The sequence below is a fragment of the Sminthopsis crassicaudata genome, chromosome 3 (assembly GCF_048593235.1).
Source record: "Sminthopsis crassicaudata isolate SCR6 chromosome 3, ASM4859323v1, whole genome shotgun sequence".
Taxonomy (NCBI): Eukaryota; Metazoa; Chordata; class Mammalia; order Dasyuromorphia; family Dasyuridae; genus Sminthopsis; species Sminthopsis crassicaudata.
In genome coordinates this window covers 219,903,467-219,975,555 of record NC_133619.1, presented here as the reverse complement: position 1 = coordinate 219,975,555, position 72,089 = coordinate 219,903,467, and positions in this window count along the sequence as shown.

Here is a 72,089-nt window from a genome sequence, read left to right as displayed (position 1 = left end):
TCTGCTTACTTCATTTTGCATCAGTTTATATGTTTTCTAATAAATCTCTATACTTTTTATTTATTATAATAGAGCAATATTCCATTATGTATATGGAATCCAACTTGTTTAATCATGCACACAATAGTAGTGCTCTGAGTATTTGGTGTATTATGGAGTCTTTAGTATTTCTTTGACTTTCTTAGGGCTTTATGTGTAGCTTGAATTTTTATTTAAAATGAGATTTCATCTGAATAAAATATTATGATGTGTGTGGGTGTAGGACAGGGTCAGAATACAGACAATCAGTCATACCTTGTTATTTGTCCTGGGCTTCAAGCTCCCATGGGATGCTCTGAATAGGCCAAAGCAATTTTACTATCCCAAGGAATTCAGCTATGGTACCCAATTCTGATTATGACTGTCCAAAGGAGGAAAAAAAGAATAACTCTAATTTCTGACTAATGCTTATTTTAGAGTATTTTTCCCCTTTTAGATAGAAGAAATCTGGCTTTGTTTATTTAATTTTTTTTTTTTGGTAAAAAATTATCTTGTAGAATTTCATTCTATAAAAACAAATAAACCATGAAACAAAGTCATAAATAGAGGAACACACATTTTTTTGGTAAAAATTCCATAAGATTTTTCATTTTCACTGTAAGTCCTGCATTTTACATGGGCACAGTGACCCTTGGATGACTTCGTTCCCCTAGAAGAGAACCATATTTTAAGATTATAGAATGGATAATCTCTTTCCCATCATTTGTACACCATGGATAATTTAAAGTGGTAGTGGGGAGCAAAGTTATTATCTTTGTGACTACCCTGACTACTATATCCATGTATATATGCATGCATGCAGGTATAGTGCATATATACTTGTGTGTTTATGTGTGTTTGTGTATATATACACACATGCATGTGTATCTGAACACATACACACATATTCCCCATCATAATATAAGTTCATTAAGAGACTATTTCCCTTTGTAAATTTTTATCTCCTGTACTTAGCACAAAGATTTTTAAGTTTTTAAAAATTTAATTTAATTTAAAATTTAATTTTTAAAAAATACATGCCTTTTAATTTATTCATTCATTTGGAAAATATCCTTTTCAATTTCACTAAGAAAGACTGTCATCTTGTTGCTAACACTCTCATAGAACCAAGGAACTGGGATAATCAATTAGATAAAAATATCTGATGTGACCTAGCTTGCTGACAAAAGCATATCTTCTCTGATTCTTGCCCTTCTAACTACTCCCTTACTTCTGCACTTGCCTTTCACAGTAAATTAATATATTTGTCTGGATGGTTTTCATGGGTCAAGTAAGATTTCATCCTGACCCTGTTTAGGTTTTTCATCACTTAAACTTTCTCACATGAGAAAATGATTTTTTTTTTTTACTATAACTACATTTCATGTCCTGGTGTAGAAACCCTCAAGGGCTGTGTCAGGCAGGCAATGCTAGATTTGCGTGACATTAATGCAACCATCTTTCCATTACTCAAGCATTCAAATAAACTCTAGGCCACTTGCTGTTGTTGTTGTATGTGTATTTTAATAATTTCTGTGAGATTTCTACCAAAATATTGGAGTTTTAAAGTTGTCAACCAGATGCTTATAGCATAATCCAACTTTACTTCCTACTTCTATGTGAATGATGAATGTAAAAAAAATTCTATTTGGATTAGATAATTATTATTGCCCAAGGAAAAGAATCTAATTTATCTCCCTCTTTGTTTTCCTAAGTGTAAAATAAAAATCTAAGTTAAATAGGGAATTAAAAAAATTATCCAAAGTTAGTAGAAACATTAAAAACTGGAAATTTATAATCTTACTCTCCTAAAACATGACATTATATATGGCAGTTCTTATATTATCTGGACAGTCTGGCTGAGTGGCTTAGATAATGATAATAAAGTCAAGGGCTTACGCTCCTTTCTGATATAGGACTATTTGCCTCATACATGTAAAAAGAGTTTTGTGGCCACAGACTGCCCCTCTGACTCCAAATGATAATAATTGTTCATATTTATTAGTGCCTTAAGATTTACAAAACATTTTCCTCAGAATAACTCATGAGGTAAGTAATAATAGCTTAAAAGATTTATTTTAAAAATTCTCCATAAAACTCCTTTCATTGTAGTGGGGGGGGGGATACAAGAATGATTCTCATTTTGCATTTGAGGAAATTGGGTTTCACATTGTTATCTCCATTCATGGAAGAAAAAAACTGAAGCTCAGAGAGATTAATTACAAAGCTGAGACATGTAATGTCCTGGATTCAAAACTTTCCTGGCTTTAGACACCAGGTCCTGCACTCTTCCTTTCACATCATGGTTTCCTAAAGTGTGTAGATAGGTCACTGAAGATGGATCAGGATAAGAATCACAACTCAAAGTGTGCATCCTACAAACAATAACTCAGTAATATGATTGTCCTGTGTGAAGGAAAGTACTTTTGAAAATATATGTGCCGAGGCACAGTGGATAGAGCACCAGCCCTGAAGTCAGGAGGACCTGAGTTTAAATCTAATTTCAGGCATTTAACTCTTCCTAGCTGTGTCACTTAACCCTAATTTGTGTCAGCAAAAAAAATAAAATAAAATAATGACAATATATGTGCTGCAAAACTCATCTTCTTCATCTATCAGAAGAAAATTATTCCATATAAGTTCTTATTTGGTCAACAAAATTATTTGAAATGCAAATCCTAATGTTTCTTAGATATTTACTTTTCAAACATCTGATTGGTTGATAATTAATTGATTATTAATTATTTTAACAGAAAACTTCTTGATGGAATTTGTTTTATAGTCTGATAGTATTGTCCAGGGATAATAATCATTCATATACATAGTGCTTTCAAAAGGATATTAGAATTGTCTGTACTTTCCAGATGATGAAGATGAAAGAAGTGACAGACATTCAGATGACATGCTCAAAGAAAATAATAGAATTTATTGGAACCTTAATTCTTGACTATCAGTACAACTTTTTTTCCTTGTCATTGAAAAAAATATTTCTATTGAAATTCATTTTTTTTTTTATTTTGGACAAGTGCATTATGCCTCTTCCCTAACACAGAAAGATTTTTGTCTGCTAGCAATACTATGATGCCACAATTAATAAATTTTCTGGTGGTAAAGTCCCTTAGTGATATAGTTGACTATATTTAAAATAAAAGGAACTTCATATATCATGGAGAGTAATGTTAGCAAAGCATTTGGAAAGATTGTATAAATTTGTAGCCACTGTTGGCTAAGTGATCTCTTGAGGAAATTCTGTTTGCTTTTGAACAAATGCAGATAAACTAGGCCAACCCTAAATGAAATGAAATTTTTCCTGTGTCCCTTTTTCCAATTGGTGGCAATTGACACCATTTCTGCTTTCAGGTACCCAATTTATCCTCAATATCCATCTCATTTCCTTCAATCAGAAGTAATAATCATCTGGTTTTATCATTTACATTTGCCTTTGATCGACTATATTTTAATGAGCATAAATCTCAGAATGCTATTTATATTACAGAAATTCAATAAACACCTGTTCACTTGAACTTAACTATAAAATTCGGAGTCCAGAATTGTGGGATATTGAGGTCTGTAAGACAGAAACAAGATGAATCAATCCAACTTAATAAAGATGTTGTATAAGTAGATTTGACAAAACTTGTCAATTGATTAAATGTGGAGAGGCTGACAGGAGGAACAGAAAAAATCAAAGATGATTCTGAAGATGGGTTTCTAAGATGACTGGAAGGATTGCAAGTATGTTCAAGTGAAATAGAGAAATTTGGAGAAATTTTTTTTGTTTAGATCATGAATTTATCACTGTGGAGAGGTCCTGGTATTGAAACTTCCTTAACTGTTCCTCTTAAGTCAATTAGTTGTACCCAAATCTTTGTGACGCAATTTGGATTTTCTTGACAAAAATACTGGAGTGCTTTTCCATTTCTTTCTCCAGCTTATTTTATATATGAGAAAAATAAGGCAAACAAATTAAGTGACTTGCCTAGGATCAAGCAACTAATGTCCAAGATAGAATTTGAACTCACTTCTGATTGTAGGAGCAAGATGCTATCCACTGCATCATCTAGCTGTCACTCACAACTGTCTATAATTTATGGGCTTTGAAAGCTACATGGAACACTGAGAACTAAAGCAATTTTTTTCTCTTTCAGTTCTTCTTGACTCTGGAACCAGATCTCTATTTACTATATCTTATTTATTTTCTCAAAGAAGAAATATAGAAATCACTAAATTCAAAAGGACATTATCACAATAAGCCAAATATTAGAAGGCTTAACTGAAATATTTCAAATGACTGATGAAAGAAAGCAGGATGGTTTGTTCCTCTTTCCCACTGGCAAAAAAAAAAAAAGTGTGATTACTTAGGGTAGCAGGTGAGTGTAAAGAACAAGAAGTTGCAATCACAGAACTCTGGTGCTGGAATTAAGGGATTATCTAGTGCACCCAGTAGTGGAATAGGAAGGGCTGGGATTCCAGGATTTTTGCTCTTGGCTGTGTGACTTTGAAGACTTCAGTCTTTTCCTTTGTAGATGGGGGATGGACTAATCTTCTATTTTAGAAATGTCTTCTTACATTGACATCTTAGTTATTGAAGAGAAAGAGGAAAAAGGAAATAGCCTGGTTTCTGGACCTCCTGAAAAGAAATATTGTGTATTGCACTACTGCTGAGTGACTTCAATGAGTTGTCCTCATGCTGTCACACACATACTTGAGCTATTACATTCCAAATAAGCCCTGATCCTTCACTAATTGTATTTTAGATTTGGAAGTAATGTGAAGTACTTTAAGTCTCTTTAACATGCTTACAATGTGAGCAGCATTTTAAATATCTGTATTTACCATTTGCAACCTCAGGGAAAGAATAGTTCACTTTACAGTAGGAAGCTGGGATAAAAATTCACAAATTACATAATTAAACATTAATACAAAAAACTCTTTTGAAAGATGTATTTTGCATAATGATTCCGAACCAGATGATCCATTTTGCAAATGTTTGTTTATGTTCCCATTTTAGCTCTTTAATTTAAGATTCCAATTTTCTAGACCTTCAAATGATAATAAAATGTACGAGGCTGGAAATGAAGGTTCCCAAACGAGGTTTTTGGCAATTCGTTAGAAATTGCAATATGTATAGATTACCCAGTAAATCTAAATTATTGGCACACATGAAAGATTATTTCCATTTATTTTGTTTTATTGTGTAATATTTAGTGGTTCAGGCTGAGGTAGCAATATTAAGTCCTGCCAGTTCTAAAGTCATAGCCTGATTAGATCATTTATTTTGTAAACATCTGCAATCTTGGGCCCACCTCTTTATGTAATTCTGCAGTTGACAACATTAATTGGGATTTATTTTTCTACCAAGGTCTTAAAATAGAGAAGAGATATGTTAATAATCTATTACAGCAATATAAATTGGCTTGAAACATGAGTATCTCTTGAAATTGAGGATTTACTAAAAGTTAAACTCAAAGATCTACGATGCTACTTATTCTAGAAAAGGCAGTTTCAGTCATTAAAGAATGGTTGGTTGTGAAATTTGGGAAGTCATTGGTAGATTATTTTTGTGAATTACTCAAAAAATACAAATTCAAGTAAGTAGAAGTCAGTCAGCCATGTTTATCTGCAACTCCCTGGTGTATTTCTCACATAATGTTTTATTTAGAGCTGGGAGAGACCTTAGAAGTCCTTTTTATCTTTGAGGAAGCTGAGACTCAGGGATGTGTGAAGCAACTTGTTAAAATCACAGAGGTAGCAAGTAGCAGAGAAAGAATTTGAACCATACTTCCCTTTTCACTATGCCACAGCAGCTGCTAAGACATCAGTCTTATCTTTTTATTAGATGGCAAATTTCAAGAAGATAGAGACCTTATATTACCTTTAACATTGTGTCTTCAATTAGTGCCTAGCCTAGTAGATGCTCAAAATATAAATGTATTTAATGAAATAATGAATGTATGAATCTGTTTAACAGAAATAGTATGAACAGTAATAACATTGATATTTTATTGTCATTGAGTCATTTCATTTGGCAAAAAACCCCATTTGGAGTTTTCTTAGCAAAGACACTGGAGTACTGTGTGGTCCTGGGCAAGTCACTTAACTCCAATTCTTCAGGAAAAACAAAAAAAAAAAAAATAAAATAAAATAAATACTGGAGTGCTTTTGACATTTCCTTCTCTGGATCATTTTTCAGTGGTTAAAATTGAGGCAAACAGGGTTAAGTGACTTACTTACATAGCTAGTAAATATCTGAGCTCATGTTAGAACCCAGGAGATGAATCTATCTGACTCTACTCTTGGAACTGTATCATACCCTTCCCTACAGATGCTCTTAAAAACCATTTTTTTTCTCTTTTGTGCCTCTGAACCCTTTCAAGATATCTTGGGGTTTACTGATTAGATTTCTTTCTTAAGTGACAGATTTTTATCTGATCTGATTCTAATTGGCCACCAAGGTCCTAGGCCAAGCCAAGTCCTGATGGACTCAAAGTGAATGTAAATAGCAATCATTTCTGCTTTGGACAGAAACCCTGGTCTTCCCCTTCCAGATTCATTCATTCATTCATTTAGCTTTTTTCTTGGACTAAGTAAAAGAAGAAATTCTTTGCTTCAATTGCTACCCAACTTTAATCACTGAATGGATGCAGCCTCAGTTAAACTGAGCCCTGTTGAAGACCTTAGCTTAAAAAGACCAAGGTCTCCCACTGCATCCAGGGCCATCTCCAGTCGTTTTGATCTATATCTGGCTACTGGACCCAGATGTCTCTGGAAGGGAAAGTGAGGCAGGTGACTTTGCACAGTCCTTCCTCACTTAAATCCAACTCACTTGCATTCAAGGTGATAACCTCCCTGATACCTTGGTCCTCTTCAAGACCAAAGAACAAACAACAATAACAACAATTTTATACACCACCTAACTGTACCCCTCCCCTATTTTATAATTAAAGAGATGATTTCATGCCTCACAACAATTCTATGATACAGTGTAAACATCTATAGAAGAGTAAAAACCAAATAATATTTATATTTGTGGGTATATATGTGTGTGCATGTATATATGTGTATATTTATATGTATGTTTATGTGTAACTGTTCTGCATAATTTAGTTGCTGGGGAAATTCCCTCCATTAATATAGAATAGCATTGTCTAAACCATAAATTCTTGTAGAGCTTCCTGAAGATACTGATAGAATTGAATGACTTGGCCAGGGTGATATAGACAATATATCAGAAATAAAAATTGATGCCATTTTTTCCAGATGTCAAGGCTGAGATTTGATCCACTGTCTTTCGCCATTTTATAATCCCCATACTATAGAAAAATAGAAATTTTATGGAAAAATTTATAGAAAATCCCCATTTTATAGAAAATAGAAATCATGATTTTATAGAAACTAAATATATGTTTAAAGCATGGAAGATATGTGTCATAGTCTCACAGCTAGCAAAGAATTTTTATTATTATGTAGCTGATAAGTGTGAGGGCCAGAAATTAAGGCCAGACATATGACTTTATAGGCTGAAATCCCAATGCTATATAAAAAAATAGAAATTTTATAGAAAAATGTATAGAAAATCCTCATTTTATAGAAAATAGAAATCCTGATAATATATATTAATTTTATAGAAATTATATTTATGTTTAAAGCTTGGAAGATATATGTTTTATAGTCTCACAGCTAGCAAAGAATTCTAATTATTATGTAACTGATAAGTGTGAGGACCAGAAATTAAGGCCAGACATATGACTTTATAGGCTGAAATAGTCTTCACTGGGGCAATTTGATGGTGCAGAGGTTAGAAGGCCAGGCCTGGAGTCAGAAAGATGAGTTCAAATCCACTTCAGACATTTACTAGCTGTGTGACTCTGATCAAGTCATTCAAACCCTGTTTGCTTCAGTTCCCTCATCTGTGATATGAGCTGGGGAAGGAAATGGCAAACCACTCAATAACTTTGCCAAGAAAACCTCAAAAGGCATTACAAAGAGTCAAATGCAAATGAACAACAAATTCTTCACTAAGTCATGATGCCTCCATATTCTTGGTACTCTACTGGAGGCAGTTTAGATGATGGTAATGATGTCAATAATAGCTAGTATTTATGTAATACTTTAATATTTACTAAGCTCTTTATAAATACTATCTCACTTGATCTTCACAACAACTCTGGAGGGGTGCTATTAGTATCCCCATTTTATAGATGATGAAACAGAAGCTGCAAAGTGCCTTGTCTAATGTCACACAGGAAAGTATGTCTGATGGAGAATTTAAATTCCTATCTTCTTGACTGCATGTCTAGTATTCTATCCATTGCACCCTTCTAGCAGACTCGATTATATCTAGAGTTAATTGATGTCTTTATAAGTTTAATTAATTCAGTTAGATTTAGAATAATTGATGTGATTTTATGAAACCATAATCACCCATTATATATCCAGGGGCTTTGTCAGCCCCTGTATCAGCTGATTTCCAATTTTTTTTGTGTCCCCCTCCCACCTTGGCAGACCACAGTGGTAAATGAGCTTGCCCTTTTATTATATCTTATAAAATTTCTTCAGAGAGCATTCTCTCCCTATTTCTGTTGCTTGTCTGGACCACCCCTTTTGTCCTTTTTCCAAAAGATTCTCAGAGACAAATATAGAATTTCAGAAATATAAAGGACAAAATTTTCATTAGTTACATTGAATTTGCACAGGGAAATAGGGAGAAGAGTTGCTGGGAATTCCTTTAGAATAATATCCTTTTATCTTCTTCATTCTTGCCTTAGTAGGCATCCAGTTTTCACTAAATTCTCCTGATAATATGTATTAAGATTCTTAGTTCTGGGCAATTCTGACTCTGAGATCTAATGCAGTATAGGAAATAAAGTGTTAAAATTGGCATGAGTAAACTCTCAGTTCAAATTCCACCTCAGTCACTTATTTTCTGTGTTAACAGATAATTGGGAAAGTTACTCAACCTATTTGAGCCTCAATTTCAATATCTGGAAAATGAATATTATTGTAATAGTATCTATTTCACAAGGTTCTTCTGAAGATAAAAAAAGAGATTATCTAGGTAAAACACTTTGTAAACCATAAACATCTAACATGAATCTTAGCAATTATTTGGCCTTTTCCAGTTTTGTCCCAATATTTTTCCAATGCCATCAGGCCCTGAGAGCTAGTCCCCTGGATTTCTAAAGTGGGCTTCTTTTCTTAAGAAACCTTAGATTCTTGTCTCCCACTCCACTCTCTGCCAATACACTTTGCTATATTTGACTTACAATCACTTCTCAATTCTTTTGAATTCTTTCTAGATTTCTGGACCTGAAAATGTGGTTTCCTATTTGGATTCCAAAGTTTGCTTCTCTGAATCGTCTTTGCAATCATTTGCTTTTTCTTGGAGTCTTCCTAATTCCTGGCCTTAGAGAAACTATTTATTTTCTCTTTGGTCCAAGCATAATCCCTATATATTTGTTGGGATATTTTGATTCTGCTATCCAGATTACAATACTCTGTACACAATAGCTTTTTAATAAATGGTCATTCTATTGTATTGTGTTACATTTGAAGATGCCTCAGTTTGTCCTCATCATATTAACAGCCATTTGCTAAAGCTCAGGCTACTTAGGTGAGATCAGATTTCATTGTTCTAAGCTAAAATTTAGTTTCCCGAACATTTATAGAATTGAAATCATAAAGCATGAGCCTTTTGTTTCTTATCCACCCTAGTATATTATAAATGAGTATTGTCCCAGAGAAGTTGGAAGCAATTCTATTTGGCCTTATCCACAGAACATTAGATGTCTAGGGACTCAGAGTATTTGCTAAATCTATGTGTGTATTGTGTGTGTATGTGTATACATATATACCAATACACATATACACATATACTGCTATTACTAAGACAATGAGTGACAACTCAAGCAGATTAAGATTGAAGAAGTATAGAAAAAGAAAGAAAAAGTTGTCTTAACCAATAGAACCTTTTGGAGTCTGATGGACAGTTCATGTGAATAAATTAAAAAAAAAAACTTTGAATAGTTACCTCACACATGTACCAGCACTGACCTATGCTGAACCAAATAAATTATTTGTCCTGCATACAGATGAAGGTTTGAAAGATTTTGGAGTGGGGGCAGCTAGGTGGCGCAGTGGATAGAGCACCAGCCTTGAATTCAGGAGGACCAGAGTTCAAATGTGGTCTCAGACACAACACTTCCTAGCTGTGTGACCCTGGGCAAGTCACTTAACCCCAGCCTCAAAAAAAAAAAATAAAAATAAATGAATAAATAAATAAAAAGATTTTGGAGTGTTCCTGGTCCCATGAAACTAGTTACATTTGCTAGCAGGGTCCTAAGGGACACAAGATTAATTACCTTCTTCATAAGCTGGAATTCTGTGTACTGAAATGAGATATTGCTGAGGAATTTAAGAACTAAGTACAGAGGACGAAGTTGCAAGTATAGAGACAACAATACACAGACTTAGGTTGTGACTTTTTTTTTTATATCCCCAACACTTAGCACAGTATGTAGCTCAAAATAGATGCCTAATATTTGTTGAGTTGATTTCCCAATTAGTCCGAAGTTACCTATTGTTTTCCAGAGATTTGCAGTTGAACTAGCCAACTGAATTCAATATGCACTACCTACCAGGAAGGATTAATGTATATGTCTATATATTTCTCTGTGTGTATGTCTTGCCTCCAAGATCATGTGATACCAAAGTTATGTTTCAATCTATAGAAAGACTATATGGGAACATTCAAAGAACTGGATTCCAAAAAGATTTCATTATGACTTACAGTTTGCATTTTCCAATAAAATGCATGCCAGCAGAATTCTTTTTTAAAATAGCATTTTATTTTTCCTTCAATTGAATGTCAAGAAAAATATTATCATTAATTTTTATAAGATTTTGAGTTCTAAATATTTCTTCCTCCATCCTTTTCTCCCTTCCCCTTTTTCTTTTTTCTTTTTTTTTGATTTATCATATTTTTAATAATTTTTTTCATAGTATATATGCATGAGTAATTTTTTTATAATATTATCCCTTGTATTCATTTTTCCAAATTATCCCCTCCCTCCCTCTACTCCCTCCCCTAGATGACAGGCAATCCCATACATTTTACATATGTTACAATATAACCTAGATATAACATATGTGTGTAAATACCATTTTCTTGTTGCACATTAAGTATTAGATTCCAAAGGTATAAGTAACCTGGGTAGATAGACAGTAGTGCTAACAATTTACATTCACTTCCCAGTGTTCCTTCTCTGGGTGTAGTTGTTTCTGTCCATCATTGATCAACTGGTAGTGAGTTGGATCTTCTTTATGTTGAAGAATCCACTTCCATCAGAATACATCCTCATACAGTATTGTTGTTGAAGTGTATAGTGATCTTCTGGTTCTTCTCATTTCACTCAGCAACAGTTGATTTAAGTCTCTCCAAGCCTCTCTGTATTCCTCCTGCTGGTTATTTCTTACCGAGCAATAATATTCCATAACCTTCATATACCACAATTTACCCAACCATTCTCCAATTGATGGACATCCATTCATTTTCCCGTTTCTAGCCACTACAAAAAGAGCTGCCACAAACATTTTGGCACATACAGGTCCCTTTCCGCTCTTTAGTATTTCTTTGGGATATAAGCCCAATAGCAGCAATGCTGGATCAAAGGGTATGCCCAGTTTGATAACTTTTTGGGCATAGTTCCAAATTGCTCTCCAGAATGGCTGGATTCTATCACAACTCCACCAGCAATGTATTAGTGTCCCAGTTCCCTTCCCCTTTTTCTGAAGGTGATAAGCATTTTGATAATTTATACATGTGCTATCATGTAAAACATATTTTCATATTAGTCATGGTTGTGAAAGAAGAAAAAAATCAAAAGGAAAAAAAACACAAGAAAATAAAGTAAATGAAAAATATGCTTTTATTTTTTTTTCTTAAGAGCTTTTTCTTTTGGTCTATATTTTCTTTTATAACATGAATATTATGGAAATGTTTTGTATGCTACACATATAATCTATATTAAATTACTTGCATTCTCTATGGGGTGGAGGTTAGGAGCGAAGAAAGAAAAAAAACTTGTAACTCAAAGTTTTTAAAACTAATATCAACATTATTTTACATATAACTGAGGAAAAAACATAATACCAAAGAAATTAAAAAATTTGGAGAAAAAAGAAAACAAAGAGTTCATCAGTTCTTTATCTGGTTATGGATAGCATTTTCTTTCATGTTGTTGATGCTGTATACAATGTTTTCTTGGTTCTACTCATTTCACTTCACATCAGTTCATATAACTTATTCCAGCTATTTCCTAAGGTCTGTCTGTTTATCATTTCTTATTTGCACAATAGTTTTGCATTATAATAATATACCACAGATTATTCAGTCATTCCCCAACTGATGGGCACTCCCTCAATTTCTAATAGTTTTGCCGCGATGAAAAGGGCCAGCAATATTCTTGAACCTTGCTTCAGTGAAGTAGCTTTAGAAAACATAAAATTGATAATAAAGCACCGTGTGAAATGAAACAAACCAAGGAGTAAGATGATGATAGCAAAGGATTCAATAAATATTGAAGAAAATTTATTATTGAGAGAATGATAACAATTGGAGCAGATTGATGAAATATTATGTTCTCATTGATCCCATACAAGCTATCAGGAGTCAGTAGCAGTTACAAATATATATCATATTATGGACATGAAAAAGTAGGAAATTTGTATGAATCAAGTACCCTAGAAATGGCAAAAAAAAAACCCTCCAAAAAACAAAACAACAACAAAAACAGAGTTCACTGGTCTCAGATGGTTGCAAATGTCACCAAAGAATGGGAGGGTTGTGCTTTTATATGTGGAAAAATGCTAACATCATATATTGAAGACTATAAATATGAATAAACCCTTGAAACTTGTCTGCATTGGTTTCTAATCTATGAAAGAGAGAGACAGAGAGACATCAAGGGAAAAGGAAAGGAAGGACAAAACCAAACCCCAGAAAGCAGAGGCAGGATGATCTGTAATGTTTAGACTCCACTTCTTTCTGCTTGAGAACAATAGCAATGAGGAAGACACAGACAGCTGGACTGGCACATCTGAAGTACACTAGAATACCACACTTTAATAGGGAAAGAGATATAGGGGAAATTGGATACCATAATACAAATATGAGAGAAAATGTCTGAGAAGGAGTTCATCTAACATGCAACCAGGTGGTGAGAATAGGGGAAATGCTTCCTTAGACTTTAAATAAACCTTCTTAGTATAGATTCCTAATTTACCTATTCTTGATAACTAGTTTTTAGGTTTCTTAAAGAAATAAAAAATGGCAAAAAAGTAAATATAGCCAATTATTTTTAAATTGAAAAATCTTTAAAAATAATTACATTAAATTAGTATGACTTCTAAGTTCCACTGTCCTCCCATCGAGTCCTGATCACTCTTTCCTAGTTATAGAAAGAGTGATATCTAATATCTATGATATCACAAATATCTGATTCTGTGATATCTCTGAGCATCTCTAGAGTCATAGGAAATATCAGAATGCTGTGGAGTGAACTTCACCCTAAAACTGTGGAATAATAACTCAACATCAAGGTGAGAAAACCAGAAAAAAATGTATTCTTAGAGCATTTTAATAGAAATGTTTTGTGAGATAGTTAGTTACAAAGAAGATTCAAATCTATATCTCACAACTTATTGTTCTCTCTGCACACACATTTGTTATCAACACAGATCAGGCATTAAGCACGAGTTTGGACAATTGGAATAATAATGATAATAATAAATAACATTTATAGATTACTTGAAGGTTTGCAAAGTGCTTTATATACCTCATCTCGTTTGATCTTCATGACAATCCCATGGGAGTGATTACAGATTTTATTTCCATTTTTTCAAATGAATTGAGGATAAAAGAATGAATGACTTGGCCAGGATAGTAAGTTTCAGAAATAATTTTAGAACTTCTGACATCAAGTACATATCTCTATGGTTTTATGATTTCAGGTATCCAACTAGAGAATTTATTCTTTAGAATATAGCAAAAAAAAATCTGGAGACTAAGAAGGTGTCCATGTATTGTGGAAGCTAAACAAATTATGGCATATAAAAAATAACATAATATTTTTATTCCATAAAAATGGTGAAATAGATGGTTTCAGGAAAAAAACTATTTCCAGTCCTACATGAATTGCTATAAAGTGAGTGGGGTAATTTATATTATAAAGAAAAATATCTTTGAAAGATTTAAGAACTTTGATCAATGGAAAAACAAATCACAGTTCTAGAGAGCTTAATATAAAACCGGATAGTCCCCTCCAGTCAAAAGAGTGATGGAACCAAAAAAATTAATTTTTAATTTAAGAACGACTTTTTAATTTTGAAAAGAATACTAGAACATTAGGAAATAATAGTGTCTTGGATTTGGAGTGAGTTCACATTCTGACTCCACCATTCATTACTTTCTATCCCTGAACTAATGATCTCTGGTGTTCAGTTAGTTTCTAATCTATAAAATGAACTGGAATACAGTTGAACTGGAAGCTTTCTTCAGGTACTTTTCAGTTCTAATTCTTTGATCCTATTTTTGCCCTCACCACAAAAGAGGAGAAAGATGGCAGCTCAGAGAAACAGAATAGAAAAAAAAAAAGGTGTTTTGATTTCTAAATACAATTTATCAAGAGATTATTTGGGTTCTCCAAGTTAAAGAAAATTTATGAGCATGTCTCAATCATTAAGTGACTTACAGTGCCTTTTTTTAAGGAAGCTGTAGAAGGCTCTTGCAGCATAGTTGTAGATTTCTTGAGGGGTACAGCTCAGCAATGTAAGAGGTGAATTATTCCTTTCCAAAATCATCAATATTACATTTTATGACTTTCTTAAAAGCTGTCATGCCCAACTCTTGTGAATTATTTACCTATTTACTTGCCTTCTTCCCTATTTAAATGGCTGCTTATTTAAAGTAAGGCATGGGAAAATTCAGCCTGGCAAATCTCTTTCATACCAGTTCTTTTTTGAAGCGGTCACCTTGGGTTCTTCTCCATTCAAATAATGAATTGTTCTGATTTACCATGACCTGCCTGGAACAATTGGAAATCCTATTTTCTTTATGCTTTTACCTTAGAGAAAGTTAGAATTAACATCACCAACTCTTTTTTTCAGATCCAGATCCTTAAGATTAATGACAAATAAAATATTTTTATTTCTAAAATTTTTCTCAAAGGCTACATGTAGAAAGAAGAACTAGAAGGGCCACAATATGTCTGGTTATCATTTGAATCTAGCCAGTTATGTTCTTCAGGCAGCTTTCAAGAGAAAGCACGCTTATGTTGATTGCAAAGTGTGGGGGATATAAACTTAAATGACCTGAATCAACCGGCTCATTGATGCGCAGAATTGTAAATATTAGAGCAAGAATCAACCAATAAATTAACAATACAAACTTTTTATGTGCTAGAACTGTGCACTAGAAAACCTTTGCCCTCAAAGAGCTTTCATTTTAATGGGGAAGATGGTAGTATTATAAGATAAACTTAAAGACGAAAGTATTAGCAGTTGCACAGATTGAAAAAAGGCCTCCTTTAGAAGGTAGCAATGGAGATGAGTTGCAGGAACTTCTAGAGATAAAGGTGAAGTGGAAGAACATCTCAGGCATGAGGACAGACTGTGCAAAGATCTAAATGAAAAAAAAAAGATCACCTACTCCTAAACTTTATTTTATAGATAAGAAAATTGGCTCTGATACTTAACATCTATGAACTCAGGAGTTGAAGGCCATTGGACTTTTTCTGAGTTTCATTTTCCTAATGTGTGAAATGGGAATAATAATATTTATATAACCAAACCTCCAGGAAAGCTTGGGTTCAAATCTTATATGTGACATGTACTAGCTTTGTGATCCTGGTCATCACTTTAAGTTTTAGTGCCCTAAGAAACTCTCCAGGACTATAAATTACAGATGACAATAAAAAAGCTGAACTTCTTGACAGAGGGATTTTCCTCATCAAATACTTTATAATAATGACCTCATACATTTAGTCCCTATCTCCTAACAATAGCTGACATTTACAAAGCAATTTAAGGTTTTTACAATTCTTTGCATAACTGTTTCATTTGATTCTTTTTGGAAGTTTGTGTAGTGTTTTTTGTTTGTTTGTTTGTTTGTTTATTTGTTTCCTTTTATGGTCTTGTGTGTTTCATTATCATTGACATCATTATTGTTATTGACATTTAATTTCTATTATTCTAAGTCTAGTGGTATTTCTTCTCTTCTCTTCTCTTAAGTATTATCAGTATTATTAGCCCCATTTTACAGATTAGAACTTTGGGACCAAGAACATCTAAGCAAATTACTAGTGGTCACATAAAGATACAGTTTCTAAAAATTTGTGAGAATAATGGCATTATTTTACATATTTTCTACAAATCTCCATAATGCCTAGTTTAATAGGAAACAAGGGGATTTTCCTATAAGTTTTTGCATTCAACATAATGCTTATTGTTTTGGTTAAAATATTCGAAAAAAAAATTTAGCCTCAAACAGCTGCATAATTGGAAAAGGGATGAATATTTTAAAAGGCCAATAATGTTTTAGTACTATCATGAAAATGTTTTTGACTTTATGGACCCTCAGAAAAGGTCTTGGGTACCTTTTAGGAGTCTAGGGACCACAATTTGAAAACTACTACCCTAAACTATCTTAAATGCCATTAACATACTTTGGATAACATCTTTGAATATTTATGTCTGCTCCACATTTTTTTTCCATAGAATAAAGTAGTCATAGTTTGTAGTATTTTTAAGAGCACTCCTCTAATTTGCAGATGCTGACAAACAAGGATTTCCTTCGATTTTTTTAAAATTGCATTTTTTAAATCACCTTAATTTAGCATGGATTAACAATTCATATCTTGCAAAGTAGAAACTGTGTTTTTCTCTGGATTTAAAACACATTTCTTGGGTTCTGTGGAATTTATGATCCCAGAGGAAATAGTACAGTAAACACTGAACTCTTTGAATGTTAAATTATTTAGATAGTTGTCATACTCAAATATACTTTAAGTACTCCTAAAATTTATCCTAATTCTTTGAGAAAATCAAGGTCAGGCCATTCTTTGTTTTTGTTTTGGATATTTTGGTTTGATTTTTTTTTTTTAGGGCTCTCAGGTGGAAATCTGGTATCTCAAATTAACTCTTAGATAATAAAAGAATTCTGATATTTAGATTTTTAATCAAATTTAAGAAAATATTAACTTAGCATCTACAATATTTAAGACACTATATAATAGGCATAAGTGATACAAAGACACAAAGAAAAAACAGTGAAGGAGTTAATGTTCTGTTGAATGGATGTCAAAAAAAAAAAGTGTGATAACAAGAACTGGGCATTATGTCTCTTTCCTCTCCTGTAAGAAGCCTCTACTTTATTCCCCTACCAGGTTCAATTCTGAAGTAACCTGATCACTAATAAAAGACATTATTAGGTTCTTTTCCTCTTTCTTTTTGGCTCTTTAGACATCGCTCTTTCCAGCTTCTGAGACCAAGAGAAAATTGTTTAAAACTTAAGTTTGGCTCCTGTTTAAGTTCTTTCTTAAAGTTTAATAGAAAAGAATTCAAATACATTATGAATCAGTTATGGGTCTGCTATGTAATACCTACACACACACACACACAGAGCTAAGTATTGATACAAACTCTGGATAAAATATATTAGCAAAATTATTGTTAGAATTCTCCTGGAAATCTGAGACCTAAAACAATGAAGATCAATTTGCAGAACTACTCAAGTATAATTTTTTTCCTCCTTGTTTCTGCATTGTTCAAACATTTGCATCTGGACCTATGTCTTCTAGTAAGGACAGTCAGGGGTTAAGCTCTGTTGATTCTTATCCCCTCCAATGTAGATTTTTCCCTGGCTACCAGTTAACTCTAACCAAAGATTCCAAATCTTTATATCTCTCATAAACCTTTCTCTAAAACTAGACATATCTGTCATGGGATCACAGTTTAGTCACCTAGGCTCAGAGAAGAAAATACAAAGTAGAAAAGATAGCTAGAACCAAGGATCATACTCAGCCTACCTAGCTGAGCATCTGCTGAAATTGTGAAATGAGAGCAGTTGCCTTGATAAGGTAGAAACCTAAGAATCAACTAAATTGCCCAGAAGCTGTCTCTCCTTTTTAAAACTAGTGTAGTCTATCCTACACTGTCATGACAGGGCTAAGGGAACAAAAAGGAATTGCTTTGTCATCCCAAAGGGCCTAAGTCCATCAGAACTAGAACAAGTAGCTAGTCAAAAGCAGATGGGGCAGTTCTATTGATGCTTTACTGAATAAACTCCAGTTACATTTGTAAATGCAACTTAAACACAATATAATTTCTAATTACAGAATAGAATTATAGAATAATTTCTAATTATAAAATGATAAAAATGGTAGAGGTATGCCAAAAATACAAAATCAGGAAACATTTTTAATGAATTGGTACCCAAGATACATATTAAAGGAAATAGGAATTTGGAGAAGTATATCCTAGACCTGGGGACCACTTTTGCAAAGGCCCAGTGGAAGGAGATGACATATAACAAACATATGAAGAAGAGTTAATAAGAAATGTCCAGAAAAATCAGTGAGACCAGATCTGAGGATTTTAGATGAGAAATTTGTAGTTTATCCAGGGATCATTAAAGTGGTAGTAGAGATTTTTGAGTGGAGGGGATGAAATGGCAAAGTGGAGGGTATTAGATCAAATACAGTATAAGAACAAAGGCATAACCTTGGATAGTGTATATATTAGATCAGGGAGAAGCACATAAGCATAGAAGTACTAGAGCAAAGTTAATGTGAGAATTTGATGCTTTTCCTAGTTGTTTTGTTATTACTGGAGCTGATTTAAATATTTTATTCAGGATTTAAATGTTTTAATTGTCAGAAGTCTGGGTATTTTTGCCTATCCTAAGGCACACATTATAAAATCAAATAAGTAAATGAAACATTCGGATCATTTGTATGATCTGGAATGAAGTGACTCAGGGCAAATTTGACTATTAAAATCCTTAATTTTATTATTAAAATAAAACTAAGGTAAAATGATGGTTGTGTTTTTTTAAACATTAATATTTATTCTATCAGAAAAACCCAAGCAATAAATAGTACAATTTCCCTTGTCTCCTTTATAAATATAAGAAATGCTTTCTAAAAACAAGACAACAAAAAAATTTTCCTGTTGTGAAAAATTACTAGAATTCATGAAAGCCATGTTGACTATAATGTTCTCTTAAAAAAAAGAATAATAAAAAGAAAATGAACACACTAAATGAAATGAAAAATTAAGAACAGGTATTATTTCAGGTTATGAATATTTAGAATGGAAGAATGGCTTTTGAAGACTGGTTTTTTTTGACATTTAAGTTCTATACTTAAGGTAGTTTTGGTTTTGTTAGTATGGATACAAAACAGATTAAAGGCCATCTCCTAAGATGGCCTTCCCAAGGTATTTTTTTCTCTACATCCACCCTTGACAATCCATCAACTTGGTTATGGGTTTCAGAACTTACTTAGGATGGTCCTTAGACAACAATCATATTGTTTACCACTGATCAATCAAGTAATCAACAAACATATTTAAACATTTATTATGTTCCAGGCACTGAAAATAAAACAGTTGATTCTCAGTTTTCTTAAATTTTGGGTCATTACCTGCTGCTATTGTAGTATTCCTGAGACAAGATGGTAAAGGTCAGAATCAATGGATTTGGCTTTTTAGGATATTTCGTGAACATGATTGCATTTGTCTCAGACAGAATGGGCATTATGGTCATCAATAATCCCCTTCCTTGACCTCAACTACATGATTTATATGTTCTAATATGTTTTCAGGAATGGCATGCTTGAGGGTACTGTCAAAAGCTAAGAATGAAAAGCTAATGATAAATGAAAATGACATTACTAACTTTCAGGACCATAATCTCAACATTATTAAATGGAAAGATCTTGGATCATCATCATCATCATCATCATCATCATCATCATCATCATCATCATGAGCTAAGATTGGGCAAGATGATCGCTGAATGGAATAGGAAATTCTCAGACATGGCTTTCTGTATTTCTACTTTGGCTGTATCTTTTGTGGATCTGACCTCCCAACCTGGAGCAATCTAACAAATATGATGTGAAGAAAGTGAGGAAGCAAGGATTAAAGAGGTCCTTAAAGGTTATTTTTATCTATACTGAGAATCAGGTTATATCAAGTGAATTTAACAGTGATAATACCTCTTTTATCTTTTAAGCTGGTGTTGATATTGCCTTTAATAACCATTTATCAAACTCATTTCTTGATATGTTAATGAGTATAGTTATAGGGCAACTAGGTGGTACAGTGGATATAATGTCAGGCCTGTAGTCAGGAAAACTCATCTTGAGTTCAAATCTGGATTTGGATATACTAGCTGTATGATTCTGACCAAGCCAACCTACTAGAAGCAATAAGAAGAAAACTAGTGATGAATTTGCCTCTTGATACAGCTTCCCCTACATTTCCATGGTAAATTGCTCATTCTTTGTCAAAAAAGAAAGTTCTCTCTTCTCTATTTGCTGTATGGAAAATTCTCTTTCTACAGCTTTGAATCCCCAGCCAGAAAACTGCTCTAAGAAATTATATTGCAATTATAAAATCTATCATTCTCTCTTCATCGCTTCCTTATGGTCTTCCTACTCCATCTGAACAAGGACATGCACAGATTGGCAATACAATGGTTAAGAAAGTTTATCATACTAACGACAAAGTACACATAAAGGTAAACTTTCAATCAGTGAAGATGATTTTCAGGAGACAGGCATGGCCCTCTTGGGAAAGAGAGAGGTGAAGAGTAAGAGTAAAATTGCAGGAATTACCAACTGGGTTTGCAGTCCAGGGCAGGTTTCAGTGACACAGCATCTATCCTGATAAACTTCCTGATTTATTTACTTGCCCAAACCCTTCTGTGAATTCTATGGCTGGCACTGTCTCCTCCAAAGCTTCCTTTTTTCCATCTCTTGTATAGCTTCTGGTTTGTGCAGTTCTTAGAGCATTCTTTATATATATATATATATATATATATATATATATATATATATATATATATATATATATTTAATTTTTGGAATAAAACAAGCATTTCCATAATATAGTATAATAAAAAAGATGATTGCAGGTATAGCATTAATTGCAGATGCCTCTTTATTTGTTTCTCTGCTTCTCCACACCAGGTTATGAAACATTTTTCTTTTTTTAAAATAATATTTATGCATTTCTAGCACATCTTAGATCCTGAAGAAGAGTAACAAAATAAAGTTTCCTTGGGAAAAAGCCCAAAATTAACTTAAATATGTTTTCCCAAACAAAAAATACAAGTTTATTCTTTTCTTCTTTCAAAAGGGCGTGCCAGTGAATTGCTGCTTACAGTGGGGGAAAAGAAAAGAATCATTTTATAAGTTCTATAATACAATGAAATGTGCTATATAATTATGAACTAAAGTGCCTGTTATGGTTCTTCTATTCAGCCATGCAGATTAGCATGCCCATGTAGGGCAGTTTTAAAAGAACCTCATGAACTTGTTCTATTCTTTCTACTAGATCTTTTTCAAGTTTTTATGAAAATGTGTTTATGGGGAATTCTTAGTGCAGTTACTGCCTGTGGACACCTGTTCTATTTTTTTTAACAGATGGCAGACGATTCTATGATATTACAAATTTCACAAAGGCAGAAACCTATCTGCAAAAAAAAAAGTACTGTCCTCAGTCAAAGAACCATACCATAAATTCTGTTGATAGTAGTAATATTGTATTATGTCTTGTTTTGGCTTTGGTTTTGTTTTTTCCCAGTAGGGGATATGGGTTTGCAGTGAGGAATCCCCATTTTTCCTCCCATACTTCTTGTAACCATTTTTAGGGTGAGGAAAATCTAAGTAACAAAAACTGGCTAAGAGCAAACATTGTGGAGATTGTTCCAACATGAATGGGGCAGTAACTCCAGTTATAAGATGATGCTCTCTTCAGAACTCCTTAAAGTCTTTTCTGAACACAGAAATAACATAATGCACTTATTTGTGTACTTGGTTTGACTTTTATTCAGCAGTAATTACAAAGACATGTGTCTCAGATGGGTGACACTTTTGTGCCCAACTCCATGTTTGCTTGATTGTGACTCTCAAGAGACGCGTCTTTGAAGTCAGTATGTTCATATGCTGATAGAGACCTAACTATACTTTCTCTGTCTTTTTAGTTCCACCATGTTTTCTTTGTTCCCTACTTCTCTTTTCCCACTTTGGTCTCCTTAGCACTTATTTTAATTGGTGAGGAGATAAGGTAGTATCTTGTTTCCATTTTCTCAAGGTATATTGGTTTTCTAATTGGTCATGACCTTACTTTTGGGAGTGGTCTTTTTCCTTACAGCTAAGGCCTGTATTGTATTGCAGCATCTCTTATGAGATTCGACCACTTATAGAATATGTCAAGTAAGGAAAAGCTTTACTGCATGTACTTCACTTAATGATATATACAGAGAGAGAGAGAGAGAGAGAGAGAGAGAGAGAGAGAGAGAGAGAGAGAGAGAGAGAGAGAGAGAGAGAGAGAGAGAGAGAGAGAGAGAGAGAGAGAGATGGAACTTACACAGATACCGCATAGGGGGTATCTCTGGGATTGGCTATGTAGGAAGAATGCTAGCCTCTTTATTAGCTTTAATCCCTTATTCAGCTCTAAATCTGACACCTTCAAGTCTCTTTTTTGCATTCCTTTTCTTAGCGGAGTGAACTGCCTCTCCCTCCATAAGTCTTCTGGGCTAGAGACCCAAGTCATTAACATGGGATCAACACTGGGCTCTTTAGTGAATGCAGTACATGCTGATTGTTGCTATTCACTTCGCCTTTCCTCTAAGTCAATTCTTTTCCAAACTTCCTCAGCTTCTGTTCTTCTCTTTCCACTATTCCTCCAAAACCTTTTTCCCCCTGAGGCAATTGGGGTTAAGTGACTTGTGCAGGGTCACACAGCCAGGAAGTGTTAAGTGTCTGAAACCAGATTAAACTCAGGTCTGATTGACTTCAGGGCTGGGGCTCTATCCATTGTGCCATCTAGCTGCCCCCCAAAACCCTATTATTAGGGTTTCTATTCTTTTTCCATTCTATTATTAATACACTCTTCTTCATCCTATATTTCTTCTTCTTTTCTGCTGCTCATTAAACTCTAGTTTTCTCCCCAAACCAGAATTTTTTCGCCCTCTCCAAGGCTAGCTGATCTTTTCTTCCTACCAAATAGGTCCAGGATATAAGTTGGTTTACTCCTTTCAGCCTAATATTACCTTCAGTTCTTCCTGTTTATTTAATTCTGTCCAGAATCTTATTACTGTCATTTATAGACCTTCAGGTAAACCTCCTTCTTTCCTCACTAAATTGTACCTGATGTACAATCTTCTTCTCTACCAGCTTTCTTCAAAACATCCTATCCTCCCAGTTCCTTAACTCCCATAATGTCTATCAAGCTACTTCACCCACACAAGAAATGGTCATTATTCTCTCAGATTTTCTTCTTGAATCTCCTTCACTTCACTGAATGTGTTCCAGCTGGTTACAGCTTAGAGTTCACATATTATTTTCATTGAACATGGTAGGGTGTTGGGATTACATAGGATTTACTTTTGTGGTTGCTTCACACAAAATTTTCTTCAGTTTCAGGCAAAGTAGAATATTGATATAAGCAAGTATTTATAAGAATACTAAAAGGGCATTCTCAAATAAGGATATTTAGTTGAGTTTTAGAATCTTTCCAATACTTGGGTTGATCTAACCATCATCTTTTGGTCATCCATCTCAGTCAATTGTGTAGATTTATTTTTTTAAATGATACATGTAAGTTTTCAAAGACTTGAAAACTATTTTATAAAGTCATAGAACTTAAAGCATGAAGGGTTCTTAGTTCAGGATTCTTAATTATTTTTTTCTGTCATGGATCCCTCTGGCATTATAGTATATCCCCCTTCTCTGAATGTTTTAAAATGTATTAATTAAATTCATAGAATAAAAAAAATATAATAAAATATATTGAAATAATTACCAAAATGTAACCCTTAGGTTAAGAAGCATTGCCTAATCTAATCCTTTATTTTTATAGATGAGAAAGGTGAGGGACAGAGAGATGATATGTTACATGGATAGTAAACAGTAAGAAGGGGATTTGAAATCAAATCACCATCAAAGGCATGGATGATTAAGCAACAAATTGAATGATACAGACAGTACACCCTATTGAAATTCAGAGATTTCCTGATTAGGGAAGGCATAACAAAGTAGAAGGAGCTTGAGCTAAATCCAGGTAGGTTAAGTGCTTTGAAAAAAAAGTGTGAAATGAAGGGTTTTCATTTAATTCTATTCAACTAAACAAAAACTTTTATTAAGCATGTACAAAGGCACTGATATGCTATGTTTAGGAGTAGGAGAGACATATTAGAAAATCATGAGAAGAAAAAGCGAGATGCCAATCAAAACATCTAAAAGTTCAATTTGTGCTACATGAAAATTTTATCCTTGAAGATGTTTCAGGAAAAGACATAGATAACAAATTTATTTTATTTATTCTTTAAAAGGTCAAAAGGTATACAAAATTTTAATTTAATCAATATTAAAAATCACTTGTTCCCTGATTTTTTTTTCTATTTTCTATTTTAATCTGCTGTTTTAAATTAAATTTCTACTTTTCTAAGGAAAGGAAAGAACCACATGGAATCATACAAACTTTTAGAATTAGAGGAGATTTCTTCAGTGTTCTTTTATAATCCACATCTAAACAGGAAGCTACTTTTGCAAATGATCCAAAGGAGGAGATTTCTGCATTCTTAGTGGAAATAATTTCAAAGTTCTTATCAAGCTAGAACCCTCAAAGTCCCCATAAAAGGAAAAGGGAGAAACTGGGAAAGCAGTGGAATTATACACATTTTGTGTAGTAATCACTGATTGCTATTTGGGGGTGAGAAAAATTCTATAATGTCACTGAATCCTTGGTGTAGGACAGATGTCTAAATGATAATAACATCAGCTCAAGATTCTGGCCCTAAGGAATTAAGACAGAGGAAATGAATCTGGAAATAAGAAGAGGATGCCTCTGGCCTGGATCCCTGCTATGAGCTTGTCACCTTAAGGAACATTTATTAAGAACATTATTGCTGTTCACTCATTTTCAGTCATATGTGACTCTTTGTGACCTCGTTTGGGGTTTTCTTGGCAAAGATACTAGAGTGGTTTGCCATTTCCTTCTCCATATTAAGTGCCTATGTTATGTAAAGTATAATTCCAGAGACTGGTGATACAAAAAGGAAAAAAAAAAGACAATTCTTTCTTTCAAATAAACTTACAAAGTAATGGAGATAAGTAGGGATGATTATGCTATAATAACTGAATTATAATTGAAACAAATCACACAAAGTATTAGAATAAAAATTGAAGAGAAAGGCATCACTTTTTAGCTAGAAACAGCAGAGAAAGCTTCATAGAAGAGCTGGACCTTGAAGAATTCCAACAGGTAATAGGGAGGGAGCCCATTTGAGCCATTTAAGCAGAAAAGTGGATAAGGACTTGAGAAATCCATTATGACTGAAACACAAAGTATACACAGTAAAGCAATATGGAAGAAAGTCAGAAACATAGAGTGTAGTCCAAACATGGAGAGGTACAAATGACAAAATCAGGATTTTATATTTTATCCTAAAGGCAATAGGAAAGCACTGATGGTTTTTGAGCATGAAGGTGGCATATGTTTAGATCTGTGCATGATAAACAGGAATTTCCTAGATGAATAAAGATTGGAATGAAAAGGGGGGAAATTACATAGATAACCTTAAGGTCAGGGGAAAATGGACACTAGAAATACAGATTTGAAATTCATTTACACTTCAATGAGATTGAAGGATAGATTATATAAAGAGAAAAAAGTAGGATAAAGATAGAAATTTGGAGGACACATAATTAGGATGATAGGAGGATTTAAAATCAGTCAGTTGTTTGTCCTGAGGACCTATGACAATAGGATTGAAGTAAGGCAGAGCTGCACAGAGCCATCAGCCTCACTCTTCCAAAAGTCATTGATGTACTGTGGAGGACAAAAGTCAAGACAACTAGCAATGGCTCAGGTAGTAGTGGATGACCTTGGTGGCTTCAGTGTCTCACCAAGCTTCAGTTGTCTTCATGACCTTGGAATAAATTATTCTTGTTTGCCTATTCCAACAGAGGAAATCTTCATATGCTTGTGGTAGACAATTTAGCGACCAAACTGATCTAGTCTCTATCTCTATTGTCTCTGTCTCTCTCTGTATCTCTGTCTTTGATTCTCTGTCTCTCTGTCGCCTTCTTTCCCTCTCTTCCTCCCTCCTGTTCTCCTTGTGCCCTCTCTTTCTTTTTCTGTCTCTGTCTCTCTCTATTTCTGTCTCTCTCTCTCCTTCCTTCCACCCTTTCACTTTCTCTTTACTTCTTCCCTTTCTCTATCTCGCTCCCTTTTTCTGTCCCTTTCTCTCTCGTTCTCTCTCTTCTCTCCTTCCCCCTTCTTCCCTTCAGGTACTTCTCCCTCTTCTTCTCTCCCTCTTTCTGCCTCTTTCCCTCTTTTCCTCCCTTCTCTCCTTTTCTCTCTATTCCATTCCCATCTTCTTTTATCTTCTCTTTTCCTCCTCCCTCCATTCTGTCCCTCTTTCCCATTTCTCCCTTCCTTTCCCCTTCTTCATTCTCTTATTCTCTCTTCCTCCCCTCTTTTCCTTTTCTCTTTTCTCTTCTTATCTTCAAATTATAGTTCAATATTGTTCTTTTACATGGCATCTTTCTCAATACCCCAAAACTAATAGCTTCCTCCCAAAAAACTCCATAATTACTTTCTGTTCATTTTATATACACTTACATGGATACATTCTGTTTTCCCCATGGATTATAGGAACTTTGAAGAGAGCAAATTCTATTTAGGTTTTGTCTTTGTTTCTCCAGTAACCAGCTGATATTTGTTAATATTTGATTGAGTGTGTTGATGGTGTAAATACCTGCTTTCATGTAGTAAGTGTTCAAATATTATGGTCAATATAATTTTGGAATGTGCATTAGCTTTGGTGTCAGAAAACCTGGGTTGGATTCTTGCCTCTGCTACTTCCTCAAGTATGCTACTTCCTCACTCTATGAATTTCAGTTTTCTTTCTGTAAAATGGTGAAGATGGCAAATGCCACCACTGGTTAGAATTGTGTTTGCATTAGTCCAGGGAGCTCAACGGAGGCTGAGCAACAAATATTATCCAACCTTAGAGTTTTAGAATGTTTCCATAGGCACTGAAAGATTAAATGATTTGCAAGCATACATAAGCATAAGAGTTCAGGATTAATAACTGATATCAGCCTACTTTTTCTACTTTAGTAAATTATGGGTAAACATTTATTCACTGTTGGCAATACTTTTGTCTTTCCATCAGTGAAAACAAGCATTTTCCTTTTTTGTCTATTTCTTTTGTTTAATCTGCTTTTGTATGTAGCCCTTACAGTCTGGAAAGAAAATTTCACTTTCAGATCACTTTGGGTGATCTGAGTCTGAAATTGAGACTGCTGAGAATGACACTAGAAAGGGAGCTTGAATGCTAAAATAGAAGGGAAACTCTAAAGGAACTTTTAAACAGGAGAGCTGGCCTTATAATTTAATGGTCAACTTAAGAAATGAATTGCAGCCTTAAGTCACATTGTTCAGAGCTTCTTCTACAGTTAATAACATATTATGTTGTCATGGGGTTCTTGACAAACAGAGAACTCTGCTCTTTGACATTTTTTTCAGCTTTTTTTTTTCTCTGTCTCCTCTCGGGTCATCATTCTAAATCAATGGTTTGGCAAGTATTGGAGGCTAATTTCATTTGAAATCCATGGAATCTTAGTGTGTTAGATTTGAATGGAGACCTTAAATGGGTTGGGAAGTGAAACCAAAACTTGTTTTAGGAAGTGTCTGTGCATGGTCTTGGACATGTCACTTAATTTGTGGCATAATCATATACTACAGTTTATTCATCCATTCCTCAATTGATGAGAATCTCCTCAATTTCCAATTCTTTGTCCTGAGAAGAGAATTGTTATAAATATTTTTGTATATATAGTTCCTTTTCCTTTTTTAAAAATCCCTTTTGGGATTCATGTCTAGTAGTGGTTTTGTTAGGTCAGAAGATATGCATGATTTTAAAGCTCTTTCACAGTTCATATCTGATCATTTATCAATTGGGGAATGAATACTACACAGTCTTGCTATTAAAGTTATGTCCCTCATTAATATGACTATAGTGATGATATACATTTTCATATGTAATATTCTGAATTATACTAATATATGCTTCTTGTTATCTTCTCATATATGTGTTTTTCATATTCAATTAAGGAAAATGCATGGACAGTTTTTATGCATGTTTTTTTTATATTTGGTTATTGTATGTGAACTCTATTATAGGTTATCACACAGGGAGTCACAAAAGTCTTAGTAAAGCTTTAAGCTAAACTTCAAACTTCATTAAAACTTTTGGGGTTTGCTGTATTTGTTAGTTAGTATGATCATATGATCTATAACCTGTCATGGATCTGGACTTTCATAAAAGAATAATACTTTCTGGATTATGTAATAACTGTATCATGCACTTTGCTAAGACTCTTATGTATAAGGCTCTTGGGAAAATATTCAAAAGGACAATATCTGAGTCTCTCCAAGTTATCAAAGAGAACTATTAAGATTCGAGATTAGGCAAATGTGCTTTCAAAATCAACCCATTTTATTTGCTAACGGTAGACCATATTTAATTAGTATGAAGAAGATTTTAGTAGAAAAAATTGGTCAGAATATCCCTCCTCAGATGATTCCACTTTCCTTCTACAAAGTCCAGTCAATAAAATCATAGGACAAGAAGTAACAGAGACAATGAGCTGTTAATGTGTTAAACAAAAGAACAAAAAAAGGCTTTCACTTTGTCACTCATTTATGAGATGTGAAGAAACTCTTCCTTGATGGAATTAGAAGGGCAGCTTGCCAGACTCAAACAGGAGCATCAATGGAGGTGACTTCAAGGAGAGTCTTAGCCCAGAGGAAACAGGTAAGTAGGGATTTAAGACAGAATTATCCCTGACACTTAAGAGTTTAGTTGGGGAGAGATGCAGACCCAAGAAATCCACCTAAGAGATCTGGACAGCAGATACACTGACTGTTTGCAGTAGGGTTCTCATGGAATAAGAAAGACTATTAGGATCTTGCAATGCCAAAAGTGTAAGCTGCCGCAGTCACACATGTTCTCTGAGTGTAGCTCGCCACTTTTTTACGCTTTATTTGTGAATAGAGTTTCTTCTAAGCTTATGGGGGAAATGTTTTATAGCTAATGTACTCACCATGTCATAATAGTAAATGTCATTTACTTTTTAGATAAGGGTATCTACTGATTGACTATTAAAGATAAATCTATTCACAAGGGGCTTATCTACAATTTTCGGAGTGTAAACCCAAAGGGTCTTTTTTTTGCACATACTTTTGAGCTTGGGGAGTAGTAGGTCCCTAATGAAATCAGTTCACACCCAGTGGATTGTAAAAGAAAAATTGATAGACTTTAGGGGAGTACTATCCTGTAGAAGCTTTATCTGGGATGTATCTGGGTAATATATTTATGCACATTGTGAGATGGAATAGAGAGGTTTTCTATCAGGGAATTATCCTCTATGCTTTAGTATTGTATATATCCACTAAGGAGAAAAAAATTTCCTTTTATTTTCAGACTCTGACTTGCTAGTTAGTTGATTTTCCAGTATGTTTTCTCTTTTAAGTCAGATCAATTAATCAATTAATCATCAAACTTTTATCAAACACCTACAATGAGCTAGGCAATGGTGTTAAGTGTTGACAATAACAAAAAGAGGCAAAAGACAATCCCTGACTTTTAAGACCTCACAATCTAATGGAGCAGTAAGATGCAGATAGATACATACAAAACAAGCTATATACAAGGTAAATAAGAAACAAAAAATAGAGGGTAAGTACTAGAATTAAGAGGAAGGAGGGAAGGCTTCTAATAAAAGATAGAATTTTAGGTGGGATTTAAAGGAATCCAGGAAGTCATAGCCAGAATTGAGAAGGGGACTATTTCAGCCATGGGACGCAGTCAGAGACAAATTTCTCCAAGGTAACTTGTGCATTATTTAGGGATCAAGTATTAACCATTATATCCCTGCATCCATGCAAATATAGAAACTGATTGGGCTGAATGTATGTTGCATCTCTAGAAATGGATACCTAGCAATGCACTTAGAATCACACCAGGTTAATTAAAGGAATGTTTCATTAATTGAAAGGTAATGGTATTGAAAATAGCACACTGGATGATATGGATACTTTGGGGATATAGGAAATACAGAGTAGGCAAAAGGAGGTGGACAAAATCCCTTCAGTTGTAGGTTTGTTTGTTTTGTAAGATATATGATAATGTGAATACTTTTAAAATTCCTGGTAAAACAAGAATTTCAGAAAGCAACTGGAAATTGATTTCTAGGCTTCTAGGCTTCTAGATCTTGAATCAGAAGATACTACATAGCGTTAAAATTATATTAATCAATGAAGTAGTATCTGAAGACAGATGATTGAAATTGACCTGAAAGAAAGGCCTAAAAAGCCAATTTAAGGATCAGACACAGTTATGGATGCTATTGATCTTTATCATTCTCAGCTAGGCTGAGTTTTGCCCACCATTAAGAACTTATTAACATGACTCCATATAGAAAACTGCAGTATTTTTCTGAGAGGAAACGCCATATACCAAATGAAGAATCTTTTGGATCCTGACTGGAATGTACCACTGAAATGATACAAGATTTTCAGGAAACAGACAAAGAAATGTAGGTGATTTTTTGAAAAATTCATAAAAATTAGTCTATAATGATATGATACATATATAAAATGTGTATTGTTAAGAGACTATTAACATTTGAATATTTGTGAGCATTGTATGCCCAGGCTATTGATACAAAAATTGCCAATAATACTCTGTGTAAAATTCTTAACTCTTTCTTAGATCTCTGATACTGAGCTAAGATTGGAAAAAAAAAACAAAACAAAAAAAAAAAAAAAAACTACTGTTCTGGGCAGTAGATAGAGCACTGGACCTGGAATTAGGAAGATTTAAGCTCATAGCTGGCCTCAGCACTAAATAACTGTGTGACCTCGGTAAGTCACTTAATCTCTAAGTTTCCTAATTTATAAGAAGAGGATAATACTAACACTTCCCTCACAAGTGGTTGGAAGGATCAAATGAAATAATATTTATAAGTACTTAGCACAGTGCCTAGCATAGAGTGGATATTTAATAAATGCTTGTTTCCTTCTTTCGTTCTTATAGTGCGTATAGAGCATATGAACTATGTCAAATAGGCTCAAATTCTCAGGGCTGTCCTAATAGCCAACAACACTGCCATTTCCCAACCCATATAATTTAGCAAAATTTTTAAAACTAAAATTGTAGTTGGAGCCCCAGTCACTCTAAAAGAAGATATATGAAGCTGAGATACATGTAGGTACATGATGCTGAGATCATAGAACTGATGGAAATCTCAAGGGAAAGCGTTTTATCTTTGACTCTCCCCTATATTTTCAACTTTGCAGTAGGCATTTTCATAACATTCATCTTGTAGTACAAGACACATCTACTCAGTTTGATTTTCTCAGGGTGAATTGAATGGGATCAGAGCATAATTAACATTCCACTGATTATTCATAAAAGTTCCCAAAGGCCATGGCTGTGGCTGCAATTTAATAATTGTAACAATAAATACAAATCAACCCTCATGTTGTACCTTAAAGTGTACTATTTTTTCCTCCTCTGAAGGACCTCAGAGATGTTTATTAGCATTAATTAATTTGCTTAACACCCTTGGGTGAGATTGGTAGATATTATCATTATTCTCTTTTTATTTCTTTTTTTTTATGGAAAGAAATTAAAACAGCATTGGCCTTAAGCAAAATTGTGAAATAAGCAGTTTTTCTTCCACACTTTTCAACCTCACTGTTTATTGTTGCTTTTTTCCCTCCTTTCTCTCCTTTCTATTCCCAAATGTACCGACTCTCAGTAGTCTGATGGTGCCCTCTGGGAGCCCTGAAACTCATATTGCATGTTGTATGAAGATGTATTCTGATGGAAGTGGATATCTTCAACATAAAGAAGATTCAACTCACTTCCAGTTGATCAATGATGGACAGAAACAACCACACCCAGAGAAGGAACACTGGGAAGTGAATGTAAATTGTTAGCACTACTGTCTATCTACCCAGGTTACTTATACCTTCAGAATCTAATACTTAACATGCAACAAGAAAATGGTATTTACACACATATATTGTATCTAGGTTATATTGCACATATAAATATATATAAAATGTATGGGATTGCCTGTCATCAAGGGGAGGGAGTAGAGGGAGGGAGGGGATAATTTAGAAAAATGAATACAAGGGATAATGTTATAAAAATTTACTCATGCATATATACTGTCAAAAATTATAAATAAAATTTAAAAAAAAAGAAACTCATATTGTAGTACCCATGTTATATAATCCAAGTATGGACATCTTCATTATTTGTTTTAACTACGTATTATGGCTAATTAGTTTGATAAAATATTTCCATAGTAATATGAAATATTAGTATTGAAATATGAAAATGAAGGAGTAGACTAAATAGCATAAAAATCTCTTTTTGCTTTAGTTAGGTCTGTAGGAAATAGAGCACGAGGGCTGGAATCAGGAAGACCTTAGTTCAAATCCAGACTCAGACTTTACTAACTATGTGATCCTGGTCAAATCACTTAACCATGTTTCCTCAGTTTTCTTATTGATAAAATAAGCTGGAGAAGAAAATGGCATACCATTCAGGTATTTTTGGCAAGGAAATCTCAAATGGAGTCACAACTGAAACAGCAACAAGAATAACAAAGGTACTCTCAACTCTAAATCTATAATTCCTTTTACAATATCTCTAGTAGGCAATCTTCAAATTTGTGTATAAATATCTCTGATAGGAAGTTCATTTTCCAGGCAGCACATGCCAATATTAGTCAGTTTTATTTATTATGAAATTTTATCCTATCACATAAAGTTGAAATGTTTCCCTTTAATAACCATTCATTGGTCCTATTTCTGCCCTTATAAGCAATGCTGAATAAATCATCTCCATTTCATATGACAAATATTTAAACACTTCTTCTATACTCTCCCTTAAATGTTCTCTTCTGAGTCATGTCCAACTTTTCCTGATCCCATTTTGAGTTTTCTTCCAAAGATACTGGAATGGTTTGTCATTTTCTTCTCCAGCTCATTTTACAGATGGAGAAACTGAGACAAACAGGGTTAAGTGAATTGCCCAGTATCATGGATCTAGTAAGGATCTGAGACTAAATTTGAACTCAGGTCTTCCTTACTCCAGAATCAGATTGGTTTTCTATCCATTGTGCCTTTAGCTGCCCTCTATACTTGACTGTTTTACCTCTTTTCTCCCCTTTTCATGCCAAAATACACCATCACTCAGTATCCTAATAGTGCCTTCTGAGCACTCAGAAGCCCAGTCCACAATATCTTACACCAATTTTAAATCCAAGGAGGGAACACCATCAAAAATTCCCCTTTCTCTTGTGCCTTTCTCACATTTTCCTCTTTAGATCTGGGATTTTCTTCCAGTTTCAGCTCAGGTATCTTGTCCTATGAGAAAACACAAGATCCCCTCTGTGCTTAGTGTTCTCTTAATTTATCACATATTTACTAATCCTTTACCATTTTATATGTCCCTAATAATACTGAAACTTCTTAAAGGCTGGATCAGTTGGTTTTCATTTTTATTTGGTATCCCCAGCACCCAGTATAGTACTTTGAACATTATAAGTGCTTAATTGATGCTCAGGGCATTGGGTTGGTTGTTAATCTTTAGTCATTATTCTAGTCTATTTTTTAGGGTACCAATTCTGTCATTCTATGTGCTATAAAAATGTAGCTGGTTAATGTTTCTATGATAATTAGGGCAGCAACCGAGAAAGAACTCAGAAGCTTAATATAAATTCTCTATAATTAATTCAGAAATCATACTGTAACTAGAAGGATGCCCCACCCCAAATGTACCAGAATTACAATAGTCATCAACCTCGTATGTAGGTCACTTCTCATGCTGTTACTTGACTTGTTATCATATTTAATCTCATATTCCAAAATTTTAGGACATGTTTAGATATTCATAAATTACTAAAATTTCAACATACCTTTCAATCAACCAAACTTATAGTCTATACCAATTCGTACTTTAAATATGATGAAGGTAGAAAGAGAAGGAAAAAAGGGGGCTAGAAATTATACAATAACTTTATTATATGTTTTTAAATGATAATAAATTGTATATAATAGATTTGCAGTTTCATGTACAATCTTTTTATTTTAGTCTGTTATGGAAATATTTGTTTTATTCCATAAATAAATAAATGAATCTTTAAAAGAAGGAAAAATTGACAACACTAAAAATTTATCAATAGTAGCTATTCATATTTCTATGCTCTAAGTATCTCAATCTCCTAAGATTAAACATTTGAATTACTGAACATGCAATTTATTAACAATGAAATTAGAAATTTTAAAAGACTATTATATCATTTTATTTTAGAAGCTACTAGATTTAGAGGAAAAAATAATGATCATTTAATCTAATACAAAGAAAGTATTAAATCAGTATCTTCAGTCCTAGTTAACAGGTAGACTTTGGAAGTCTATGCACTGACCAAGCTCAATTCCAGTATGACTACAGAAAGTTTTGTCTTAAGTTTATATAACATTTTAAGTGAGATTCTTCCATTTTATAAAATATTTGAAGTTCTTGCTGAATTTAATTAAATTTTAAATGGCATAAGTCTGGGGATGATTTAACTGTTTAAACATTGTGACTGCAAATAAAATTTTTACAGTAGGAAAAGAAATGAAAAATGACAAAGAAACAAGAGGGAAAGGACATTGATTTATGAAATGCTATGCTTGCAAAGTTGATAGAATAGCCTTTCAGAATGCTTGAAAAGTAAAGTATAAATAGGATAGATACTGTTATAAATGATTATAAAATTGTAAAGTGATTAAAATTTCCATTTAAAAGACTATCTCCATTAGATTTTGAGTTTTAATATACAGAAAATCTTGTATCTCTTCCTTTGTAGGAAAAACGAGATATTGATTTGGGTTCTCATAATTTTATTTCCTCATAACTCATTGAAAAAGAATGGGAAAAACATTCATAGCAACCTCAAAGTTTCTCTACTACAAATAGAAATTGGATGATCAGTAGTGTCAAATGCAAATAAAAACAGATCTCTTTGAATCATATATTGAATTAGAACACCACAATTTAACATCATCTGTATAGTGTTTTTTTTTAGTATTTCCCCATTGCATTTTAATCTTGTATGGACACTAGAGAGTCTATAGCCATGAGTTTGACACTGCTCATGTAATTCTTCCCCCCCCTTTTTTTTCCTTCCTCCCCATATCTTTAAAAATCATAAGGCAGGATACAAATGAAAGATATTATATAAAGGAACTAAATTGATTTCTGGTTTTATTTGTCTCCAAAAATAACCTGATAAACACATGGCTTTTTTTTTTCTTTCAGCTTTCTAAAGAAGCATTGACTGGTTAAGTCCTTGTCTGCTAGGAAAATGAAATTTATGAGAGATAGTAATGGGATTGTAAAAAGGATTAACAACCATAACTTGTGGCTAAAGTAACATTTCATGAGAAAATTTAAATGGAGTAGGAATGGGGCAAGATCAAACCAAGTAAATGTGAACTTGGAACCCCAAAATGTCAAATCAAAGACAAAAAAGGAAAGAAATTACAAATAGGCTAAGTTGCTCAGAGCAGGATCCTAAGGGAAACAAAACTGAACTGAATAGAGCAGACAAAAATAGGGAAACTTAAATGATGAAACAGAAAAGTATGCAAAACCAAGTTTCTAAGCTACAATTTCTTTTGGCCAAGGAAACAGGATTAGAGTATCAGATTTTGTCTGCTATGCTTAATCCAGTGTTTCAAATGTCCTACCTCATAACTGAGTAACCTTTCTTTTATGAAGACAAAATAATGGTTTAACAGATGTTCCTCCCTCTCTGACATCTTTCTATTTATTTTGTGTGTATTTTTAAAAAAGAAACTAGTATAGGAAATGATTTCCATTTATTGCTTTAAGACTTCTCTTTGGCATAATATATGATATTGGCCAAGGATATTTACTTTCTATATAATAACAATAAATTATTTGAATTGTCCTGGCTATATGTTTTCATAACTAGAGGTGCTTGGGTTTCATTCTTATTTAAATAACTTTTGGAAATGGTTTAAGAACTTTGAAACTTTTCTGAGCTTCTAAAAATGGGAAAATTCAAACAGCAAATAGATTGCCATAGAATTGATAGTGTTATGTAATCAGAAGAATGTGAGATTTGAAATTAGAAGACCTGAACTTAAATCTCAGCTTTCTAATTTACTGCCTTTGTGACCTTAAAAAAGTCATTTCATCCCTTAGTTTGCTAAGAGGTTCTTAACTTAGGGCTGTGAACTTTTCTTTTAATATTATATTTTATAGCATAGTTGGTTTCCTTTGTAATTTTATTTAATTGCATTTTATTTTATGCATTTTCAAAGCTTTGTTAGGTTTTTTTAAAGGATGTTTTCACAACATGACTAACATGGAAATGTGTTTTGAATAAATGTACATATATAATTCAATATCAAATTTCTTCCCTTCTTAATGAGGAAGAAGGGGAGGGGAGGGAGAGAATTTGAAACTCAAGAATTTAAAACAATGAAAGTTAAAAATTGTTTTTTACATTCAATTGGGGAAAAATTAAAATATTACTTTAAAAAAATCTGGACTCCATAAAGGCAAAGACTGCTATTGCTTTTGTGTTTCTTCCTTCCTTCCTTCCTTCCTTCCTTCCTTCCTTCCTTCCTTCCTTCCTTCCTTCCTTCCTTCCTTCCTTCCTTCCTTCCTTCCTTCCTTCCTTCCTTCCTTCCTTCCTTCTTTCTTTCTTTCTTTCTTTCTTCTTTCTTTCTTTCTTTCTTTCTTTCTTTCTTTCTTTCTTTCTTTCTTTCTTTCTTTCTTTCTTTCTTTCTTTCTTTCTTTCTTTCTTTCTTTCTTTCTTTCTTTCTTTCTTTCTTCTTTCTTTCTTTCTTTCTTCCTTTCTTTCTTTCCTTCTTTCTTTCTTTCTTTCTTCCTTCTTCTTTTTTCTTTTTTTCTTATAAGTATTCTTATAAGGATCAGGGGACATATATAAAAATACTTTGCAATAATGAAGCACCATATACATAAAAGCAATTTTTTTGCATTGAGCTTGCAATTGATAACAAAGGAGGGAGGTGTTTGGGAAAGAAAAGTAATTAAACATTACTATAAACCAGGCAAAAAACAAGTATTTTCTGATTTCCTATCATTTGGAACAGATCCATGAAAAAACAATGTTTCTGAATGTTGATTCTAGGTTTCCATGCATTCCACATTTGGGGATATAGTTCATGGTTTCATAATTGAAAATAAAAGATAGAAAATGATCTTCATATCATATGTTTTTGAAGGACTTTGCAAATGATCTTTTTGTTTGAATGTGGAGGTGATTTCTTCCATTGTGTCTTACCAGGTTTTCCTAGTTATCTTGTGGTAGCTGATATCGCACTTTTTTTTGTATACATCTCATTTGTCTGCTCACACAGATGCCAAATTATAGGAATCTTTAATCATTCTGAGGCATAGCAGCATCCCCAAGAAGACAGTAGAAAATGAGATTGCTTACCCTCAGAAGTCTTTCAAACATATTAGTTCTATTGGACAGTCTGTGCTGCTAAAGAAGAAACATATTTGGTCCCGTTAAAGTCCAGTTAGCACAGATAGATAAAGAAGTGATTCATCTCTACAACATATGGTTTGTTTCAAAACAGGTTGATTCCTTTATGTAAGCTCTAACTTTTATAAAAGACAGGACAATATTTATGTGAAATGAAGAACTGAAATTACCTTTGATTCAAGCTTAGTCATTTGGATTGTATGACATTTTTTTTACTAGTGATACAGAAGTACTTCTCAGTGCTATATTTTCTTCCATTTTATCTATTTATCCCTTCTCAATACCTATAATTTTCAGGAGAATTTTGTCATTTAGATGTTAGCTGGTTTGCTTTTTTTCCCTCCTACATACTACAATGACCTTTTGGGGCAGTTCTTGTAGTGTGTTTTATCTGCTATATTTTATAGCATCCTTGATTCTCATTTTGCTTGAGGAAAGTTAAATTGTATTCTTTTTTAAATACAAATCTTGAATCACAATATTGTGAAGAATGATGAATCAAGTTGGTTTGCTCATAGAATTGGGCATGTGAAAGACAAATTCACTCACTTATGGATGTGTCATTGATGAGACTTGGATGCTGTCATATAATATAGTAATTTTCCAATCTGATTATTATTCATAAAATATATTTCTATGTTTTGTACCATCTAGAGATCAGTGTAGCTTTATATATGGATATGTGAGGTCATGATAATGAGAGAAGACCTTAAATATTATTTGTCAATCAGTATTCTAGTAATAGAGTAATAATGAGGATTGCAAAAATTATCTAGATAATATCAGAGCTGAAAGGGTTGTCAGATATCATCTAGCACAAAACCCTTCATTTTACAGATGAAGAAACTGAGGTCCCAAGATTGGAAAGGATTTATCTTGAGTCATACAAGCTTTGTCATGTAAATAATTAGTGTCTTAGTTGGAAGAAAGTTTTTCACATTGATTTTGGCTAACAACAAGCCTTTATTCAAAATTTTGTTTGGGCTCTTCTCTAAATTAAAGAAAATATTGATAAAATTTTTTTTCTCATTATAAAGTTTGACCAGATCGCATCCCTCTCCCTACCCCATTAAAGGCAGGGAGCCATATAGACAGGAATAGCTAAAATTATTTCTGATTGTATAAAGAGAGCCTAACACCAAAGATTATATCAATAACATATTCCATACCAAATTCTATGTGCATTTTTATCTAGCTTAGTCATGATTGGTGTATTAAGAAGGTGATTTGAAACTGCTTATCTTGCATTGGTACATTAAAAAAAAATAAAAGGTTCTAATTCTTTTTGATCTCTTGAAAGAGTGCCTGATCCAAATTCTGTGGTTACTTATCCCCAACTCAGAGTCATGAATAGAGATGTTTTTCCCCAACCATGTGACTCTAAATCTTAGACCCAGACTTAACTGAAGTTTGAGCATCCAGTAAGGCAGATTAACAAATGGCATAAGAGACAATAACATAAGTATAAAAGAGAGAGCCAAGTAAGTTATTAGGAAATACTTTTCACCTTTGGGAGAAGGGAAAATTTAGTAAAGATCAAAGGAGAAGGTGGCAAGTAAATTGAACCTTGAAAAGTAGGAGAGGCAGACTTGTGGATGAGGAAGGAATTTATGACCAAAGGAGAACTAGAGATCATTATTGATCACAAAATAGAAAATTTTGATTACATCAAATTAAAAAGCTTTTGTACAAACAAAACTAATGCAAACAAGATTAGAAGGGAAGTAATAAACTGGGAAATATTTTTACAGTAAAAGGTTCTGATAAAGGCCTCATCTCCAAAATATACAGAGAATTGACTTTAATTTGTAAGAAATCAAGCCATTCTCCAATTGATAAATGGTCAAAGAATATGAACAGACAATTTTCAGATAATGAAATTGAAACTATTTCCACTCATATGAAAGAGTGTTCCAAATCATTATTGATCAGAAAAATGTAATTTAAGACAATTCTGAGATACCACCACACACCTGTCAGATTAGCTAGGATGACAGGAAAAAATAATGATGAATGTTGGAGGGGATGTGGGAAAACTGGGACACTGATGCATTGTTGGTGGAGTTGTGAAAGAATCCGGCCATTCTGGAGAGCAATCTGGAATTATGCCCAAAAAGTTATCAAAATGTGCATACCCTTTGACCCAGCCATACTACTACTGGGCTTATATCCCAAGGAAATACTAAAGAAGGGAAAGGGACCTGTGTGTGCCAAAATGTTTGTGGCAGCCTTTTTCATAGTGGCTAGAAACTGGAAAATGAATGGATGTCCATCAATTGGAGAATGGTTGGGTAAATTATGGTATATGAAGGTTATGAAATATTATTGCTCTGTAAGAAATGACCAGCTGGATGAATACAGAGAGACTTAGAGAGACTTACATCAACTGATGCTGAGTGAAATGAGCAGAATTAGGAAATCATTATACAGTTCAACAATGATACTGTATGAGGATGTATTCTGATGGAAGTGGATATCTTCAACATAAAGAAGAGCTAATCCAATTCCAATTGCTCAATGATGGACAGAATCAACTACACCCAGAGAAGAAACACTGGGAAATGAGTGTAAACTGTGAGCATTTTTTGTTTTTCTCCCCAGGTAATTTTTACCTTCCGAATCCAATTCTTCCTTTGCAACAACAACAACAACAACAAAATTCAGTTCTGCACATATATATTGTACCTAGGTTATACAATAACATAGTTAATATGTATGGGAAAGCCTGCCATCTAGGGGAGGGGGTGAAGGGAAGGAGGGGAAAATTCAGAACAGAAGAGAGTACAAGGGATAATGTGGTAAAAAAAATTACCCATGCATATGTAATGAAATGTCAAAAAATGTTATAATTATAAAATTAATAAATTAAAAAAAATTTAAAAAAGAAAATAATGATGCCAAAAAAAAGAAAAGTAGGAGAGGCTTCAACAAATAGAGGGATAGGAAGAAAAGAATCGATTTTAAAAATGGTCAATATAGTAAGAAGATGGGCTAGGAATAAAATATTGAGAAGAGTACAATTTGACTGGGATCATGGGCCATTTAAGGTGAAATAGGACAAAATAAAAATAATTAGGCAGAGTTCCAGTAAAAGATTCCAGGCAAGTTTAAATTTCTTTAGAACTTCCTTAAAACAATGGAAAACAAGGAGGTTGTGTGTGGGAGGGGAGGGATAGAGACCTAGAGAGACATGGAGAGAGATACACATAAAGAGAGAGATAGGGAGAGAAAGAGAAAAAAATAGAGAAAGAGGGGATCAGGGAGAATAACAGTAAGGAGGAGGATTAGGTGAAAGGAAGAAGAAAAAGTAAAAGGAGAATAAAAAAAGATAGAAAGAAAGAATAAGAAAACAATAAGAACTTAATTTCATCTAAGAAACAGTATATTTATGTGTTGCAATCCAGCCATTTCCCATTTGCTTACAGGAGGCAATATAGTATGCCATATAAATATAATCCATCTTATTAATTGCAAAGATAATAAAATAAAAATTACAGCAAAAACTTTTGCAAAAACAAAACTTGTTCATTTTTTAAAAGCAAATACAAAAAGTATGATAAATATATATTTTTAAAATCTAGTAGCTAGCAATTTTTTGCAATGGAAAAGCTAGGAACTTTTCAAGGGAATAAGTATAAACAAAGAGGTATAATTATTTCTATTTGGAGAAGACATGATGATTTACTTAGAGAATCCTGACAGTCAATAAAAAATTAATCAAAAGAATAACTAAATTCAGTAAAATAGCAAGATGTAAAATAAACCCACAACTATCATCATCCTTTCTCTATGTTATTGATAAGATCCAACAGGAGGAAATAGAAAAATAAATCTCATTCAAAATAATTACAAAACTCATAAAATGTGTAGGAGTTACTATACTAAGATATAAAACATTTAATATAAGAAAGAGAAGTAAATTAGTAAGACACATAATTGAAGTCTTACTTCTCATTCTTGATGTATGCTAATATAATAAACATAATTCTGCTACCTAAATTAATTTCCAGATTTAATGCCATACCAATCAAACTACCAAAATCTCAATTCATTGAACTTGAGGAGATAGAGACAAAAATTGCTGGAAAAAGAAAAGGTAAAAAATTTCATGGGAAATAATGGGAGAAAAAAAAGGCAGAAATGAAGATAGCCTAGAACTGATAAATTTCATGCATTAGGAAATACTTTTCATCTTTGAGAGAAGGGAAAATTTAGTAAAGACCAGAGAAGAAGGTGGCAAGTAAATTGAACCTTGAAAAGTAGGAGAGGCTTCAACAAATACAGGGATAGGAAACAAGGAGTCAATTTTAATTTATATTTCCAATATAAAGCAGTAATCCACAAAACTATTTGATACTGGTTAAAATTGTAAAGGTTAATTGATGGAAAAGATTAGGCAAGGAAGACCAAGAATAAAATGAACACAGCCTGGCCTTTGATAAGGCCTAAGGTACCAATTGCCAGTATAAAGACATCTAATTCCACACACACAAATATACACATAAACAATAAAAAAATTGGGAAGCAGTTGGACAGAGATTAGTTTTCAGTTATCTTAAATAGTATCCCACAGTAAGTTCCAACTAGATATATGATCTAAATATAAAAGATCATATATTAAAAATATTAGAGACTGAAAGAAAATAATTTTGAAACCTCTGGTTAGGGGTATAAAATGATTTTTGATTGATGGACTGGTTAATTGAAGTTACTAATATAAATAAATACAAATTAAAAAATACTCTGAAATTTTACCTCATACTCTTCAGACTCGCAATATTGATATGTAGAAGGACTTTAGGATTACTGTACTAATGCACTTAGTGGAGCTGCCAATTGAGCTAGCTTTTCTGTGGAAAAAAAATAAAATTATAGTAGAAATAGAAAAGGTCATTAAATTGTAGATATACTTCAACCTACCAATACCACAGCTAGGCAAAAAAGTCAAGAGATGCCAAAGATAGAGGGAAATATACCTATTCAAAATTATAACAGATTTTTTAAAAAATAGCAAAGAATCAGAAGGAAAATGAGTTTCTGCAATTTTGGGGATGGCACGACAAATTGTGGCATATGAATAGAATTGTAATTAATAGAATTTTATATTTTATGATGATATAAAGAATTCAGAGAAATATAGGAAGACTTGGTTGAACTGAAATAGTTTAAAAAAAAACATGCAGAACTAAAAGAACAATTTACATGATGACCACAATAACATATCATTTAAAGGCTATAGAATTTCAATCAAAACAGCATGATTTCAGACTATTTCATAGTTGAACGTCACAAGTCCCTAGGCATTTATATGTTATTAATGGGTAGAGCACTAACCCTGGATTCAGGAAGACCTGAGTTCAAATCCAACCTGAAATACTTATTGTGTGATCCAGGGCATTTAATCTCATTTGTAAAATGGGAATATTAAAGGCACCTATTTTTTAGGCTTGTGAGGATCAAATGAGATAATAATTGGTAAATGTATCTAAATGATATATAAATGTTTATTACCTTTCCTTGTCCCAAGAAAGCCCAGGGCACTTGACACATAGTAGACACTTAATAAATGCTTCTTCCCTTGCCATCTCCAAAAGTGAAATGGTTACCCAAAAGGAAATGGGTTCCTTTTAACTGAAGACCTAAAAATGGCTGAATAACAGTTTATCAGTTAAGTTAGAGAGGACTATCCTCAGCATTTTTATACATTACCAACACAATCCAACAGCAAGAGATACAAAGAGAAATTCCATTCAAAATAACGGTTGATAGTATAAAATATTTGGGAATATATCTACCAAAAGAGAGTCAGGAATTATATGAGCAAAATTACAAAACACTTGCCACAAAAATAAAGTCAGATTTAAATAATTGGAAAGACATTCAGTGCTCTTGGATAGGCCGAGCGAATATAATTAAGATGACAATACTCCCCAAACTAATCTATTTATTTAGTGCTATACCAATCAGACTTCCAAGAAACTATTTTAATGACCTAGAAAAAATAACAACAGAATTCATATGGAACAACAAAAGGTCGAGAATTTCAAGGGAAGTAATGAAAAAAAAATTAAGTGAAGGTGGTCTAGCTGTACCTGATCTAGAACTGTATTATAAAGCAACAGTCACCAAAACCATTTGGTATTGGCTAAGAAATAGATTAGTTGATCAGTGGCATAAGTTAGGTTCACAGGACAAGATAGTGAATAAAAATAGCAATGTAGTGTTTGACAAACGCAAAGATCCCAACTTTTGGGATAAGAATTCATTATTTGACAAAAACTGCTGGGAAAACTGGAAATTAGTATGGCAGAAACTAGGCATGGACCCACATTTAACACCACATACTAAGATTAGATCAAAATGGGTCCAAGATTTAGGCATAAAGAACGAAATCATAAATAAATTGGAGGAACATGGGATGGTTTACCTCTCAGACTTGTGGAGGAGGAAGGAGTTTGTGTCCAAGGGAGAACTAGAGACCATTATTGATCACAAAATAGAAAATTTTGATTACACCAAATTAAAAAGTTTCTGCACAAACAAAACTAATGCAAACAAGATTAGAAGGGAAGTAACAAATTGGGAAAATATTTTTACAGTTAAAGGTTCTGATAAAGGCCTCATCTCCAAAATATACAGAGAATTGACTAATTTATAAGAAATCAAGCCATTCTCCAATTGATAAATGGTCAAAGGATATGAACAGACAATTTTCAGATGATGAAATTAAAACTATTTCCACTCATATGAAAGAGTGTTCCAAATCACTATTGATCAGAGAAATGCAAATTAAGACAACTCTGAGATATCATTACACACCTGTCAGATTGGCTAAAATGACAGGAACAAATAATGATGAATGTTGGAGGGGCTGTGGGAAAACTGGGACACTGATGCATTGTTGGTGGAGTTGTGAAAGAATCCAGCCATTCTGGAGAGCAATCTGGAATTATGCCCAAAAAGTTATCAAACTGTGCATACCCTTTGATCCAGCAGTGCTACTACTGGGCTTATATCCCAAGGAAATACTAAAGAAGGGAAAGGGACCTGTATGTGCCAAAATGTTTGTGGCAGCCCTTTTCATAGTGGCTAGAAGCTGGAAGATGAATGGATGCCCGTCAATTGGAGAATTGTTGGGTATGGTATATGAATGTTATGGAATATTATTGTTCTGTAAGAAATGACCAACAGGAGAAATACAGAGAGGCCTGGAGAGACTTACATCAACTGATGCTAAGTGAAACGAGCAGAACCAGAAGATCATTATACACTTCAACAATGATACTGTACGAGGATGTATTCTGATGGAAGTGGATATCTTCAACATAGAGAAGAGCTAATCCAATTCCAATTGATCAATGATGGACAGAATCAGCTACATCTAGAAAAGCAACACTGGGAAATGAGTGTAAACTGTTATTTTTACCTTCTGAATCCAATTCTTCCTGTGCAACAAGAAATTCGGTTCTACACATATATATTGTATCTAGAATATATTGTAATATATTTAACATGTATAAGACTGTCTGCCATCTGGGGGAGGGGGTTGGGGGAGGAAGGGAAAAAATCTGAACAGAAATAAGTGCAAGGGATAATGTGGTAAAAAATTACCCATGCATATGTACTGTCAAAAAAAAGTTATATATAAAATAAAATTAAAATAAAAAAAAAAGTTAGAGAGGACTTTTGTTCAGGACCAGATTGTTGCTCTGTGACCTCTGAGATGCAATGATTGTCTGAAGTGATGTTGTCATGGAAGCAAACCAGAGTTCTACTGATGAGATTTGTTTAATTTACTGCTTAGAGAAGGAATTTGGGGTACAATTGACCGTTACCTTTCCCAGGAAATAATTTAAGCTCTCTAAACAATGGACATAGGATGCTTGATGGGCTGAACACTAGTTAAATAAATAGGAAATGTTGCTTGAGAGAGGAAGAATATTAAATGAGGATTTGAAAGTATGTTTATTTCTAGAGAAGAGCCTTGCTTGATAGAAACATACAAATCCATTGAAAAAATGATTTATGACAATTGAGGAGAGAACTCTTTATGCTAGCTCCATAAACTCAGGCACATAAGCATTCCTGCAAATAGATATAATTAGATTATTAGCTGATGCTACTCCTGAGCTCAGCTGGGTCTCTCATGTAGCTATTGGAGTTAAGCCAAAGAAGAAAAGAATAGAATTCTTATCGACTGTTATAAAGACTGGGAAGAACACCATTAGAGGAAGGCAAGATTGAAAACAGAGGGATTAATGACTGATAGAAAAAGGAGAGAGACAGACAGATAAGGGAAGGAGAGGAGAAATTTAGCTTTGTCCACAACTTTACATCTAGTCAGTCATGCATAGTTTTTTCCTCCTTGTTAAGAGATGTGTTCAAAACTATTTTCAGCACTTCCTGTGGGTCAGAGCAAACATTGCACTTTGTGTATTCTGAAGATTTACATTAAATTTGTGGGCCAGATTTGCTTCACTTTTAAGAGACAGATCAAGTTGTTTCAACTATACTAACAAGAGAAGATGGCTTCCCTAATACAGTTGCATAGCATTGCTTCCCATCTTCTTACTTTTTATTAAGTATTAAACTTATTTATCCTAAATGGCAGTGTTATCCAAACAGGTGTCAAACTGAAATCTAAACCAATCTCTTTAGGCTACATATTGACTTAGAAAACCACAGATCAATCAATCTATGTTGTACTATATTATTTTGTTAGACATTTCCCAACTACAATGGAGTTTTGCCTGCTCCTCAGGGCTTGTTTAGCATCTCTGCTTATATGCAGGGAATAGTGAAGTAAGCTATTGGTCTTCTCCTCTTCCCATAGTCCTTATCCTAAGTAGCTAGAGAGTTTAAAAGTTCCTAGTTGGCAATTATGTAATTGTCAAAAGTGACAGAATCCTAGTAATTTCATTTAGGTCCATAACAAAATTTTAGAGGGGGTTGTTTGTGAGCATTTATAAAAAAGAAGTAGAGATTTGTAAGACAGTGTGTGGTTCAATGAAGATGACTCATGGTAAACCTCATTTCTTCTTTTTTTAAAAACAGGATTTTTAAACCAGTAGATCAGCAAAATTCTGTAGAGAAGATATGTATGGATTTCGGCCAAATATTTGAGAACTCTTTCATGCCTCCCTTGTGGACTATTATGAAGAATTGTTGGGGCTAGATGGTAATACAGTTAGATAGGTTCAGAATTGTTTGAATGACTGGACCAAGAAAGTATTTAATGATGGGTAGATAGTAGATTAGAGTTATCTAATTTTTTTAAATGTACATATATAAAATAAATATATGTATATATGCATAGCTACACACATCACCTCATCAGTGACCTCCAGTCCCCTCATTCCATGTTGCCACTCTCTTTTGCATACACACATATATGTAAATGTATGTGTATAAGAAATTCATGTTTATATGTATATGTATACATGAGTATATTTGTATGTCTCTCTGTGTGTATAGCGAGGTAATTAGAAACAAGTCTTACAAGAATTGGTTAAAGAAGTAGAAATGCTTACTTTAGAGAAGAAATGTCTTTAGAAGGTACTGTTTAAAGACCATTTATATGGAAAAAAAGAATTAGATTTCCTGGCTGGCCCTAAAAAAGCAAAAATTAGATTAATGGGTAGAAATTACAGGAACACTAAATGTAAGGAAAATTTTCTGGGGTGAAAATAGGAGAAATGAAAAGTACTAATTGTGAAGGATAAGAAAGATGATTGAATTTTAGAATAAAAAGATGAGTTCAAATCCCAGCATTGCCATTTACTATTTTTGTAATCTGAGGACTATCTCGTTTTCAGTTTCTTCATCTATAAAGTAAATAGATTAAACAAGATGGTCTCTAAAATCCTTTTCAATTGTTAAAAAATTGTGTCATAAAAGCATTTAATTTTATACCTATACTAACATTATCAATATGCATATGCCCATTTTACAGATGAGAAAAAGGGGGGCTTAGAAAGATTAAGTTACTTGTTAAAGATTTACATATCTAAGAAATGATACAGTCAGGACTCATACTTTGAACTTCTTATTCTGAGCTCTATTTTCTTCCTACTTTCCACATACTTTAAGTGGTAGCTTAAGTTCTATTAATATGGTATCATACATTTATTTTAGTACCAAATGAAGGGAATATAGTCATGACAAACTACGATAACATTAAGTACCACACTGGTAGCTAGTGATAAAACATTTCATAAATGTGGTCATTTCATGGATTTTTATTCTAACTGTTCTGAATGATACAACTTTTACTGAATAATGTAGCTGAGTCATTATTGGAATAGATCTCTCAAGGTTGTTCAGAATTTAAATAAAATCAAACTAAAATATCTGGCCTAGTGTGATAAGAGATGTTTCTGGCATATTCACTTTATAATTCACATATGAGAAGTTTCAATTGGGATCCTGCACAAATAATAAAAATTCATAATTGACTCTATAAGAATTAAGACAGTTATAAAATCTTATTCCTTGCATTTGTTTTTCAGCACTTAGTATCATTATCCTTCTTGACTAAATTGTTGGCTTATTTTTCTTCCAATGATTATCTGTAGTTCAGATAAAGTTAAAACTCCCAGCTCTATACTAACCTTGCCCTTGATCACTAAAATAATCTGAAACGCCTGAAGCAATCATTTCAGAGGCCGCCATCAAGATTGGTTACTTAGTATGCTGAGCAAGTAACTAACCTACTGTATCTTACTTCATTCCATTCCATTTGCCATTCTGTTTCACACAGGAGAGAAAAAAATCTGTCTCCTTTTCACAGAGAGGGGGGAGTTTTGCATTTGCTTTCTCTCATGAGACCTCCCTGGGCCTGGTTTCATTGGCACTCCTTCTTCCTTCTGGCTAAAGCATCAATACAAAGAGCACCTGCAGTATAGTTCTACCTCTCATGCTAAAAATACCAGCCATACTGTGTGAGATCTCATCTATAATTCATGGGCTTTGATTTATTAATCCCCCCATTAAGCTCGAGAATGACATTCTTGTGGATGCCAATCGGATCTGTGTTCTCTTTAGAAATTTAAAGTTTGTGTTACCTTGACTTCCATCTAAAGAAGTGTCTGTATGGATAGCTTCCTATGTGTCTGTGCATATATGCATTTATAGTCACACATTTTCCCTTTCTTTCTAATTTGTTTTTGCATCAACCTGATCAATTGTGTTTGGTTTATATTTCTTTTACCTGTCTTTCTCTTATTCCCTTCCAGGTAAATCAAGTCAAATGTGAAAGTGGTGAAAGTTAGTGGTTGATATTTGACTAGAGTAAAAATGTACAATTAGAATGAAGGGAAAATAGCTTTATGTTTTTATATCACTAAGAGGTTAACGAACTGAAAAGCAGAAAGAGGGTAAGGAAGACAGACAGTTGGTAGGGAGACAGAGAGAAAGAGAGACAGACAAACACAGTCAGAAAGAGAGACAGAGACAGAAAGAGACAGAGAAACAGAGACAGAGAGACAGAGACAAAGAAAGAGACAGAGACAGAGATGGAGAGAATGTAAGTCTTCAGAATGCATTTTTCCTTAAAATAAGTAAAAACTATTATTATTTTTATTTTTAAAGCTGTTTATTTTCAAAACATATGCACAGATAATTTGACAACACTGACTCTTGCATAGCTTTGTGTTTCAGATTTTCTCCTCCCTTCTCCCATCCTCTCCTGTAAGTTGGCAAGCAATCCAATATATGTGATACATGTTAAAATATATGTTAAATCCATACATTATGTATATATAAATAAATACATATTTATATATGTATAAATAAACATATTTATACAATTCTCTTACTGAACAAGAAAAATCAGATCAAAAGGAAGGAAAATGAATAAGAAAACAAAATGCAAGAGAACAACAACAAAAAGAGTGAGAAAGTTATCTTATGATCCACAGTCAGTCCCTGTTACAGTCCTCTCTCTGGGTGTAGATAGCTCTCTTTATCACAAGATCATTGGAAGTGGCATCAATTATCTCACTGTTGGAAAGAGTCATAAAAACTATTATTATTATCTTTCTAGAAAAGCATCAAATTCAATCACTTTCTGACCATTATGAATCCAAACTAGAGCTTATCTAATCTAGATTTAAAAATTAAACCCCTGCCTAGTTAACGAATCTCAAATTTGTTTTAGTCTGAGAAGCTCTGAGGGCTGATGGGCCCATCTTTTTACCTTCCACTCACCATTTATAATATCCCATCTCCAATTCATACCTATTTTTTCTCAATCTTATCACATTAAAAAAGAAAATGATAATTCATTTGTAGTATCATAGGATCTCTTTGAGGCAGGGAAGGAGGTAGTGCGAGGGAAGGACCCTCAAGATGAAGGAGAAGCTAACTTTATAAAAAAAAGAAAAGAAAAGATTTTCTGTTATTGGGGACTGTCATCAAAGAGCTACTAAGAATTCTACAACTCTAGTCTTTACATTCCTTTAAGTACTGTCTTTCCTATGCTTCTAGCTTCTCTGATATCTGATTTGAGAAAAGAAAAGTGATGAAGCTATGATTTAGAAATTACATTTCAAATTTAAATATACTATATATATATATATAATATTACATTCGTAATATTCTGCCAATGTTTTATATTCATTTAATTTTTATATAATATTAATTATATAATTAATATTATAGCTCTCATTTACAGAGAGCTATACAAATAATAAAAATGCAAATTTTTCTGCCACTTTTTATATGTACATCATCAATTGTAACATGATGCATTCTATATCTACATAGACCACCTATTGTCCCTTGGATAATCTTTGGATCTGTCTTAGAACTTCTCTCACTTTCCCTCTCTTTACTCAATAGCTCCCATGGGAACAATTACCATCTTTATGCAGATGAGTCTCAAATCTATATAATTAACCTTTACCTTAACATAATGTACTATTGGACATCTCCAAATAAATGGCATTTAAAACTCAACATGTTCAAAAGAAAACTCTTCTCCCTGCCCATCATTATTTTTCTCCTCTATTTTTCACAATTTATATAGTATTCACCACAATCCTTCCAGGCACTTAAGTTCACCAAGTCACCATTGACTTCCATCTTCTTCCACCCCATATCCAATCAGTTGCCAAGTGTTGGCAGTTCTTTTTTCACATTATCTCACATTCATTTTCTTTCTGCTGACTGATTGCTATTATAGTTCAAGTCCACATTACTGAGCACCGACACATTTGTAATGATCTCCTAATTGGACTCCTGGATTTTAGTTTCTTCCTATATCCAATTGTTCCTCCATGTAGCTGCCAAAATAATCTTCCTAAAGTACAAATCTGACTATGTCACTTCACTTCTCAAGAAGCTTCATGGAATATCTATTGAAAATATTTGTCCTTGACATTTAAATTCTTTTATAATCTTACTCTAATCTACCTTTCTAATCTATTTCTGGAATTTGCTGCCTCCCTTAACCTTACCTTGTAGAATCCTTAGCTTCCTTCAAGATTCAGCTCACATGACACCTCCTACAAGACATCTTTCCTGATATTGCCCTCTTCTTCCTGAAGTGATCATAAGCAAACTTAACCATTTGTATCTATCCCTCAATATAAATCAAGTTTTTGGAGGAAAGGGGATGCTTTTCACTTAGCATATTCATTCTCATCATGTATATAATGCCTTACTACTTGTAGAGGTACAATAAAATGTTCGTTGACTTAGAATATATTCTTCTGAAATTAAAAACTTCCATGATTTTCAGACATATAGCATCCATGGGAGAACAACAAAGTCAAAAGTTTCACAGCAGCATACAGCTTAGATCACTGAGAGCAGGAGGCAGTTTTCCAAATATCATTCAGTCTCACATCCTTTTCAATTTTGATTTCAGTTCTTTGTCCATCTGTAGCATCTGTTTCTGATTTATCTATGTACATATAAACATAGATATAAATGTAGACATAACAAAAAAAAAGCTCTGTACAGATGTTAGTACATAAGTTGAACCTAATGAAGTTAGAAATTTTAAGAGGCAGAGGTGAGTAGGAAATATATACAGAAAAGTGAGATAGAGAAAAGAAGAGAAGAGGAGAGAGAGAGACAAATAGACAGAGAGAAACAGAGAGACAGAGACAGAGAGAGATGGAAAGAGATGAGCAGATAGAGACAGAAAGACAGGAGATATTTGTTCAATTCATTCAATTATACAATGATTAGATCTTTTTAAACAACTATAGATATAATTGAGAAATCTTTGAATGTTTCGATGATTGGTTTAGATCTATAGGAAATCATACTACTTGGATTCTATGAAGAAGAAAACATTTTAGATATCTATGTGTCTACATTTTTTGTGCCTAATTGCTAATTTACCTATTGATGCTCATGATGATTAAAAATTAATCTTTATGATTACACATCCCAGAGACCCCTTTTTGGAGGAGAATCTTTAATGTTGTGTTTTGTTGTTTCTTTTTTTGAAAAACATTTTATTCATATCTTTTATTTTGTCACATTCATTTCTGAATTTACTCTTTCCCTGTCTCCTACTTAGTGAACCATTCCATATACAAAAAAAAAAGAAAGGGAGAAAAATTCAATTTAGCAAAATCAACCCACAAATCAAATGAACATGGCAGCAAATGCAATATTCTATGCTCATAGATCCCCACTAATGCAAAGAAAAGGACATACATTTTCTTAACATCTCCAGAATGTCCTATTAATCATAAAATTAAACAGTTTACAGATTTGCTTGTTTGTTTTTAATTTCAATTGTTATTCCTTACTTTTTCATGACTGTGGTCAATGTGTATACATAAGATTTTCTTTATTCTGCTTATTTCATTTTACATCAATTCATAGCTGTCTTATGTTTCTCTTAATTCCTCATTTTCATGAATCCTTATGATATAGAAATTTTTATTATATTCACATGCAGCAGCTTACTTAGCGATTCCCCAGTACAATCTCTGGGTCAAAATGCCTGGATGTTTTAGTCACTCACTCATGACACTTTTATGGAACACTTATTATGGTGTCAAGAACTTTGATAAGTACTGAACATCCAAGAAAAACAAAAATAGACTCCCCACCTTTAAGAAACTAATCAATTACATTTATATCATCTTTAATCATTTTCCGTTTATGTCATATTAACCAAGCTGATAGGTGTAAAGTGGTACCACAGAGTTGTTTTGATTTGCATTTCTCAGATCAATTAGTGAGGTAGAGCATTTTTTCATATTGCTATCAATAACTTTGATTTCTTTGTCTAAAACTGCCTCTTCGTATTCTTTGATCAATTCATTTATCAATTATGAAAACTTGCATTCTTATAAATTTGACTCTATATAGTTAAGAAATTAGACTAGCTGCAAAAAAAATCCCCCAGTTTTCTGCTTTCCTCCTAATTTTTGTGGCATTGCTTTTGTTTGTTCGAAAGCTTTTTATTTTTATGGAATAAACATTATTAATTTTAAAATTTTAAATTCTCTCTATATCTTATTTCATACTAAATTCTTCTCTTATCTATATATCTGGCAGGTAAACTATTCCATGCTCTCCTAATTTGGAGTTATAACCTTTTAAGTGTAAATCATGTATTCATTTTGACTTTATCTTGGTATACATGTGGTATGTTGGTAAGTAAGTAGTTTCTGCTATACTGTTTTCCAGTTTTCCTCTGAGTTTTTAATTTTTGTCCCAAAAGCTGAAATTTTGAGGTTTATCACAATATAATGTGCATTTTATCTATTTCACTGATTCACTACTCTTTTTCTTTGTCAATATCAGATTGTCTTAATAATTACTATTTTATAATACAGCTTGAGATCCTGTATGGCTAGTTCAACTTCCATTATATTTTTTTTCATTGATTGCCCTGATGTTCTTGACCTTTATTCTTCCAAATGAATGTAATTATAATTTACTTATTTCTTTTCTTAGGAGGACCTATGAATCTTCCTAATTAGGTACTACTTCTTAATGCTTTCTGATTTTATGTCAAGAAAATCAATATAGATCCCAATCAGATCTTCTAAAATAATACCAACTTACTGCACATTGAAGAAAGAAGGAACATTAAGAAGACCAATAGTTAAATTAATGATTCTAGGAGAGCTGTGTGATTTTTGTCATCCTTTGCTCTATTTTCTACTATTTGTCATTGTTAGTATGGAAGCAGAAGGAGTCCTCAGAAGCCTCATTGTTTTGTATTTGTTTCATGCTTCCTCATGATCCAAGATTTTCACTTTGCATGAGTTTCCAGCCTTCTGGCTATGTTGTTTTGTTCAGTCATTTCAGTTATGTCCTATTATTCATGATACCATTTGCGGGTTTTTTTGGCAAAGACACTGGAGTAGTTTATCATTTCCTTCTCCACTTCATTTTACAGATGAGAAACTGAGGGAAATAGAGTTAAGTGACTTAGCCAGGTTCACATAGTGGTGGAGAATGGACTTCAACTTGAGAAAATGAGTCTTTCTGACTTTAAACCTGGCATTCTATCCACTGTGCCACCTAGCTGCCCATGAGTATCTGCATATTTGTCAAATATATTTTTGGACAGCAAAAAGAGTTTATTTCTCAGACTTTATTAGAAACCTTTCCAAATTTGTATAATCTGCCAGATTTTGTGTTCTACTGGCATATCCTTCAAGTGATCATGAGTCATCAGAAGAGGACATTTGTAGAGGATATAAGCTTTACAAATCAAATCATTAATAGAGCCTGAAATGCATTCAGAACAATTATATGTATGAGTTAGTATTTCCATATTAATTTTTAAAGTATATAGGCTTAATATATGAATATGGTTGCAAAAACCACTATCAATGATTATTTTCATCATAGTCCCTGCCACAAAAAGACCATCTTTGTATCAACATAGATAGTATATGGTTGTGAGTCATGGAACAACAAAATAGCAGAAAAAATGAAATTTCAGATGATCTGAAAGAAAATGGGAATCATAGTAGACATAAGTATGTTATAGTATAATAACAATAATGAGCATATATATAATGTATATGCATGTAGTAAATGAGTATATGAATTGATATAAAATCATCAATGACAAGTATGATTAGAAAAAGGTCAGTTATAAGAGAAAGTTGAAAAATATACAGTTTAAAGACTATATTAACATCTATAAAATAACAAAAGAATCAGAAAAGGATTCTATGGAAGAATATATACAAGTTATATGACTCAAAGCAATAACTGTGGAATGAACTGGGCCAATGGATGAGGTACTCATAATGATGAAAGCAAGACTATGGTTTGAGCAAAATAATTGTGTTTATTTATATGTATGGTAGTTGATAGAGTAATGAATTTAAATAGTCAGGAAGACTTGATTTCGAATCCTCTAAGACACTTAATTATCTCATATACCTCTATTTTCCTCATCCATAAGTTGTAGATAACAATAGCACCCTTATCAAAGGATTGTTATAAAGATCAAATGATAAGATGTGCCCAGTGCTTTGCAAATCTTAAAAAGAATTGTAGTCGACCAATCTTATTATTATTATTATTATTATTAGAGGTAATATTGGATGCAAGCTTTATTATTTCCTGAAATCAGAAAAGCTGAAAAACTGAGGCAATTTAAAATAATTTTTGCTTTTGGTAGCAATCTTATATTTGTCTATTTTTCAGATTAAAAAAAGTTATGCAGAAAGTTTCAATTTGGAGATATAATTCTTTAAATGTTTCCCATATTTACCATTTCTTTTATTATTCTATCTTTCTAAAAAACATTTCTAATCACTTGTTCTATGTGATTAGGAATTTTCTCTCACATACTTCTTTCCCAATCTTGACTTTAAAATGTTTGGTTTTTTTCCCAGTCAACAATAATGGTTAAACTGTCTTCTTCAATTTTTTTCTTAACTAAACTTTCCTTTTCTTCTTTCACTACTCAGCCAAATTTGAGAATATTAATTTCTTATGCCTTCAAATGTTGCATTCTGAGTCACATATAGGTCCTTTGAACCTAATGTTTGTACTTACCAACTATTCAAATTCACTGTTCAGAAGTCTCCATTTTCTTCTTCACTTCCTGACCAGGTAGAATTACTGATGGGACATCACAATAAGGCCCAACGACATTTGCTAAATATAGAATTCAAGGTAAACAACAAAGAATTCATTATAGAAGGAAGTACTCTCATCAACCATTTCCTAAAACTACTTCTTTCTTCTATCTGGAAGACTACAGTTCCATTCATCTCTACTCCAACTCTTTAGCCCATCAGAATAATTCTTTGAGCAGGGTAATAGATTGGGTGTAGTGACTCGCCCAGTGGATGGATGATAAAGTGTTGATGTTCAATTATTTTTTTCTCAGCTATGGTCTAAGAGATTCAGTGCATATCTGAAAGTCTGACATGCATATGAGTGGTGATTGGATCCATTTGTAAGTTAAAGCAAGAATTAAGTGCCTCTAAAGGCCAACGTTGGCCATGATTGGAAGGGAGATAACCTGTACTTATGGGGCCTTTTTCTGGCCCTGAATTCTTCTTCTCTCTGAATGTTTTTTTTACTCTAAGCCTTTATAACATAGCCTCTTCCTACCTTTCTAGTTTCCTTTTCCTTGGCCTCTTTCCATGTACTCTACAATCTAGATATACTGCCCTACAGGGTATGTCTCACACTTCATTCTATCTCCCCTAACCATCTATTCTTTCTGTGCCTTTTCATTAGCTAGTTTCCAGCTATGAATGTTCTTGCTTCTCACTTTGACTCCTGGCTTCTCTTGCTTCCATTAAGACAATTCAAATTACATCATCCTCAGAAGCTTTTCCCCCTCCCTCAGGCTGCTACTTCTTTTTTTCTAGGAGTACCTTTCATTAACACTATACATATCTTCTACCTGTCTTGCAATTTGTATGTCATTTTCCTCACTACAATATAAGCTCCTTACATTTAAGAGTAAAGACTAATTTTTTTCTTAGTATACCTACCACTTAGAACAGAACCTCACTCATAGCAAGAGCTTGATTGATAAACATTTGCTGATCCCTGCTTGCTTGGCATCTTGTTAGCTTCTCTTGTGAGGCACCTGGCAGCATTTCCATTTTAATCTTTTTGTGATGACGTCTACTTGCAATCTTCTGGGTGGAATAAGAACTCTAAAGTTGGGGCAGCTGGATGGCACAGAGGATAGAGCATTAGCTCTGGACTCAGGAGGATCTGAGTTCAAATCTTCCCTGAAACACTTAACACTTACTAGCTGTGTGACCCTGGACAAGTCACTTAACCCCAATTACCTTGCAAAAGAAAAAAAAAAAGTCCTCTGGGACATAGACTCTTAAGAGTCATATAATGAGTGAGACCCTAACATAAAGGGCAAGCAAGTTGATGCTAAAGAGAAACCTCTTATATGAGAATTCATTAAATTGGGTAGCATTTCTATTCCTGTATACTGTAGAATATAGTCCATCATAATAAGGAGAAGGAAGAGGAAAATTATAACAATAATTATATCTATATGTATATGAGTATACATACAAGTTTTAAGGTTTTATAACTTAAAATTACACTGAGTTTCAGGCCATCATATTATACAGATATGTACATATATATGTATGTATATGTGTGTTATATATGTATACATATACTTGACTCTACTATATTATATTTTACATATTATAAATAAATATACAAGAGATACATATATGCTTTATACATAGGTTATAAATATATAAATGCATTCAAGTATATATACACACATATATATTTGTATATCCATGCTCATGCATGTAAATGAATGTATGTATATCTATATGTCTGCATCAATTAGTAGTTTGCCCTCATGATGAGACTCTAAATACTTAGCTAAGCTGATACTTGGACAACAGACATTTAGCACCCTACAACAACTGTTCATGAATTCTTCTTAGTTGGATAGATCCTGCCAGATTTCTTGTTGTCTTGGCATGGTGGTTTAGAATTCCCCAACCTGATAACATGGGATCCTAGGAAAGCATTCATGATGAATAGCCATCTTTAATTTTCCCACTATTCTTCTCTGCCTTTCCTAATGGTAAAATGCTTTGTATTGCCTCCCCCAATTTGGGAAATTAAATTTTTCTGTCAAATCACATGGGCCACAGTTACAATTCTCTTCTCTGCTCCTTGATTCCTTCCTTCCAAAAAATAATTTTGTGATACTTCACATGAGTGACATTAAATGTGAATTCTCTTTGAAGCCAAGAATCATTTCATATGAAAATGTATATCTTTCTTCTAGAATCTTTTTTCATTTTTCTTTGTCATATTCATGTAAACAATATAGGTAGCTTTATTTCCTGAAAAACTCAGAAATACATTTTTTTTATTATTATCTAAAGTAGCCAGGCTCATCCTTATTTCCATCTCCTCTCATCTTTTTTGGTAACTGAAATAATACTTTTCCTGGCTGAGATGATTTTCTTTGTTCATGACAATGCATTCTGTATACTGCTTTTTTAAATAGCAATATCTTAATTATGATAATCTAATTGAACAAATGAATAGTTTCTATTTTAGGAGGATACCACTTCTACATTGTGTCTTTGTAATGTCATAGTAGCTTAAAAATTAAACATGATTTCAATTGAGCGGATAAAAAGGGAAGGGGGAAGGCTCCTTAATTTCAACCTTATTTGATCAATCAAAAAATAGTTATGAAACAGCCATGTTCCACTCCTGCCTTTTTGTACTTCTTTCTCCATGATTTCCCAGAAAGATTCTTCCTAGATTCTTTCCTAGAAAGATTCTTTTGCGCATGTGCCTCCTTGTATGGTCAGTTTCTCATGGAACTTTCATTTTAATGAAGGACTCTGGATAGATGTGTTCCCTCATTCATCCCTTTTCATCTTCCTCTCCTAACTCTCCAGATTTCTTTATTCACCATCCCCTCCCCTGCTTCCCTATTTTTCAGCTTCCTTTAATGTGGTGATTTCCTCCACTAGGAAATGAGGTAGGCAGACAGAGATAGTCAAGTGTTTCTTTTTGCTTGTTTTTGTATTCCCAGCACTTAACATTGTGCATAGATTAAGCACTTATTAAATGCTTATTAACTTGACTTACTGTGAGTCAGACACTATATACTGTGTGCTAGAAATGCAAAGATAGAGAGAAATCATCCCTGTCCTGAAGAACCTTTCATTCTAGTTATTCCATCCACAATATTGAAATGAATAAGAATGGCACAGGAAAAATCCTTTCCTTTGTAAATTGGCTATTGGATTAGAATTTTATGGAAGCTGGAAAAAAAAGAAATAGGTTTTATGTCTTTAGGGTTCATATTCAGTATATCCTTTTTATTAAGTTCTCTTGGATATCTAAATCTGGTGATCACCCTCTGCTACCTTCCATGATACCTAATCCAGGTTTTCCCCTTGTTTTTTTAATCGTATTTATCTGGCTCTTGGTTCTTCTTTCTGTTATCTAAATGTAGATAGTTTATGTTTAATATAATAATAACTGTGCTAATAGTATATATAGTAAACCTTCATGTTTTAAGGATTTCTTATTCCTTAGAAGTATGGGTATACTTAACAGTTTGGCAGTTCCTAATCTCACTATTCCTTGAGTCATCTTCATTAATTGCTCTAGATGAAAAGCAAAATATCACAATACAACACACAGCACAAAAACTTCACTCCATGACTAACCTTTTATTCTTGAGACTTTCTGAACTTGGCTAGGCCAATTCTTGGATGATATCAGGATTTTACTAGGAGCCTCTCAGGTAGTGATAAGACCTTCCAAAACCTTGATCTTTGCTGGCATGCCATGATCATTCACATTTTTAGATGTTTAGAAAGTCCTTTCTTCCGAGGAATGCAGATGGGTATATACTTCTATATTCCAATATTATAATTTATAATAATAATATAAATTACACATAGTAATATATAACATATAAATATTAAATAATATATTATTATAATAATTTGTAATCCCATAGATATTTCTCTTTCTTCCAAAGAAGTAAATTATAAACCTTTCATGCTCTTTATCCTATATGATTCTTGCCCATATCTTTCAAAAATCTTCCACAAGGGAGTAAATCTATGTCATCATGATCTTTCTCTATATCTGAGCTTCTTAATTTTTGTGTATGTGTTACATGAACACTTCTTATAAGTTGGGGAAACTCTATGGACCTCTTATAATAATGTTTTAAATGTATACAAATAAATACATAAAATTACAAAGGAAATCAATTGGATTTAATGTAGCCATTAAGATATTTTAAAAAGCAACTTTATATATTTTAGATTAAGGATTTTGCTCAATTTCACTTGATTTTACATAGGTAGCAATGAACCAACCTGGCTATTCATTAATTATTCTTCCTTCTCACTCTGTGATCAACCCACCATCTTTCTAATAGCATATTTATTATTTTATTAAATGTCATATATTATAATAGCTTTTCTTGTGTTATTCTTCTTTGGCAGTGTATTGTAGCCTGCTCACACCCACAACATAACTCTCTACATGAGCTAGATCATGTGATGATTATTATTCCCATTTTACAGTTGAGCAAACTAAAGATTGGAGAGGATTAGTGACTTTTTCTGTGTTCTTTTTAAAATGTTCATTGCTGTGAAATGATCTCTGAGGTATTTATCAAGTATGAGATTCTATAATTTTATGATTTTTTTTATAGGTGATGAACCCAGATCCTCTCATTTGAGGTCCAGTGTTTATTCTACTTTGCTTTCTGCCCTTCTCTGTCTACAGTTATTTCCCCTGAGAATTAATCCACTATTCTAGCGATGTATGTCACTTGTGTGTACTCTATATAATGACAGATCAATCTGTTTAAAATGAATAAATTATTAACTTCACTGTCCAAATTTGTCCTTCCCAAGTTTCCTGTCTCTATCAGTGGCACTACCATTTGCCCGAGGATCAGTCTCAAGCATTTAGTCATCTATCATATTTAGTCAGTCACAAAGTCCTTCCTATTCCTCATTCATGATGTCATTTACTTTTATACCTTCTTTTTTATTTCCACTGTTATCACACAAACCAGGTGCCATTCATTTCATACCTGGATTCTAGCAATAGCTTCCTAATCATTCTCTCTGGGTTCAATCTGTTTCCCCTCTAATCTATCCTGAAGGTTGATGCCAGATTAATTTTCCTTAAAAAATGTTTTCATCATGCCATTTCACTATTAAGAACTTATAATAAATTTCAATTAATTTTCAGATAAAGTTCAAAGTTATGAGTCTGGCATTCAAGGCTGACCAAAATTTGTTTCCTCTTTATTTAACCCATTTTTCCACTGCTCCCCAACATGAACCCAATAATCTCTTCATTGTGTTTTGTGCATCACATTTTTTCCTACCTATCATGCATTGCTCTTTTTATTCTCCAAATTGAATATGATGAATTTTGACTTGAACATATATATGATACAAAGGGGAATAATGTAAAATAAAAGCAGAAAAATTGGAACTAGATTGGAAGCAAGGTCTTGATCAACAGAATAAGAAGTTAATTATTTTAATTTATCCTGTAGACTACTTGGGGACCACTAAAAGTCTTAAAGTAAAAGAATAATGGGATCAGTCCTGAACTTTAAGAAGATTGCTATGGTACTGGTATAAAAAGATAGATTGGAAGGAAAGGCACTGGAGTCAGGAAAACCAATTAGGAAGATATTAAAGTTGTCTGTGAATGCAAATGCAATAACACAAAAATATCAATTTGGATGATATCAGTGGGAATGGAATATTCTGTCTCTGTCTCTCCTAGTCTTATCTCTGGCTGTCTTTGTTTCTGTCTGTCTGTCTGTTTGTCTCTCTGTCTCTTCGACTCTTTATCTCTATGTGTCTATCTTTATGTGTACTAATCACATTCTAACTTAATTATAGTAATAATGATATCTAGCATTTCTATAGCATTTTACAATTTGAATTTCTTGCGTTGTAGTCCTCATGAATTATCAAATTCATAATCTTTCCTCCAAAGTTTTTCCTTTTGATCTCTTTCTAACTTCTGAAGAAATAGTGTCTTATGTGCCAAGGAATAATAATGATTCATAGATGATGTTCAGGGATGGATTAAAAAAAAAAAAAAAAAAAAAAACTTGTTCCTGGATCTAGAATAAAGGAGGAAGTAACACTGGCAAACTCCTGCTTAAAAGTTAATGAGTTGTCTATATGTAGACTAGACATAACTAATTAGGAGATGTGTAGTAGGACTCCAAAGCAGTGCTTCTTAAACTTCTTTTATTTGTGATCCCTATTTGCTAGAGTAATGTTACAAGATCCTATGCATATAGATATATAAAATCATATATAAATCAAGAATTTATTGACAATAAATCATAAATTTATTTCAAAACAATTCTTTGGTATACATATAATTTTACTATTTGTTAAAGATGAAAGCAAATTTGCACAATAATGAAATTAATATACTGGTTTATTTTTAAATGAAGAATTAAATCTTGGTGGAATAATTAATACTTTTTACTATTGCCAAATTTTTGTGACCCCCAAATTCAATTATGTGATTCCATGTGGGGTTGCAACCCACAGGTTAAAAAGCTTTCCTCTAGAGAACCTTGTCAAGACATGAAGGGAATACTGCCAAGAATTATACAATCTATTCTTGTAGCTCACTTCATTTGATTCATATTGGAATAAATATTATAAGTAGAAGAAATTTGGAAAAATATTTGTAAAGGTTTTAATGTTCTAAACTAAAAGCGAAAGGATTTGGGATACTGAAGGTCATCACTCTATAAGAGAAGGGAAGATAAGGAAACTGAAACCTACCTAAAATTATTTACTATAAAAATAATATGTTTGTGGTATAAGTTGGGGTACAGCTCATATTCTTAAGGTTGTTGTAAAGGAAAAGCCTCCTAACAATTAGAGCTACCCTAAAGAAGTTTCTTCTGGAGATGGTGGACCTTTTTAAGTAAGGGTTAAGCAACCACTTTTCAGGTATGTTTTAAAGATTTTATAGATTGGAGTAGATGTCTACTGATGTCCTTTCCAACATTCAGATTTTGTGATTCATGAAGACTGGGGAAAATGGTTGGCAGGAAACTAACTGACCTTATCAAAAGGATTTTAAACAGATATTTGAAGAGGAAGAAAAAAAATGCACAGATAAACTCATAAAATAGAATCTATGGGGAGGGATGCCAGAGAAAACGAATAACAGTGGAGAAGGTGCCCAGTAATTTGCTGGAGAAAATAACAGGGAAGAGATTTGGAATGAATACATATAGTCTCAGGAAGAATAAAAAAGCCTGATATGGACTTGTCAGAATAACATCTAAGGATTAGGATAATCTGATAATTGAGGAAAATGCTAAGGACCATGAAAAGTTTTTTTCCTAGGTATATTTTGAACAAGAAAATAGAAAACAGATAGGCTCTCTGTTAGGAGCAGATGGTATAATGTTTAACAGATGATAAAAAGAAAAACAGACTTTTGAACTAGTTTGTTTCCATTTTTCTCTATCAAAAAGAATGAACTTGAAAGTAGAAAGAGAAGAACAAATATAGTTGAGGGAATAAAAACCTGTGATAGGTGCAGCAATAAGAAAGTACATAACTTTCCTAATGAAAATGGGATTCTATGATCCAGATGGATTATATCACGTCACACTGAAAGCATTAGTAGATGTAATTATGGTTCTAGTGTTGTTAATTTCTGAGAAGTCATGGAAAATAGAAGGTAAAATGTGTATGTAAGCTAGACAAACATTCTCATTTTCACAAAATGAAAGGAAGGCAGAAGGATTACCGTGAACTTGATATTTATCCATGGCAAAATTCTAGAATGGATTATTAAACATATTATCTGCTTTATTTTTAAATGAAAGAAGTGATTCCTAGAGAGCCACATTTGGTTTGCTAAGAATGAATCATGTCAAACTACCTCAGGTTTAACCAGGAATTTTATTTGGATGTAAATTCAGTGTGGGTTAGCTATGTAAGATGAATGTCAAAAATAAGCAAATAAACTAATCTTATCTTAGATGACAATAGATAGTCAGTATGGCATCGTGCATAGGGTGCTGACTTTAGAGCCAGAAAACTTTAATTTCAAAATTAGCCTCTGAAATACATTGACTGGGATAAGTGGGTAAGTCATTTCTTGTGAAATAAATATTTCAATGATGAAGTATTTCTTCATCCAGGAATTCTCTATGCTAATGAAATCACAAATCCAGACCTATCAATTACCTAGACTACATAAATACCAGCCTATTCTTCAGATTAAAGAAAGCGACAGTACTATTCTTTGTTTTGTTTGATGGAGAATTGTTTTTCAATCTGGATACCATATCCTAAACTGAAGTATGTTTTTAAGAAAAGCAGGATGATTGATGGTTTCAAAATCATGTTCCTGGAAAAATGATTGAAGAAACTGGATTTTTTTTGGTTTTCAGAAGAGGACATATCAGGAACATGATTGTGTCTTCAAATGCTTTGGAGTCTAAAGTTAAAGGAAGGAACACATAAATCACAGATCAAGGATATTTTGAAAGGCATTCCCATATAAACTGAAAATTTTATCAGAAGACCTCAAAAGTCCATTAGAACTCTAGATTTTTAGAGTTCTAATGTTTCTACAATTCCAGGAAAAATTTTCTTGTCAGTTTAAATATTTACCCTTGCATTTCTATGTTTAAACACTTCCAAAAACCTGTCAATTATGCCTCTGCAAATGTCTCTCAAATCTTTATTCAGTCCCATTCCCACTTGTCTTGTTTAGTGTCTCTCTACCTTTCAAGAGTAGAAAAGTACTCTACTGGTCTAGCCTTTTAACACCTCCATGTATTTATGCTTTCCTCCATCAAATCCATTATGCACATTATTGACAAATTATTCTTCCCAGAGGATAGTTCTGATCATTTCACAAACCTGGTCAAAAGCTTCAAAAGCTCTCTACTGCCTAAAAAAAAAAATTCTAATTTTTTTCTGATATTCAAGGTCTTCTATAGTTGGGCCCTGATCTACACTTCCAGTCTTAATTCATATTTTCCTTCAATTATATTTGTCCTCTGGTTCCACTCAAACAGGAACATAGCCTGTGTTTCCCTCCCTCCTTTAGTCATATTGTTCCTTCAGCTTGAAATGTTTTTCCACCATTTCTGCCTACCAAAATCTCATCTGTTCTATAAGTCTCAATTCAAATTGTACCTTGTTTGTACAACTTTTCCTGATGTTCCTAATTAGCTATACAGAGGCAGCATGTTATGTACGTAAAGTACTGAACTTGGAATCTGGAATAAAATTATTTGTATACTTGTCTCCTCTACAAGTTGGAGATCTCTTATGGTAAGGAATGAATTTCTCACCTCTATGCCCCCTTCTCCCACACCCTGGAGTGACTAGTGGAATACCTGGCACATAAATATGAGCACATGATATGGCACATAATGTATTTGGTGAATCAATCAATTAATTAATGGATTAATTAGTAAATCTAGTGAATGAACAAATTAATTATTAATTAGTTAATAATTAATTCATTAATGAGACCATGGACATTTGGCCCCAAACAACAGCTATTATCTTAAGAACAAAATTCTTCATTATAGTCCACCCTCACAATAGACTTAAGACTTAAGAAATTTATGCTTCAAGAAAAATACTATGTTTCAGAGTGATTTAATTGGATTTTTCCTTGTTGAAGGCCAAGATTCAGGAACAGTATGTTAGAGAGACGATGCATATGTGAGCACTGATCTAAGAGTTTTAACCTGAAGATGAAATACAAAGTGTGTCTAAGTTAAATTTAGACTTCTATGATATTATTTTTTTTTAGTATTGTATGATGTCTTACAAGGATGCAAAACAGTATGGCAATGTCTATTTCAGTGGGATTTGTATTTCAAGAGTTATACAACTCAAGTATTACTTCCTTGATGAAGGAAAAAATTTGATGCCCCAGCAAGTGATGATCTTTCTTTCCTATGAACTCTCACTGCCTGTCACTTTCTTATTCACTTATGTTCCATTTTGTCTTATAATTATTCATGCACCTGCTTTATTTCCCCAAATAGACTTTAAGATCCTTGGAGCAGGGATTACACCATATATATCTTTATATTTCCCTGAGTTTCCTACACTAACGCCCATCTGTGTGCCATGCACTGTGCTAGGTGCTGAAGAATGACAAGTCTCTGTCTCTCTATGCGTCCTTCCATTCACTCATCTATCCATCTATCTATCATCTACCTATGTCAAACTTCTTCCATATGTCATCTAACTAGCTAGTTATCATATCATTTATGTATATATATATATATATATATATGTATGTATTTAACCTTATTTCATACAATTCCCTTTTGTATATTACAATATGTGTTTCAGCCAAATAGGACTACTAGACATTTCTAATCTTGTTTTGTCTTTCCTACTTGTCAATTAAGTGTATTCCATCCCTTATGCCTTTAAATAGAATTCCTTCCCTCTTGCAACATTCCTACCTGTTGAATTCCTTTCCATCTTTTAAAATTCAGCTCAGATATTACCTTTAACATGAAGCCTTACTTCCTCACTGATAATAGAAGTCATTTCTCTTTCCTTGTCTCTTATTCCATTTTCCTTGGCTTCTTATGTACTCAATTATAGACTTCCTCATATGACAGTAATGAGGCTTATATAATTATAATGTACAATTATATCAAATTATGTAATGCATGTACCTTATGGCATGTATAAATACTGTGTTTTGTTACATGATTCTAAGTTCCTAAGGTCTAGAGGTTTTTTAAATCTTTGTTGCCCCAGTGTTGAGCATATTACATACCTTAGTTTGCACTTAATAAAGGTTTAATAAATTATATTGAGTTGCCTTTAAGATGCTTTTATTTGGGAAATATTTTTCCTGTTTTATATTAATGGAATTTAAATCATTATCAATTCACAACATATTCAACCATCTTAGGTTCTCATAAATTTAAGATATCATATTAATAAGAGTCAGCATAATCCAGTAGGTAGTCATCTGACCTCAGAGTCAGGAAGACCTAAATTCAAGTATTGCCTTTCACTCATACTTGCTGTGTGATCTTGGACAAATCACTTTCCTATTGGCTCAACATCAACTATGATTTTAATTTTTATCTCATCTTTTTAAACTGTCTGTTTCTGTGTAGGTTTTATACTTTTTATAATTATTAATATAGCAATACATACATGTAATTTATAATGAAGTAAACAGACATATTTGAAGTACATACTTATTATTACTATTGTTTTTAACTAAGCATATATCATTTTAAAAGTTTGAAGATCACTACTTTGATCAACTCTCTAAGGCTAAAAATGATCCAAAATGTGAAAACCTGCACTGGTATAAGGAGTTTCCTTATTCAGGAATTCCTTCAATCAGTGAAATCATAGGTCTAAAACCTTAACATTTTCCATAATTAATCATAAATAGTTGACCTTGCTTAAATCTTTCTAAGTTTAGGTGGTCCTCCTTAAAAGGGGGCAATACTATCTGTTCAGCCTATTATGGGGTTGTTATGGGAGATATAAGATGATATAATTTACATTGTTTATTAGGATTAGCACTTAAAACAAATTGATTTTGCTTTTCAACCATCATTTTATATGAGGAAAGCTGTCTAAAATATTTGTACAAAAATACCTACCACAAACAACCATGCCTCAAGTCCTTGAAATATCCTTTTGAGAAGTACTGTAGCATATCAGAGAGAATGCTGAGGTAGGTCAGGAGATCTAGATCTGAATTTCATTTCAGAGAGTTGCTAGTTGTGATGCTGGGCAAAACACTTAATCTTCACAGTTTCAGTTTCTTCATCTGTAACCTTTGGACAATAATATTTGTATGAATAGATATCCAATAGAAAGTTGGCTGTTATGTCTAGAAGACCTTAGTTCAAGACATACACACAAGACATTTAATCTCTAAGTACAACAGGTATGACAAATCTCTGAAATCATACATTAAAGAACTATTGCTAAAAAGCTTGGTTAGAAAGAATTCTATAAATAATACTGATATATAATCTATGAAATAAAATTAGATGTATATATATATATATATATATATATATATATATATATATATATATATAAAGAAAGAATTCTCTCACCAACTTTCATTATATTAGTAGAAAGAGAGACACAGAGAGAGAGGGAGGGGAGAGGAAGAGAGGGAGACACAGAGATAAAGAGAAAGGGAGGAAGGAAAGGAAGGAGGGGGAGAGAGAGAGAAAGAGGAAAAGAGAGGAAGCCAGATAGAGACAGAGAAACAAAGATTCACAGAGGGAGGAAGGGATGGAGGGAGGCAGAGAGAAAGAGAGAGAGATTGAGAAGAAAGAGATGGAGGAAGGGAGGGAGGAAGAAAGGAAGAGAGGGAGGGAGGAAGAAAGGAAGAGAGGGAGGGAGGAAGAAAGGAAAGAGAGGGAGGGAGCAGAGATTGAAGAAAGAGGAGATAAAGAGAGAAGAAAGATGGAGAGAGAGAAGTGAAAGAAAAAGGTGAAAAAGAAGAGAGAGAAAAGAAAGAAAGAAAAAGAGAGAAGAGAGGAATGGAGGGAGGGAGAGAGACAGAAAGACAGAGAGATGGAAGCAGAGACAGAGAGACAGAGAATTTTTCAAACACTTAAATGCTATATAGTTCTCCATGACAATCATTACTGTTCTAATTGCCAAATGCTCTATTTTTCCCTGATGCTAAGTCCATATCAGAATTAATTATAGGTGTTGATGTTGAAGTTTCCAGGCTTTAACATCTTTCCCTCTTTTTCATTTGTTGATCTCTTCCATCAATCCACATGATAATTAATGTTCTGTTTCTCTTGTAAGTTGGAAATCCTCAGGTAGCATTATAGATAGCTCACATTAAACAATCCTATTTTGAAATAATGTTGCTACTATCCCAAATAATTGGTATTTCATAACCTCTAGTGAGAGATTAATCAGATTTTCATTTCCTTTACTTTTTGTTCCATTATTCACAGTTAAACTATTCTAATCTGAGCTACCTAATTTCTCTTTACAACCAGAAAAAACTTATAATTCCCAATGTTTCTAGAATTATATGCCCATCCCCAGAGATTATGCTACCACTCATATAGGAGTCTTTTTACATATTACACTTCATGACATAATCTGCTCTGCAATAACCCAGACATATTTGCTGTTTATATCATAAGATTTAAGGTTATTTGTAAAGCTCAAATATTAAGTTTTACTTAATAACTTAAAAATATACCCTGTATGCATTTTAATTGAGCTGATTATTAAACATTTATCAGCACATTACTAATTAAGCTCCTATGTCCTTCTCCCAACTCCAATCATTTTCATTATCTTCTACACTTGTAATGATATCCCTCTTCATCTCCACATCCTGATTTCCTTCAAGTTCCAGCTAAAATCTTAACTTCTACAAGACTTCTTTCCTAATTCCCCTTAATGCTAGCTAGTTCTCATATCCTCCATATGTTTTGTTTGTATGCTGTTTTCCTCATTCATTGGTAAGTCCCTCAAGAAGCAGGGACTATCTTTTGCCTTTCTTTGCATGTTCTGGTAAATGCTTACTAATCATCTCAATAAAAAAGAAATGTATGCAGAACACATTTTTAAGTTATTAAATGAAAATTTACTATTTGATGCTTACAAATAACTTTAAAGGACTAAATACATGTAAATTGTTCATTATTACTTATTTATATTACTTATGTAAAATAAAATGATCAATTTTCTTTCTTTCTTTTATTCTGAACTTAAGAAATAAAACATTTTCATAACAGTAGAATAGAAAAAAGATGATTATACATAAAACTTCAACTTAATTATGTGCAACTTGCTATTCCTTTTAAATATATGATTGTGTAACGTTCTTTCCCCCCTTTCTTCTTCCTCCCCTTCCCCCAATAATCAATTTTATTAATTGATTTTTTTTGATTCAGTTATTTCAGTTCTACCTGTCTCTTCATGACCCCATGTAAAGTTTTCTTGGCAAAGATACTGGAGTGATTTATCATTTGCTTCTTTAGTTCATTTTACAAATGAGGAAACAGGCAAACAGGGTTAAGTCACTTGCCCAAGTGACTCCCTTATTCATAGTAAGTATCTGAGATCTTTTTGACTATAGGCCTAACACTCTATCCACTGGGTCCCAGTGCTCTATCCACTAGGTGAATCTATTAATTTTATTATATGAAAATATAAAATCTTCGTAATATATTACATAATGTCCTTATATTAAATAGAATATATTAGAACTTTTTCAACTTTTTCTACTCACAACCTCTCTTTGCAGGCAATTTTTTTTAATGTAATCCTGGCTATCTAGGTATATAAAATAGATATACATATCAAACATTTATTGGTAACAAATCATAGTTTTGTGATCCCTACTTTCAGTTACAAGACCTCACATGGGGTTGCCAACCCAATTTAAGAAGTTGAGGAATACAGTACATTGGATATCATTGATTCCCCTGTTTTGATGAATTAGTATAATCACTGTGAACCTTAATCATGTTTATTTATTATGAGGTTTTCTTCCCTTTTTTCTTTCTTTTTATTCTCCTGAGGCAATTGGGATAAAGTGACTTGCTAGGGGTCACACAACTAAGAAGTGTATCTGAGGTCACATTTGAATTCAGGTCCTCCTGACTTCAGGGCCTTCTATCCACTGCATCAACTAGCTGCCCCTGTGAGGTCCTCATGATATATTTAGTGTGATAGATCGTACTGTTTACCCTTCCTCTAAAGAACCCTAGGAAGAATGTTTTTCTAGATTTTGTGTCAACCATTTCTTCCCTTCTAATAAACTGTAACACTTTTCAAGGAGGTCTGTCTGCTTCTGGGAGTTCCCCTTTCTCCTTCTCTTTCTTTCATCCCCCAACTGTTGTGCATCACAAATCAGAACACAACTGAGCTGTTGCAGTTTGAAATGATACTGGATCAAAAGTCCTTTGTTCTAGCATGAATTCTGACATCAACTATATCTGTGACCCTGAGCACATCACTGAATTGCTCTGTATCATTTTGGTCTTCTATAAAATAAGTGAATTGGGACAGATAATCTTAAGGGTTTTTTCTAGCTCAGTGATTCCATGAACACTGCCAGGGACATTTATTTGTTGTTGTTCAGTTGTTTTTCATTCGTGTCGAACTCTACATGACCCTCTTTAGGGTTTTCTTGAAAAAGATACTGGAGTGGTTTATCATTTTCTTCTCTACCTTATTTCATAAATAAGGAAATTAAAAACAACAGGATTAAGTGACTTGTTCAGATTCCCATAGCTAGAACATGTCTGAGGTCAGATTTGAACTTAAAAAGTTGAGTCTTCCAGATTCCAAACCCTTTGTGCACCACCTAGCTGCCCACAGAGACATTTATATTCTATTCCAAATCTATTCCAAATCTAAAATAGTCTCAACATGGTTTCTATGTTGAGTGGTCTTTTTTGTTCACTTCTGAATTCTAAGATATTTCAAGATGTTTTAAGTTGGAAAATCTGCCCTTGGGAATAAGTCAAATTTACTATACTTTTTATAGTAGACCAATTCAATTAATGAGAGAGCATTGGACCTAACACTATCCTATCTCAGATACTTTCTAGATATGTGACCTTGGGAGCATTATTTAATTTTTGCCAGCCTCTGTTTACTTCTCTGAAGGCAGCAACAGACTTCAAATCAGTTAGTGATTCCAAGGATGTGAAGACTTTCTCCTAGAAGAGTAGGCAGATGAGAACAATTTGTTAAAATGTCCATAAAGGAAATGGAAGCAAACACTGTGGAGTGCTCAGAGCTTGGTCAATCATCAAAGATGCCCAGGTCATCCCACTGCATTCTTGGCCATTGCTAATCATCTTCATTTTGTCTTTCCACTAAACTTTACTGACTTTGGGAGAGAGAATAATTCTAATATCTTATCACAATTCTACCTCACTTAAATTCAAGACATCACTCATCGCCTTGTGATGACATTGGTCCTCTTTGAAAATGAATGATTGAGAACAACAACAAAATTGAGATAATGATAACAGGATTGTTGTGAGAATAAAATAATATTTGTAATGTACTTTGTAAACCTTAAAGCCCTATTTTAATGCTAACTATTATTAATGTTATTCATTTCAGGTTACCCAAGTGTGAGTAAGCAAGATATTAAAATATAGCAAGTGATAGACTTATGACA